The 52078-nt window shown below is 45.4% G+C and overlaps 4 long non-coding RNA genes across 4 annotated transcripts; all 4 read left to right on the top strand.

Annotated features, from left to right (window-relative positions):
- Nucleotides 1-5607: 5607 nt before the first annotated feature.
- LOC310833489 lies at nucleotides 5608-8515 on the top strand. Its single transcript, XR_014558703.1, has 2 exons — nucleotides 5608-5757; nucleotides 8051-8515. It is a non-coding gene; the product is annotated as an uncharacterized lncRNA (long non-coding RNA).
- Nucleotides 8516-17468: 8953 nt separating this feature from the next.
- Nucleotides 17469-20080, top strand: LOC310833496. Its single transcript, XR_014558710.1, has 3 exons — nucleotides 17469-17573; nucleotides 19456-19635; nucleotides 19747-20080. It is a non-coding gene; the product is annotated as an uncharacterized lncRNA (long non-coding RNA).
- A 1772-nt stretch (nucleotides 20081-21852) lies between these two features.
- LOC310833514 lies at nucleotides 21853-23557 on the top strand. The gene is made up of 2 exons (XR_014558735.1): nucleotides 21853-22485; nucleotides 23020-23557. It is a non-coding gene; the product is annotated as an uncharacterized lncRNA (long non-coding RNA).
- A 14084-nt stretch (nucleotides 23558-37641) lies between these two features.
- Nucleotides 37642-38974, top strand: LOC310833486. Its single transcript, XR_014558700.1, has 2 exons — nucleotides 37642-38134; nucleotides 38501-38974. It is a non-coding gene; the product is annotated as an uncharacterized lncRNA (long non-coding RNA).
- Nucleotides 38975-52078: the final 13104 nt, after the last annotated feature.

The raw sequence follows: 52078 nt of genomic DNA, 5'->3' as shown, positions 1-52078 counted from the left end.
GGTCTGATCCAGAAGGATCCCTCTGATAGGTTTTACATTCAGATCCCTGATACTGCCTATGCTCTCCAAAGCCTCCATCATAAAGAAGTTTCTTTATTTTCCCCAGATTGCTCTCTGGTGCAATCTGAACTACCTTGCCCTGGAGGCTCCTTCACCAGCCCAGCCCAGAATCCAGGCAGAAACATATAGGGTTCATTGGCAAACTAGCATTGTTAATTTGATGACTGTACAGTAGTGGGTGGAAAAACTCATGATATGCCAAATAAATCTACATGTGCAGGAAAGGGGACAGGTAGACCACAGTGGTGGGGGAGCTCTTACCCAGCTGCATTCAGACTTTGGGTGCAGTGCCAGCAACTCCCAGCTGGTTGCCCAGGAACATACAAAGACAAGGGAATGTTTCTTGCCATCCTATTTTTATTCAATATTTACAGAGGCTATAGAACCCAGCCTCTTGGATAATGGAGGGAATCTCCATCCCTCATCTCTCTCACTTCCTCAGTCATCACTTCTACAGGTCCTGCTACGTGTCCTCTGTCTTTAAGCTCTTTGCTCTCCTACTTTCGAGACACACCAGGTTCTGGGAGAGGGGGGTCTGGAATGCTTTATAAAGACACTGTGTCCACCAGTCGTTGCCCTCCTGGTGGTTCCTGTTCCTCCTCCTCCTCTCCCAGTACTTCCCAACTCTTTTCCTCATCTGCCTATGAGCTGTGACCTCTGTCAAAACCCTGTTGTAAATCTAAATTGTCTTCCTCTTCTCTGGAAGGGTCAGGCTGGGGAGGCGGTCTCCTCGAGAGGCAGTCTTCGCCATTCCTCCTCTACCCAGTCCCTGACATGCAGTTAGGCAATCTTTAACTCTGGACCTAATGGTTGTATTGGGTACTCCTCTCTTTAACATGTAATGTGTGGCAGGGACTGACAAGGAATGAGATCTTGGGGTCTCCTAGGAAGAAAAGTTGCAGCGTTTGAGACTTCTTTGTTTAAAGAAAAGAAATAATAGAATTTTTTTTAAAAAAAATGCACGGCATAAAGAAAGTGGATAGAGAAAAGCTCTTCTCCCTCTCTCAAAACACTAGAACTCACAGACATCCAACGAAGCTGAACGCTGGAAAATTCAGGACAAATTAAAGAAAATTTGTAGAGATAAACTCATTCCCAAAGCTAGCAGTGTTGAACACCGCCTTGGATGGTTTAGAAAGAGGTTTGGATAAATTCATGGAGGATTAGACTATCCATGGTTATTAGCTCTGCCTCGGATGTAAAGTTTCTGAATACCAGTTGCTGAAAACTACAGGTGGAGAGACTTGCTGTTTTGCTTGAATCCCGCTTACATCTTGATGACTCCTATAGATGGTCTGCTTGAAGCATAGCTAAAGATGTCCCCTTCCTCCACCATGGGCACTTCACCATTCATACCCCAATTCCTGCCTTTTGACCCTTCCCTTTTCCCCTTTCATGGGGTGTAGAAACTAGGACTGTTCCCACAGAATTCCATCGAACTCATGGCACCAATCTAGGGGCCCCCAGTCAGCTTGCCTTGCCATGAGGAAATTCAGGAATCGCCCCACACCACCTGGATTTGTTCGGTAGTGAGGCTAATGTTTATCTTATTTGTATTAAACATTGGTTTGATTTAATTAAACATAGGTCCAGGAGGGGGCCAGAGGAAGAAACAGTGCATCTCCTCCCCACTGCTCTACATAAACCCCAAAATGTATTTTTCATCGCTTGACATTTTCCATAATCAGGCTGAGATAGAATTTGACATTATTTTGCTTCATCCTTAGATCTCCTGCCTGTCCCAATCACCAAACATGTGAATATGTTTCTCTCTTTCTCTCTTCCAGACAAAACACTATCTTTAAATGCTCTAATTTAAGCCCAATATGCGTGGCGCTGTGGGTTAAACCACAGAGCCTAGGACTTGCTGATCAGAAGGTTGGCGGTTCGAGTCCCCGCGACAGGGTGAGCTCCCATTGCTCAGTCCCTGCTCCTGCCAACCTAGCAGTTCAAAAGCACGTTAAAGTGCAAGTAGATAAATAGGTACCGCTCTGGCGGGAAGGTAAACAGCATTTCTGTGCACTGCTCTGGTTCACCAGAAGCGGCTTAGTCCTGCTGGCCACATGACCCGGAAGCTGTATGCTGGCTCCCTCAGCCAATAAAGCGAGATGAGCACTGCAACCCCAGAGTCGTTCACGACTAGACCTAATGGTCATGGGTCCCTTTACCTTTACCTTTTATGCCTCAGCCCTAAGCACAAGAGTTACCTAAGCGCTTCAAGAGAGCTCCCCTGTTCTTACCTACCAATATCAGGTTCTACCTTCTTGTTCCGTTCACCTCTGACCTTTAAAACATATGTTAATTGCCCAAAATATACATTTTCATGGAACTAGGAGGCCAAACAAATGGATTCCAATTGGCACTTCTTTTGGGAAGGGTAACAACAGAAGTCCCCCCAAAACAAAATAATTTATTATTTATGCCACAATTGCAGCTAGAGTCTTATTGGCACAAAGGTGGAGAACAAGAATGGTACCCACCAAGGAACAGTAGCCGTTTAAAATGCTTAATATGCTGAATTGGCAGGTATAACGGAGAGGATAAGAGAAAAGGCTGATAAAGAATATAAGGAGGATTGGAAAATGTTTATTGAAATTTTTAAGATAAGAACCAGTATAAACAAGTAAATAACCTAGCAGGTCTTCAGTAAATCCAGCAGAATAGATATTAACAGAATTTAACAGAGGAAGAAATTTGAAGATTAAAAATTTGGAATATGTGATATAAAAGAAAAAGAAAAAAAACAAGAAAAGGGTGGAAGGGAAGTATAGTTGTATGTTGAGATTCATATGAAAGTTGTGCAACTGGGGGGTGGAGGGAAGGGGATGTGGGGTGTGTGTTTTTCTTTTCTGTCTCTGTCTCAAAAATGCAATTTAAAAAAATGGATTCCAATTGCCATATCCCCAGTTGCCACACTAGACTCACCTCCCCACACCTCCATGTCAGGTGTGGGGCAGGTGGAGACTGGCTTTGGGGCTTGCTGCAAGTGCAAGTATTGCATTGAAGTCAGAGAAGGAAAAGATCTTCTAAAGACCTGGCTCAAGTTGCTCCCACGAAGGATTTCGGTTTGCTTTCTTTTGGGTCACCTGGTTTCACTGTGACATCGATTGATTGGCATGTGGGAGATGTATAAAGCCCTATACAGTTCCCGTAAGGAAGCCCCTTTTCTTCTCAATAGATGTGAAGAACATGATTGCATAAGAAGAGGCTGCTGGATCCAGGGGCGTAGCAAGGGGGTGCGGTAGGTGCAGCTGCCCCGGGTGTCCCCACTGAGAGGGTTGACAAAATGGCGGGCAGCACTCACCACGGGGCCTGCAGCGCACTTGAGCCACACGTCTACGGCGCCTACAGACTCCATGCTGTCCACCCACTGCCTTCCCCCCCAGCTGTAGGGAGGCTGAGGCCCCGCAGCGTACCCCTTCCTTATGGGTGCCACACTTCCTGTCCCTATGGGCGGTTCTCCCAGCCCCTATGGGCAATTCGCCCCAGGTGCCTGAGAGGCTTCCTCCACCGCTGGCTGGATCAGGCCAATGGCTCATGTAGTCCAGAATCCTTTTTTCCACAGTGGCCACCTAGATGCCTCACCTAGATGTTATGGGAGGCCCATAACAGGATCTGAGCAGAAGCTCACTCTCCACTCCTGTGGTTTCCAGGAACTGGTAGTTAGAAGCATTGCCATAGCCATCATGGATAATAATAATAATAATAATTAATAATAATAATAATAATAATAATCATAATAATTTATTATTTATACCCCACCCATCTGGCAGGGTTGCCCCAGTCACTCTAGGGGGCTTCCGACACACATAAAAATCAAACATCAAACATTAATAGTAACAATCTGATCCAATATAAAAAATCACAATAACTTTTAAATAAACAATTTATATGAAATAAAGCAATATTCAAAAGTCCATTAGAATCCAGTGGTAAACAGTGAAATTAAATATTAGCAAATCATAATTCAACTTATCAATTACAATAAATAATTACTAATCTATAATCAATAAAAACAACAGCAAATCACAATGCATAAAAACATACAAAGCCATGTGCAGTAGCTATTGATAGCCCTCTCCTCCATGAATTAGTCTAATCCTTTTTGGGCAAGTTGGTTGGCCATCACTGCCTCCTGTGGGAGGGAGTTCCATAGTTTAACTGCATGAAGCACTTCCTTTAATCTGTCCTGGCTCTTCTAACATTCAGTTTCATTGTATGTCCATGAAATCTAGCATCATGAGAGAAGAAGAAACACTTTTCCCTATACACTCTCTCCATGCTGTGTATAATTTTATAAAATTCTATCATATTCCCTCTTACTCACCTGTTCTCTAAACTAAAAAGTCCCAGACATCACAAGCTTTCTTCATAGCAGAAACAACAACAACAAGCTACCAGCTAAGGTGGCTATGCTCTGCCTCCACTGTTGAAAGCAGTACAGTGGTACCTTGGTTTTGGAACGTAATCCCTTCTGGAAGACCAATCGGCTTCCAAAATGTTCAAAAACTGAAGCATTTACTTTCCGGAAGCATTTACTTACAGAAAACTCAACACAGAAGCCGCATGGTACGTTTGACTTCTGAAAAGCTTTCGAAAACCGAAGCAGTTACTTCTGGGTTTTTGGCATTCAAAAACTGAAACGTTTGGCTTCTGAGATGTTCAAAAACTGAGGTACCACTGTAATGCTTTTGGATTCCAGTTGCTGGAAAGCACAGGAGAGGAAACTGCACTTGTGTTCAAGTCCTGCTTGCAGTTTTCCCACTGTGGCACCTGGGAGACCACTGTAAGAACAAGAATTGGGCTAGGTGGGCCTTTGACTTGAGCCAGCAGTCTCCTTATGTTCTTATTGGAATTCTGTTTCCAAGCTCTGTCCTAGGTCCCTGAAGATATATCCTTCCCAAAGCTCAAATATATTTTCCCCTTACTACATTGCAAGGGTAGGGGACACGGGTGGCGCTGTGGGTAAAACCTCAGCGCCTAGGACTTGCCGATCGCATGGTCGGCGGTTCGAATCCCCGTGGCGGGGTGCACTCTCGTCATTCGGTCCCAGCGCTTGCCAACCTAGCAGTTCGAAAGCACCCCCGGGTGCAAGTAGATAAATAGGGACCGCTTACCAGCGGGAAGGTAAACGGCGTTCCGTGTGCTGTGCTGACTCGCCAGATGCAGCTTGTCACGCTGGCCACGTGACCCGGAAGTGTCTGCGGACAGCGCTGGCTCCCGGCCTATAGAGTGAGATGAGCGCACAACCCTAGAGTCTGCCAAGACTGGCCCATACGGGCAGGGGCACCTTTACCTTTACTTACATTGCAAGGGTAATTTGTCATCCCATCCCAAAGTGCTGGAATTTATGATTTCAGAGGAACAGATGTGAAAGGCTTCAGGACATATGCAAGCTGTGCATTAAGCTGTCAATTACATCGTTATAGAGTGGCGTGAAGAATTCACCAAGAGAAACCCACACGTTATTCAGTAACTGGAGATAACCATCTCTCGTCAGTCAGCACAATTAATGTAAATGGTTGTGTCATTAAGGCCAGGCATTGGATGCCGCGAGAGCCAATGGGCCTTCTCAGAACTCATCACCATTTCTGAAAGAGGGCATTGGGAGATGCTATAAAAGGTCCTTTATCTCAAGCTCTTCTCATTCGCTCAACGACACCTGACTTGACCAACGCTTGACTCGGTGATCGATAGGTGAGTAGGAGGACCTCCTAGCTATTAATGGGTCTATCAGATGCAGGGAGAAGCGTTCTTAGAAGTTCAAAACCCTGGAGATGCTGTGGATTTTTCAGTGGCTAAAGGAAGTCCTTCTTCACACAGTGCATAGTTAAACTATGGAATTAGATATTATTTTTTATTATTATTAGGGACGCGGGTGGCGCTGTAGGTTAAACCACAGAGCCTAGGACTTGCCAATCAGAAGGTCGGCAGTTTGAATGCCCGAGAGGCTCCCGTTGCTCGGTCCCTGCTCCTGCCAGCCTAGCAGTTCAAAAGCACGTCAAAGTGCAAGTAGATAAATAGGTACCGCTCTGGCAGGAAGGTAAACAGCTTTTCCATGTGCTGCTCTGGTTTGCCAGAAGTGGCTTAGTCATGCTGGCCACATGACCCGGAAGCTGTACGCCGGCTCCCTCGGCCAATAAAGTGAGATGAGCGCTGCAACCCCAGAGTCGGTCACGACTGGACCTAACGGTCAGGGGTCCCATTACCTTTACCTTATTATTATTATTATTATTATTATTATTATTATTAATATACTGCCTTTCATCCAAAGATCTCACAACATAAAAATACAGGATAAAAGCACAAGAAGTCGTAGTGGTCACCAACTTGGATGACTTTAAAAGGGGATTAGATAAACTCATGGAGGAAAAAGCTATCAGTGCCTACTAGCCACAATAATGATGTTCTCCTTCCACTCTCTGAGGCAGTATACTTCTGAATATCACTTGCTGCAAATCACAGGTGGGGAGAGCACTCTTGTACTCAACATTTGACAGCAAGCCTCCAATGTGCATCAGGATGGCCACTATGTGAATAGTAGGACTTTTCTTATGTTCAAATCAGTGAGAGTGAGTGTTTAACTCCATGCCCTGCCTGTGGTCTTCCTGCTTGAATCTGATTGGCCACCATGGGAACAGGATGCTGGACCAGATGGGTCCTTGGCCTGATCCAACAGGTCTCCACTGCATGCGGTGCATTTGTTCCATCATGGAACAATTTTTCTAGCAGCCCAGGTAGCTATAACTGATCAGACCATTGGTCCATCTTGCCTACTAGGAGCGGCTCTCCAAGGTGCCAGGCAATGGTCTATCCCATGTTTCCACAAACCGGTGGGCTACTGATGTTTTGAACTACAACACCCACCATTCCTGATCATTGGCCAGGCTGACTAATGGGACTGAAGGGAGCTGTAGTCCAAACTTTTTCCCCAAGCTGGGGGAAAGACTGGTCTGTCCTTTCAATTGGAGACTTCAAATGTGAAACCTTCTACTTGCAAAGCATGTGAGGTCCTGCCAACAGATAGTTCTTCATAAAGGACATAGAGCTATTCAGTGCTTTGATCAGATTATATATTTGCATAGATATACAGTCATACCTCGAGTTGTGTTTGCTTCACGTTGTATTTTTTCAAGTTACGAATGTGGCAAACCCAGAAGTGTTTGCTTCCGAGTTTGCCACTTTGCGCATGCGCAATCTGTGTGCTTCGTGCATGCGCAGGAGCGCTCTATCACGTCACACACACAGACAGAAGCAGCGCTCCACTTACGGACTTTTCAGGGTGCGAACGGCACCCCGGAACGGATTGCATCTGTAAGTAGAGGTACCACTGTATATGGAGGAACCTTTGTGTAATTTATTTGAATTTTTAGGATAATAGAATTGTAGAGTTAGAAGGTACACCAAGAGTCATCTTGTCCAATCTCCTCCAATGCAGGAATAAAAACATAGAAACATCAGAACATAAGAAGCCAGGAATACAAGATGCTTCCTTCCATGGAATCAGACCATTGGACAATATAGCTCAGTATTGCCTACACTGATTGATAGTAGCTCTCCAGGGTTTTGTGCAAGCATCTCTCACTGTTCTACCAGGAGATGCCAGAGATTGAAATGGGGACCTTTGGCATGTCAAGCAGATGCGCTGAGCTACAGCTCAGGTCCTGATATCTCTTAGTATATGTATTGATATAGGTTTCTCTGGGAGGTTTAGGTTGGTAGTGGCAGAGAATACCTATAAATGTTGTGTTGCTTGTAGGAAATTCCATAGCATAACATAAATTTGAATTCCCCGCAGACCTTTTTCCTCCAGTTATACCTGGAATTCAGTTCCCATCAGCCCAAGTGACCCCGGCAAATGGTCAGAGAGCATGTTTAATTATAATCCAGCAACTTCTGGAGGGCCACCAAATCCCTTCGACTTCAAAGGTTCTGCTGTCTTTGAGCCCCCAAATGATGTCAATCTCTATCACTTTCTCTCTTCCCCAAGGGTTATCCAATCCACAGAAAAGATGAGCCAACAACAACAAAGAGGAAGCTGCTGCTGTTGCGGTGGTAGAGGCTGTGGGTGCTGCGGTGGCAGCCGCAGTGGCGGGGGATGTTGTGGTGGCAGCCGCAGTGTGGTTTCCTCTCAGCAGAGTCAGAGCAGCGGTGGATGTTGTGGCGGCAGTAGCGGTGGCGGATGTTGCGGCGGCAGCAGAGGTGGTGGGTGCTGTGGTGGCAGCAGTGGCGGCGGATGCTGTGGTGGACAACAAAGTCAACAGAAAGTCTTCCCCCAGAAGCTGAAGTAGATGCCTTCAAGGATAGTTGAAATACTCCATTATTATCATCACTTCTTGCATATTCCCTTTTCTTCTTGCAAACCATAATTGGCTGAAATTCCCCAATGTGAATAATGTAAATGTTCAGACTTCTTTATTGAAAACTCATTAAAAGTTACTTGCAAACCAAGAAATCTGTGTGGTTGAGTTTTTCTGCTCTTCTATCTATATGTTTATGCCCAAGATGTACTCATGGTACATTGATTCCTACCCTTTAACCATGGGCTTCATTGACAGTAGGAAGCAGTATTTTTTAAAAAAATACCAGTTGCATGGAGCCACAGGTCCTGCTTCCAGGGTTGCCATAGGTATCTAGTTAGGTACTGTAAGATCAGAATATTGGTCTACATGGGACAGCAGGCTCTTCTCATGTTCTTATGACACTCTACCCTGGGTAACAACAGTTAAAGTGTTTATTCCAGAGATGAGTAGATTAATGGAATTTGTCGTGATCCCAGAATCCTTCAGTGACCAGACCACCAAGCTAAAGGATATAACTCTCTAACCTTAGCTCTGTCTAAGGAACTGAACTGAGTTTCTGACTCTGAGATGGATCAGGGTCCCAATAAACCTGAGATTGGCAGGTGGGAGCCCACCAAGTAGATCCTACAGCACCAGGACTAATACCAGGGGTCACCAATGTGGTGGCCTCCATATGCCTTGGGCTACATTTCTCATCGTTCCTAACTATTGGCCATGCCAGTTGGCACTGTTGCGGGTTGTGGTCCTCAACACCTGAAGAGCACTGTATTGGTTATCCTTGGCCTAAAGGGAACCCATAGTGACAAAAACAAACCTCTATATAACCTGCTCAAATACAATCGCAACACATGGCTAATGAATATAGTAAATGTATTATTACTAGTAGTAGAATGTCATCCAAAATTTACAATTCATCAACTTCAAAATACAGTGGTATCTTGGGTTACATACGCTTCAGGTTACAGACTCCACTAACCCAGAAATATTACCTCGGGTTAAGAACTTTGCTTCAGAATGAGAACAGAAATTGCACCCCAGCGGCGCAGCAGTAGCAGGAGGCCCCATTAGCTAAAGTGGTGCTTCAGGTTAAGAACAGTTTCAGGTTAAGGACAGACCTCCAGAACAAATTAAGTTCTTAACCTGAGGTACCACTGTAAGATCTATATCAGTCCATAACCAAGAAGCAGTCAATGAAATGAATTGCTGGCAGGGAACACCACAACGCCTTTCAATGGATGATGTCCAAGACAGTATATCCAGATTGAATCAACTGTTTCGAAGATGATTCTTTGTCAGCAAATAGTTTTAGATAGAATATCCATACAGGTAAATGTAATACTTGTGGATCAGAGCTCACTAACCCATTCATGCCAAAGTCTTATCTCTATAACACTCTTGTTCTCCAACTGTGGGAGACGTTTAGGTGAAGTGAACTGGAAGGAAGAGGCTACAAAGGCCCTTGGTTCAAATCCAATTATGCTTGGAGTCTGTTGCTCACTAAAGGAAAAAAAACTTGCTTTGCCCCCTGAACTCCTCCATAAGTCCAGGGGGGGAAAGAATTAGAGCCCCCGCCCTCCTCTAAGCCCAGTGGAAGCTGCTGCATTAGGTCAACAACCTCAGTTTGTCCTCATCCAGCCTCCATCTGCCTATTGTCCTACTTACAACAAGTCCAGGGGGCATTCACACACCCTGTGAGCATCCTCAGTCTCAGTGTTGTCCTTGCACAACTCAGACAAGAAGACGATGACGAGAAAACTAGGATGAGTTGGCCATGGTTCTCGTTGACTCTTGCCACACCTTCGCAAATAAAATAACGTTTTTTGTCTTAAATACACTTCATTAAATTGCAGTTATATTTTTAAGCTAATCGGACTGCAAAATCAGTTGATGCAGCAGTCTAGGCTGAGAGGCAGTGGCTTGCTCAATATCACCCAATGAAATTCATGGTTGAGTGAGGATTTGAACCCTGTTCTCTCATGTTCTGGTCCAGCACTCTAACCACCAAACATATGAAGCAAGCAAACAGCACCCTCACCCACCATCCTTTGTTACATACACACTTGAACTGTTGATCAGAACAAAGTACATTTGTCAATTATCCAGAAATCTTATTGACTTCTGTAACTATAATAATAATAATAATAATAATAATAATAATAATAATAATAATAATAATTTTATTTATACCCCGCCCTCCCCAGCCAAGGCCAGGCTCAGAGAGGCTTACAAGCAATAATAAAAGCAAGTTGAATGATTACAACTTAAAAACAAACTTAAAATACAACATTAAAATATTAAAATGTAGCCTCATCGCAGGAGGAGAAGGAAAAGAAAAAAGAAAGAGAGGGAGGGAATCAAATTGGCTCCAAGCCAAAGGCCAGGCGGAACAACTCTGTCTTACAGGCCCTGCGGAAAGAAATCAGATCCTGCAGGGCCCTGGTCTCATGAGGCAGAGCTTTCCACCAGGCCGGAGCCAGTGTTGAAAAGGCCCTGCCTCTGGTAGAAGCCAATCTAACTTCCTTAGGGCCTGGGACCAGTAGGGTGTTGCTATTTATAGACCATGAGGCTCTCCATGGGGCATACCGGGAGAGGCGGTCCCATAGGTATGAGGGTCCTAGGTCATGAAGGGCATTAAAGGTCAAAAGCAGCACCTTAAATCTGACCCTGTACTCCACTGGGAGCCAGTGCAGCTTGAAAAGCACTGGGTGAATATGCTCATTAGTCTCATTATTGTCTGTCCTGAATCCTCCAACATTCTGCTCCTTGGTGTGCCCAAATGTTCTAGAAAATTATGTCTAGACTCATTTTTCAGACCGTGCTGAATGTTATACATCTCTGTCATGACACACAAGAGTAGTGGTTCCCAACCTTTTTCTGGCTTTGCCCTACCTAAGCATCTCTAAAATCCTGATGCCCACCCCCCATATAATTTTTATTATTCAAAAAGAGAACTATTCATGTGGAGGAAGCCTAAAAGGCCGTTAACTGTGAATAACTCATTCTCGAATTGCCCCGCTATAAAATCAATTTGCCCCCTGTGGGGCGTGAACCCCATGTTTGTGACCACAGCACTAGAGTGTGTCATTTTAATGGGTGAAACATAATTTTTGCAAATTTCTTCAGTGAGCTTCCTTAAGATATATTTACAAATAATCTCCTATTATTTTCATGATTAGACAACCTTAAGCTTCATAAATCTACATTCGACTAAAAAGCACATATACACTGCTTTTGGAAAACCCAATCATTTTAATTTTACCTTTTGAAAATGTCAGGCAATGCAATAAAAAATTAGTTTCTCTGCATAAAACGTATCCTACTAAGCATACAACATTACATTATAATCATAAAACATTAGAAAGTAATGACATCAGTTAATAAGAAGTTTAAACAAGAAAATTAATCAAGCCTTGCTTTGCTTCATTCTTGTACGTTGGCGTGATGTAGTCCTCATGTTTCTCATGTGTGTTCACCCTGCTTGCTGCTTCTGTGACTTGTTTCACAAACCTCTCTGTAGACTAAGCATGACAGAGCCATTGTGGAACTTGCATGGGGTTGTCAGTAAACTGCTGTATTTCTGCTGTAGTAAGTTTGCATGTTAAAGGAGGTCCATATACTCTTTCAGACCGATCTATCTACTGCACCAGGAACGAAGCACTGAGGTTGATGAGAAGTCTCTTCCTCAGACATACAGAAAGATCTCCCAGAATGTCATCATCTCTGTCCCTTAAGTCAACGATCTTTCAGACATCAGCTCTCCTTTCCTCACTGTCATCTGAGCGACAAGAGTGTCTGGATTAGAATTTCACTGAATGCACAGAATTCCAGACCCTCCTAGTGTCCCTATTTTCCAGTAACAGTCCTGGAAAAGCTGTCCAAGAAGTTTTCTTGTCTGTATGGTCTTTGTGATCCAATACCTGTATGCTTGATCAATAGACTCATCCTTTATAACATTGTCACTAAGGAAAGAAAGATGCTCTCTAACTGATAGTTGGGTAATGAAGGATCAGTTTTAAGTTCTGCAGTGGTGTCTAGCATCTTGTCAATGTGACCTGACCACTTGCTGTTGGCAAAGTCTTCCCGTCAACTGATTTGATCAAGTGTCACAGGAATAATGTGCTCGTCTGGAGGACTGACAACCAGATTCTCTACCATCACGTTATATCCTCCAATATATCTATGAGGTTTACATGAAATTTAGGTGAAAGGTGGACTTGGCAATAGTGGATGAATCCACTGGATCAAAACACCTCCCACAAGCAAAGAAGCTGAGTCTTGTGGCAGCTTCAAGACAAAACTACCTACTGCTTCCTCCTCTTGTTCCAACCCATCCTGAACTCCACCCTCCAGCTCTGAAGCTCCCCCTGCCTCTGACTCTGGCCTCCTGACCAGCACAGTTCCCCACAAAACACAGCACTCCTCTCCTGGGTCAGATTCCATCTCCGCTTCCATGGTGCACACTTCTCAGAGTCCTGCCAGTCCCTGACACTATGTCAAAGCCTTGGTCCATCAGCCTCAGTTTTGTCTATACTGTGGCAGTGGATCTCCAGTGGTTCAGAGAGCATCTCCCTGATAATAATAATAATAATAATAATAATAATAATAATAATAATAATAATAATTTATTATTTATACCCCGCCCATCTGGCTGGGCTTACTCAGTCACTCTGGGCGGCTTCCAAAAAAATATTAAAATACTGTAATACATCAAACATTAAAAGCTTCCCTAAGCAGGGCTGCCTTCAGATGTCTCTAAAAATCTGGTAGTTGTTGTTCTCTTTGACATCTGGTGGGAGAGTGTTCCACAGGGAGGGCGCCACTACCGAGAAGGCCCTCTGCCTGGTTCCCTGTAATTACTCGCAGTGAGGGAACTGCCAGAAGGCCCTTGGTGCTGGACCTCAGTGTCCGGGTAGAACGAGGGGGGTGGAGACGCTCCTTCAGATATACTGGACCGAGGCCGTTGAGGGCTTTAAATGTCAGCACCAACAATTTGAATTGTGCTCAGAAACGTACTGGGAGCCAATGTAGCTCTTTCAAGACTGGTGTTATATGGTCTCGGTGGCTGCTCCCAGTCACCAGTCTAGCAGCCGCATTCTGGATTAGTTGTAGTTTCCAGGTCACCTTCAAAGGTAGACCCACGTAGAGCGCATTGCAGTAGTCCAAGCAGAAGATAACTAGAGCATGCAACACTCTGGTGAGACAGTCCGCAGGCAGATAGGGTCTCAGCCTACGTACCAGATGGAGCTGGTAAACAGCTGCCCTGGACACAGGTTTGACCTGTGCCTCCAAGGACAGTTGTGAGTCCAAAATGACATCCAAAATGATCTACTTGGAGGTGCCAGAAGGTGCCAGGGAGTGAACCAACGAGCTTCATAATGTAATGCAGGTGCTCTAGCACTGAACTACATTCCTTCTCCTTGGTTGACATTCAACAGGCTTGTCGCCATATCATGTTCTTGTGACTACTGGATGTGTCTTATGGCTGGAAGCCTCACCTGAAGCTTACATTGCATAACCAAAGGTCGCTCAAGTTGGGTGCCTCACCAAGGGTTCTGCTGATGAATTGACACCTAAACCATCAGGACTTTTCTAAGCAATGTTTGAAGTTGGCATCCTGCAGAGGAGTGTGTGGGCATGATAATTGCTTAGGATGTGACTACTCTTCTCGTAATCGGCAGGAGGTGGTGGATTTGAGATAGGAAAATAATCTGGGTGGAATATACAGGTCAACCATGGGATAACTTCATTCATACACTGCATTCTGTAGGTCTTCCTCCGTTCCTTAGTGAATCAAACCCATCCAGTGCTTTGATTTGTTTCCGCTCATTTTCCACGGTAATCTACAGGAAAGTGGTGGAAATCATCTAGGAAGCTGGGCTAGGAGAAATCACTGCATTCCCCTAACCAATTCTCAAATTCCCCATTTTATGGAATCAGAACAATCGAAGAGTCGAGCTGGATCAGACCAGTGCCCTGCCTAGTCCAGTATCACATTCTGGCCCCCCTCTGCAAAGGAGAGATGATTCCCCCTTTTCAGAATTCCCTCAAGGAAGGCCACCTTCCTTGAGTTAAGCAGCTAAATCACTTCTATTTCAGTCTTGCTGGTATAATTTTGTCTAACCCATCCTGTTTTGTGCAGAATGTTATGGTGGGCCTCCAGAGGTTCTTCAACCAGCTTTACCATCAGCCCCCACCCATTATGGGAAACAGTCAGAAATGATGGGATTTGTAGTCCATCAATATTTTGAAGGTTCCCAGTTTTCTGCCTGTGTCCTAGAAACATGTCGCAACAATTGGGGATCACATATTAAATGAACACAGATGGGTGTGAAGGAATTGGGAGCCCATGGCCACCCAGATGTTGCTAAACTCCAACTGCAATGAGTCCCAGCACAGATGCTCAATGGTCAAGTATGATGGGTACTGTAGTCCAGTGACATCTGATTAATACATCTGATTAAAATGTGCATGTATTGGCTGTGACCTGGTGTTTTTGCCTACCTCACAGCAATAATCACAACTGGTTGGATATTGGGGCAATCTTCTGTTTTGTTCTGGTCCTGCAACTGATATCCTTCACTGATTTTACTCTGTTATAACTCTGTTATTATGGCCATCGCATAAGCTGCCCCAAGGCGGGGGGTGAAATATATCATTCAAAGGGTGAGTCATCTGCCTGCTACAACAAGTGCATATTTTCAGGAAAAATTAAACTGCTGATGACTTTGCATTAGGATTGAAAATAAATAAATCACAAACTGATGTAGAAGCTTAATGTCGGAAATATATGAAAGGAAGAGAAATTGAAACAGAGATTTGCCCAGCCCTAGTGAGCACAGATTTAAACCCTGGCATCTCCCCCCCCCCAAAAAAAAAAAAAAAGAATCCTGAGAACCATTTGTTCAGGGGGCTGGGAGTTGAAATTCTGTGAAGGGGAAGGTAGACGTCCAATGATTATTTGGCGGAAGCCTTGTATTTTAAATGTGCTTTAAATGTACGGTGTGTAGTCAGAAACTTTGGCCAACCAGTTGCCTATGGGGAAATCACAAGCAGGACACGGAATCATAGAACTGTAGAGCTGGAAGGAATATGAAGGGTCATCTTGTTCAACCCCTTGCAATGCTGGACATTTATTAAATGAGATAAAATTGTGCTTCATTTGAATTTGCAAAATTGAACAGCAATTGAAATTGACCAATTTGAACGCCGCCATCGATAACACATGGAACTCAGCTATTATCTGACATGTATTTTTGTGTGTGTAAAGAAATGAGAAATTTAACTATGCCATTTATCAGAATGCACCCAGCTGTTGAATGCAACATGATGAGATAGAGAGGATTTGAAGTTGAGGAAGATTCAACATGCTTGAATGGCTTGGTCCCATTCTGTTTTCACTATGCCTCATGGTAATGATGGACCAGGCTTGGCTTGCTACTTCACTTTGGACCAAGCACAGCTCTTATCCCAGTGCTGTTCCTCTGGTGGTGGGTTGTAATCATGAAACTCAAACTATTTTTATAGTTTTATAGGATATGCAGTGAAACTCCCACTAGGGATAGTCTGGGCTAAATTCGCAGCCATGTGGAACCAGATTTTTAAAACGATCTCTTCCACTATTTTAAATTTAGTCTACATGCCTCTTTCTTTCTTTAAAGTATGTTTGTCTCATTCACTGAAAGACTTTAAAAAGGGCCCCAACTAGACTCGAGCTGTGCATTTTAAAAATAGGCCAGATGGTCCATTTTCTGGATTGATTGATTTATCTTTAAGGCCACCCAATCAGTCCTCCCGGGGTATTAATGACAATCGTTAAGGACATTTGCATGTCCCCCCCCCCTTTTGTTGGGATCCATCTGTCCTGAGAGACAATTTAGTGCACCTCTGAGGGTGAAGTCGAACCACGGGGAAATTGCAGCACCTGTTGTGGCTGCAGAGACCACTGATTCACAACTGCTGCCTCCCATGTGGTTTTTGCTGCTGTGGCAGCACCAAAGAGTGATCTCTGGGGCTCAAGCCTGGGCCATATGCATAGAGCTCCTGGACTGCCCAGATGATAAGAACCCCCTTTCTGACTTGCTGATGTGATCCAAATGGGAAAAAGAGCATTTCATGTGGCCCCTGTTTGGTTTAGGAGTTGCTGGAAGGAGGCGAGGAAGACACTAGTATCTAACCTTCTTAAGGACTCCACTCCGTATTTGTGTAGGTTTTCTTCTCCTGATGATAACCCGCAAGGCAGCAGGAATGGCTTTGTCCTCGGGGTTTACTCCCAAAGCCTTTCTCACGAATGACTATAACCACAAGGCAGGAGAGATTTGGATCAGTTTTCCTTCTCCTAGATGAACTACCTTCTGAATATGATGAGCCCCATCTGCCCCCATGCCACTGTATTAGACATTAATATAAAAATATCTGAGCAACTGACAGTAAATGATTACAAACAACCAACAGCCCCAAAGACTCAATGCCCATTCAGTACGTTGAACACTGAGATAGATGTACCATGGTCTGACTCTGTAGCAAACATCCTCCTGTGCAAGCCAGCTTTTTATTCAAGAACACCAGGACTGAAATATCAGTTGATTTTTAGGCTAAGGACCATAGCACTGTGGCAGAGCAGTAATATAAAGGTGGCTCAGTGGCAGAGTGTCTACTCAGCATGCACAAGGCTCCAGGTAAAATCTGCAGCCTCTTTAACTAGAGCTTAAAATGACTCCCTGTCTTCAACACTGCAGACTCACTTGATGTAAGACCATTCCTTATGTTCTATATTGGGACCAAGGCCCAGCGGCAGAGCATCTTGGTTCCTGCAGAAGGTCCTAGGTTCAAACAATGCTTCCAGGTAATTCTAGGAGAGACTCACTGCCAGAGACCCTCAAGAGCAGCTGCCAGTCCATGTGAATGGGGCTAGATGGTGAAGTCAGGTGTCGCATCCTGACAGATGGAACCCACAGACACAGGTGCATAACATACTCAACTGTAACGGAAGATAGCAATCTCATGTAGGCATGAGTCAAAACTCATAGATGCAAGATGGTGGGGAGTTAAGGAAATCTGAGGTCAAGGGTGCGTCAAAAGCTCTATCAGAATGCCAGTGGTTTCTGAGATGGAATGCCTGGAGATGGTATAAAAGGCTCTTTTGTTCCAAGGGTTCCTCATTCGCTCGACAACACTTGACCTGACAACAACGTCTTCTCAGTGATCGACAGAGTAAGTATTTTCTCTGGACTGTCAATGGATCTGTCATTCTTCAAATCTAATTGAGTAGGACCAATAGTATTCCAGATTTGCAACCGGAGAGGTTAATGGCTGCTGGTAACAATGACTATGACTACTTCCACTGGCGAAGGCTGTAGGCCTCCTTTGGCATGATGCAGTAGGGCTATCCTGACATTCTTAGAGGATCAGGCAAATTCACTGACAGTGAGCTTATCAATGGCTATGATGGCTATGTCTGGAGCATTGCACCTCTGAGCATCAGTTACTGGAAATCACAAGTGCACAGACTGCTGCTGAACTCAGAACTGGTTTATTGAGGCATCTGGTTGGCCAGTATGAGAACAGGAAGTTGGCCTTGTTGGGTCTTTGTCAGGATCCAGTAGGTTCTTTATTTGTTCTCATGATGATATTTTACTGAACCAAATTCACGATGCTTGTGATAACGCAGAAACTCATTAACAACTTTAGATACTTGGGTTCCCAACTTTCATCATCCAAAGCCAGCCTGACCAAAGGTAAAGGGTAATGGGATTTCTATTCCATCCTGATGGAATGGCTGCTGTAAACGATAGTGGTGGGATGAGCCTGATGAAACTCGTCCTTTAGCAAGGAAGGGGAAGAGACCCTGCAGACCCATCTCTCCCTCCGCTACAGCCTGATGGAATTACTAGTGATGTGCTGAAACTTTGAATGGCCTTTATCTTGATTAGATTGTTGGGTTCATATAGCTCAGTGCTGCCTGTTCCAACTTGCAACAGTTCTCCAGGGTTTCAGACTGGATATTCTCCCAGCCCTTCCTGGAGAATCCAGGGATTGAACCTGGGACATTCTGTATGCAAAGCCAATGCTCTACTTCTGAGCCACAGACCTCCTCCATAGAAAGGAACATATAAAGTTGCTTTGTATTGAGTCAGACCATTGGCTAGCAACTCAATGTTGTCTATCTTAACTGGTACAGGCTCTGCAGACCCAGCCCTGTCTAATTGAACCTGTGGCCTTCTTCTGCATGCAAAGCAATTGTGCTACTCACAGAGCTATGGGGCCATTTCCCCTCTTAGTCAAACTGTTGGTCTATATCACCTAGCTTTCCTCCTTTGTCAGCTGTGGTTGTCCATGAGTCTTAGGCAGTGGCAAATCTATGATGGAGATGCTAATTTTTTGAACTGAGCAGGGCTTTGATGTAGAAAGCATGTGTTTTACTGCTGTATTGGGATTTCTCAATTGATATAGCATTTTGTGAGAGCTTGACTACTGCCTATAAATGGCTGTAAAATCGGGATTTAGCTGAAAATTTAGAGGGGTTTTTATGGCATTTCTTTAAACTGTGTGTTAGATTGGCTGGACTGGAGCAGGGACAAAGAACCTTAAGCCCTCTATAAATTGTTGGACTCCAACTCCCACCAACCACAGTCAGTATGGCCGGTGGTCAGGGATGATGGGAGTTGTAGTTCAGCCATTTTCTTGGACTCCAGCTCCTATCGGTCTCTGCTAGAATTACCAAAAGTCATGTGTGGTGATAGTAGGAATCTGGAAGTTCATAGGTTCCTCAACCCTCATGGAATTTTTAAAGGGGTGTGTGTCATTCTACAAGAAACAGAACAGTACAAGAGGTGGGTTGCACAAAATTTTTCCAGGCTTAAATCAGACTAAATTGTTTCCACATACTGAGAGTAATCACACAATAGGGGGCTTAATCCTAGACAGGAAGGAGTTGTCCTCTTTCAGGGATACAGAATGGGGATCCTGGGATAGTCTTGTTGCACTGCAGAACAAGATCTGGAGGATGTTTTACAAAATACCCCAAAAGCTGCTCCCTTGGAGAAACAGGATCAAAAAATGACGTTGGTCTTTCTCTCTCTTTCTCTCCCTCCAGAAGTTTTCAAAGCCATAGCAAAGATGAGCCAACAGCAACAACTACAACTGGGAGGAGGTGGCTGCTGTGGTGGTGGTGGCCGTGGAGGCAGTTGCTGTTGTGGTGGCAGAGGTGGAGGAGGACGAGGTGGCTGCTGTTGTGGTGGCCGCGGAGGCGGATGCTGTTGTGGTGGCAGAGGTGGTGGAGGACGAGGTGGCTGCTGTGGTGGTGGCCGCGGAGGCGGTTGCTCTTGCGGAGGCAGAGGCGGAGGTGGACGAGGTGGCTGCTGCTGTGGTGGCCGTGGAGGTGGAGGCAGTGGCTGTTGCTGTGGCAGCAGAAGTGTTGGTGGATTATCTCAACAAAGCCAGATGAGTGGTGGTGGAGGTGGATCTTCTCAAGGCGGAAGCAGCAGTGGAAGCAGCGGCGGGTGTTGCGGTAGATGAAGTTGATGCCCCCAGAAAGAGCTGAAATACCACACCACAATGACCACCACCTCTTGAAGATATCTTCTTGCAAAACAAACAGTTGCTGTCTTCTCCAAATGATGAGCCAGACCTTCCTCTGGCATGGAGAACATAAGTCTTTCATTTTCCTGCTATGGCTACCTCTTTAAAGGCATTAAAATCTTTCCTGCAAGCCTTTCAGTGTCATGGTGTTCTTTTCTTATCTTCACTTCTCCATACACACATAACATTCCTACTCTTTACCCACATATTCCATTCTGATTAGAAGCAGCTCCCAAGCTCTGCAGGTAGTCCTTACGTAGAACTTCTTGGAGATGCTGGGGATTGAACCTGAGGGATTGAACCTTCATGAAGAAGGTTCCCTACCACTGATTTAAGAGTCCTCCAAAAATAGGAAGCTGCCTAGATAATCTTGCCCAGTATAGCCTACTGTGACTGGCTGCATCTCTCCAGGGCCTCAAAATGAGGAAAATATTTCCCATCCTTTTCAATTAGAGATGTTGTGGGCTGAACTTGGGACCCTTCTTCCATTATTGAGCTAGAATGATGGACCTACGGTCTCAGTATAAAGGAGCTTCCTATATTCTTCTTCCACGGTGGAATATGCATGTGGCTTTTAAGAAAACTTGATCTCTTCAGTGAACAGCTCACTGCGTACCTATTATTTTACATCCATTCTTATTTCAGACGAAGATAGAGGTGTTATTTCGAATCTCCTCCCAGCTCCCACCTTTTCCAAAAACACCCAAATGTGTCATATTGTCTAATTCCTTGCCAAATAAACATAACCTGCTCTACACGATTATCACCTGACAAGAGAAGTCTGATTAGGAAAATATATAGATGAATGTCTAATGCTCTCCTTAGGGTTGTATATCATAGGAGCAGATTCCTAGGGGTCATAGTGGCTTCTCCCTCCAATAAAATGTTTGAGGGAACTGGGGGCCCTCAAAAGTATATGGGCATTGTGCACCGTGTGTCATGTGATTGATTATGTGGGTTGTGGCTTAACTGGGCACCCACAATACTTAATTCAAATTGGCACCCCTGCTGCAGATGATTGATCTATCAGCTCAAGGTCATTTACACTGATTGGCACCAGCAGCTTTCTAGCAATTGGACCTGGCCCCTCCTTCATGCAAAACAGCAGTTTTACCAGTGAGTTACAGTTCTTCCTTTGGGTTGGATCTGCGTTATCCCTGTGGACTCAACTGGTTGTCATCAGATGGGCTTTGGGTGACATTGTATAAGAGTAAGGTATTTTACATGTTTGTGAGTGTTTGTTCATTGAATGTATTTATAAGCGAGCTTTGGGGATAAGTCCTTCCAAGCAGGCTTCCAGCAAAAACAAACAAACCAATGTCCCAGGTTCGATACCTGGCATTCCCAAAAACAAAAGAAGAATCATGATAGATCAGGCCAATGATGTACAGTTCTGGATTTACAGAAGCTGTCCCAGTTTTTTATTTGATCCCAGAATGTCTGGCTTTACCTTAGGACATCCCTCTTCTCATTGGAGAAATGTTTGAAGGTCTGGAATTATCCAACCCCTGAGCCAAAGAGATAAGTACCTTTATAAGACATCTGAAGGCAACCAGGCCTTCTCGGCAGTGGAAAGTCCTCCCATCAGATGTCAAGGAGATAAACAACTACCTGACTTTTAGAAGACATCTGAAGGCAGCCCTGTTTAGGAAAGCTTTTAATGTTTGATATTTTATCACTTTTTTATTCTGTTGGGAGCAGCCCAGATTGGCTGGGGTAACCCAGCCAGATGGGTGGGATATAGATATATTATTATTATTATTATTATTATTATTATTATTATTATTATTATTATCACCACTGATAGTCCACTCCACATGAGTTTGTCTAATCCCCTTTTCAAGTCATCCAAATGTGCGGCCATCACTGAAGAGATGAGAGCTGCCACTACCAGAAATCATGCAGACTGCAGTCCGCCCAGGATGCAATGGAAATGTGTGCATGGACTACAGGATAGCTCAGTCGGCAGAGCATAAGACTCTTAATCTCATGGTCATGGGTTCAACCCCCATGTTGGGCAAACAATTCCTGTATTACAGGGGAATGGATTAGATGACCCTCCTAGTGCCTTCCAGTCCTATTATTCTATGAAAGTGGTGAGTAATCAAATCCACATCTTATGGTTCATTTTAGCCATAACTGAAATTCCAAGGAATATGGATGAGCTCTGCACACACCAAGTGATCTCATAAGAGAGAGAAACACCCTTGGTTTCCCCACCTTGGGACTCATATGGGGTGTGTCCAGCAATCATTGCCCAGGTGACACAAGGACAACAAGACCAAGACCCAAATGGATGGAGACATCATCCCTTGCTTGGAAATTCTGTGTGCAATGCCATGAGTCAAAGCCAAGGTTGCACAGCTCCAACTAATTAAGAAAGAGATTGGTACAAAATTCAAAGGAAATGAAAACAAATAGGCATGGCTGGGCCATGGCTCAATCGACAGGAAGGGTTGGCTAAGGAATAGTATAAAAAGGTGTCCTGGATGGGAGACTGACATTCACAACAGCTGCACTTCCAGAGATCTCTTTGGTGAACCAGGTAAGTCTCTCTCCCCCCCCCTCCCTCATCCTCCTTTCAGGCAGTGGTGACTGGTGCCCGTTGGGACTGGCATGGTGTAAGGCCTTAGAAGCAATCTGGTTCCCTCCAATGCTGCTCGACTCCAGCTCTCATCATTCTCCTAACAACTCTCAGCACTCTTAACAAACTGCAGCTCCGATAATTATTTGGGGCAAGCCAGGACTGTTTAAAGTTGTTACTTGGGGCCTTAAATGTATGGTCTGAATGTGACCTTGGGAGCAATCTGTTGCTTGCCAATGTCACCATCAGCCCCAAGTATGGCCAGTGTTCAGGGCTGCTGGGTGTTGCCATCCAACAACATCTAGAAGACACCACATTGGCTGCTAGTGGCAAGGAGCCCAACATCAGGGTTGTTGTGAGAGTGAAATAAAGCAGGGGAGAATCATTTACAAATGACTTCTGGGGATCCTGGGAGGAAAGGTAGGATGCAAATGTAGTCAGAAATTAACCAAAATATACAAGAGTAAGCCCTGATCTGCCTTCTGTTTCCTACAGGTTCGCTTTGACAGCCAAGAAAGATGTGTTCCCGTCAGGACAAAGACCAATGCTACAAGCAGGAGAAAGAGGAGGGGTCCTGCTGTGGTGGCCGGAGGTCTTTCACCAGTGAGGACCGAGGTTCCTGCTGTCTGGGACGGAGAAACAGCGGAGGGTGTCATGGCAATCGTGGTTCATCTGGCTGTCATGGGAAGCAACAAGAGCAGCAACAGCAACAGCAGCAAGTCTTCCAAGTGCCATCCCAGAAGCTGAAGTAACACCAAGGAGAATTCCTAGAAGGGCCTAATTCTGCAGGAATTAGGTGGAGTCATTTCAACTACAGTTCCTGAGCATTTGAGGCACTTTCATCTTTATCTCTGTGCCAAATTCGACCACCCCAATAATCCAAATTCTCAGCTACCTCTTCTCCTCTTCTAAGGGGGTCATCTCATGTGATATTTGGAGCATGAGAAGAGCAAAGAGAGTCATCCAGCTATTTCTATTTGCTGCTCATTTGCACACATGAGAGAATAAATAATAAACATTCATTAATAATGAACTCTTTATTTGTTCATTTTTATTTTTTATTCTAAGCATCTCTGCAGTTCATCCAAATAAGCTTCCATTTCTATCTGGTAAATGACCAGCGTCAACGTCACTTTGATGTAGGTTCATAGGGAATTGCATTCTACTGAAACAGAGCCTTGGTCATCTAGCTCAGTATTGAGTACTCTGATTATTGCGTACATTATTGTGTACAGTGGCTCTCCAGGGTTTCAGGTAAGGGAGACAGTGATGCTTCTGAATGGCAGTTGCTGGGAATCCCAGGAAGGAAGAGTGCTCTGCTGGTTTTGAACACTGTGAAAATAGGATACCTAATGAGATGGATCAATGGCCGAAGAACATTCTTGTGTTCTTCTGGAGGTGCCAGAGATTGAACATGGAAGCTTTGTTGGAAGCCCGTTTGGGAGAACTTACCCTAAAAGCTCACTTGTAAATGCATTTAATGAACACACACATACACGTCAAATACCTTACTCTTATACAATGTCACCAGATGCCCATCTGATGACCTGGGACCCGCTGAGTCTGCCCAGATAATATTGCTCCAACCCAAAGGAAGGTCTGTAGCTCCATGGTAGATCTGCTGTCTTGCACATGGAAAGGGCTAGGTCCAAACTCTGGAGAGCTGCTGCCAATCAGTGTAGCCAATCTTAAGTTGGATGGACCAATCATCTGACATTGTGTAAGGAAGTTTCTACAACCCTAAGGAGAGCATTAGTCATTCATCTATATATTTTCCTAATTAGCCTTCCTGACTAATTTCTCTTCCCAGGTGGTAATCAGGTTGTGTCTGTTTGGCAAGGAATTAGACAAGATGACTCATTTGGGTGTTTTTGGAAAAGTGGGAGCTGGGTGGAGAATGGAAAGAACGCCTCTATCTTTTCCTGAAATAAGAGCAGGTGTCAAATAATAGGCACACTCAAGAGACCAAGTTTAGATCAAGCTTTCTTAAAAGCCACCTGCATACAGTGGTACCTCGGGTTACAGACGCTTCAGGTTACAGACACTTCAGGTTACAGACTCTGCTAACCCAGAAATAGTACCTCCGGGTTAAGAACTTTGCTTCAGGATGAGAACAGAAATTGTGTGGCGGCAGCATGACAGCAGCAGGAGGGCCCCATTAGCTAACGTGGTACCTCAAGTTAAGAACAGTTTCAGGTTAAGAACGGACCTCCAGAACAAATTAAGTTCTTAACCCGAGGTACCACTGTATTCCACCACAGAAGAAGGATATAGGAAACTCCTTCGTACTGAGACTGTAGGTCTATCATTCTAGCTCAATGTTGTAAGAATGATGGGCATTCTGTGGCACTCTGGGGATTTGAGACAGGAGACTTTCCCTGCCCAACCTGGAGTGACAGATCTTGAACCTGGACCTGGGACCCTCTACATACATAGCACGTGCTCTGCCACTCAGCGGTTGTTGTTGTTGTTGTTGTTGTTGTTGTTGTTGTTGTTCTAACCCACCATTTTCCCTGATGGGACTCAAGGCGGATTACAGATAAAAACAAGATTTGCTTTTTTAAAAAAGGAAAAACAATAATTAAAAAGCAATTGAACACCAATAGAACTATCTACATATCTAAAATCTGTTTAAAACATGCAAATAACTACACTAAAAAAATCACAGCATCAGTCCTTTCATTAAAGCAGTCAACTTCCCAAAACCTGTAGGAGAAAGAAGGTCTTCAACTGCCAGCAGAAGGACATGAAGGACAAAGACAGTCTAGCTCCTCCAGGGAAGGAATTCCAGAGTCTGGGAGCAGCCACCAAGAAGGCCTTTTTCTGCATCTATCAGAATATTGGCCCCTCTAGCACAGGTCTGTTGGCACTGAAGGACAGTATCTCTCTAGAGTAAGGCAGGGATCTCTCTCCATCCAATCTGGAGAGGCCAATGGTTAGACCTGGGAACTGAACCTGGGAAAATTCCTAGAATTCCCTGTGAAGAGGAATTGTTAAATCACCCTGAAAAATATACCTCTGTGAGGGAAAGGGGGGGGGTCTCCTAACAACCATTCATACCCTTAACAAACTACAGTGCCTGAATTTTTTGGGGGGGGGGCATGAGTGTTCAAAGTGGTATCAGAGCACTTTAAATGTGTGCTATAGATGCGGCCTCAGGGGGACTCTGATGCTCTCCAACCTTACTGGACTCCATCTCCTATCAGCCCCAAGCATGGCCAGCGGTCAGGGATGCTGAGAGTTGTAGTTCAGCAACATATGGAAGGCATCATATTCACTACTCCTGGAAAAGTGTGTGTGGATGTGTGTGTGAACTGCAGTGGTGCATAGTTTCAATTGAGATTGGTGGGGAAGAAGCTATGGAGCTCAGCAGCCCACGGCAGGCAAAGCCAGCTAATTCTAATTTCATCCCCATTTAGTTCCACGTTGTCTACACTGATGTTGTCTCCAGATCTGATTGGATATGCTGAGAATTGTAGTTGGGACCTTCAGCATGCAAAGTAGTTGCTCTACTGCAGAGCTTGCCTTCTCGCAAGTCAGAGCTTGGTCCATTGAGCTGAGCACTGAAGATTAATAGGTCAGAAGGCAAGGAGGACAACAGTAGGCAGAGAGGGAGACAAGGGCTGATGGGACCAACTAATTCTGATTTTCTCCCCATCCTCCTCCTCCTCCTCCCTACAATGGGCAGCACTGAAACTAAGTTGACAGCCAGGGCCACCCTCCTGATGGGCTGTAGGTAGGAAGGCAGGCAGGTTCATGTTGGCTGATGTTGGTGGTGCAATGCCTATTCACTTTAATGGACAAGCTTCCAGTGGATGTGTGTGGATTTGGCCAAGCATTTTATTTTGCATGCCATGGATCCAAAGTTCAGCCCTCAGCATCTCTAACTGAAAAGAGATCAAGTGGGAAAGGGTGGGAAATATCTTTCTCTTTTTGAAGCCCTGGAGAGATGCAACCAGTCAGAGTAAACCATACCAGGCAAGATTCTCTTTTTTGAGGACCAGTGGCAGAAAGCATTATTGTTTATTTTAATGTAGAAGATCTCAGGGTCAATCCCCATTATCTCCAAGAAGCACTGCATAAGGACTGTCTGCCTATTCGACAGCTGCTTCCCATCATCCCATCAGAGTGGACAATATTGGGATAAGTGGGGAAAGAGTAGGACATTACGAAGCAGGTTCTGAAGTGTGCAGGAAGTGAAGATGGGGGAGAAAACACCATGACACTGAAAGGCTTGCAGGAAAGAATTTTTTTAATGCCTCCACAGAGGTAGTCATAGCAGGAAAATGAAATACTATGCTTCCCCCTCTGGAGGAAGGTTTGGTTCATCATTGGGAGGAGACAATAACCAGGAGATCTTCAAGAGGATGGTGGTCATTGTGGAGTGGGATTTCAGCACTTCTTGGAGGCATCTACTTCATCTTCATCTGCTGAGAACTTCCACCACCACTACATCCGCCACTGCTTCCACCACTGCTTCCACCACCGCAACATCCGCCGCTGCTTCCACTGCTACTTTGACCGCTGCTTCTTCCACCGCAACATCCACCGCTGCTTTGGCTTTGTTGAGAAGATCCACCTCCACGGCCACCACAGCATCCTCCTCCACCTCCTCCACCACCACCACCACCACCACGGCAACATCCTCCACTCCTCTGGCTTTGTTGAGATGATCCACCACCACCACCACCGCCGCAACAGCCACCACCTCCATGGCCACCACCACCACCACAACAGCCTCCTTGTTGTTGTCGTTGTTGACTCATCTTTGCTATGGCTTTGAGAACTTCTGGAGAGAGAGAGAGAAAGACCAATGTTATTTTTTGATCCAGTTTCTCCAAGGGAGCAGCATTTGGGGTGTTCTGTAAGGCAGGTATGTGATCCTCTAGATGTTGTTGGTCTAGAACTCTCATTTTCCTTCTTCCATTGGCCATGCTAGCTAGAGATGTGAGAGGTAAGAGTCCAACAACATCTGGAGGTCCAGAGGCTCCCCATCTCTGATATGAATATTTGTCTAGACCAGTAGGGTTGCCAAGTCAGGAACTCAAGTTTTCAATTGTGTTTTCAAAAATCAAGATTGGGCCCCCTCTTAACCACAGTGCAACAAATCTTCCCCAGGATAGCCATTCAGTATACTTGAAAGAGGACAATTCCTTCCTGTCTAAGAAGAAACACTCTTTCGTGAGATTACTTTCAGTATGTGGACACATTTAGTCTGAGGAATTTAACTCAAAAGTGGTCTGTAAGACAACCTGAATTAGCTTGGAGATACAAACCTGGGTATTTTTTTATGCAACTCCCCCCCTCCACCCTTGTACAAATTCCTTTCCTTATACAATAACAGCCCCTCCCTTAAGCACACCACAAAAACACTTAGACCAGGGCTCAGGAACCTCTGATCTTCTCTGATGGTTGGTCATGGCTGAACCACAACTCCAATTACTCACAACCATTGACCATCCTGACTGGGGCTGCTGGGAGTTGGAGTCCAAAAATATTGTTGAAGTACAACTCCCATCACCCTGACCATTGGTCATGCTGGCCAGCGGTTGAGGGGAGTTGGAGTCCAACAAGTTCTGGAGGGCCACGGGTTCCTTGTCCAGCCAGTATAACCATGCACACACATTAAGAAATGCTATAAAACCCTACAGTAAATCCTGATTTTACAGCCATGTAAAGACAGCAATCAAGCGCCCACAAAAATGCTAACTCTATGGGGAAATTGCAATACTCAGTAGTAAAGCCCCACTCAGTTGAGTAATTAGCATCTCCAGCATAGATTTGCCTCAGCCAGAGACTCCTAGACAGCCACAACTGGTCAAAGGAGGAAAAGCTAGGTGAGGTTGACCAACAGTTTGACTAAGAGGGGCAAGGGCCCCATAGTGCAGTGGGGGAGAGATGGGTCTGCAGGGCCTCTTTTCCTTCTTTGCTAAAGGACCGGTTCCATCAGGCTCATCCCACCACTATTATGTACAGCAGCCATTCCATCAGGATGGCATTCCCATCACCTTTTACCTTTGGTCAGGCTGGCTTTGGATGATTAAAGTTGGGAGCCCAAGTATCTAAGCCCCTAGTTCTGAATGAGTTTATAACTTATCACAAGCATCTTGAATTTGGTTCAGTTAAATATCACCATGGGAAAAAATAAAGAGCCTGCTGGATTCTGACGAAAACCCATCTAGGCCAACATCCTGTTCTCACAATGGCCAGCTGCTTCTTGGTGAGCCTATAAGCAGCTCCTCAGTGTAGCGACAGTCTGTCCACTTGTGATTTCCAGTAACTCATGTTCAGAGGCATACCACTTCAGACAGTAGCGGTAGAGCATAGGCATCAGGGTTTCAAGGAGCCATTGACACCCTCATTCTCCATAAATTTGCCTGATCCTATAAAAATGTCAGGAGAGCCCTGCTGCATCATGCCAAAGGTGGCCCATCTTGTCTAACATCCTGTTCTCTTAGTGGCCAACCAGATGTCTCAATGGGAAGGCTGCAAGCAGGGCCCGGGTGCAACGGCACCTCTCCCCACTTGCACTTCCCAGTAACTGGTATTCAGGGGCATACAGCCCTCACCAGTGGTGGTAGAACATAGCCATCATGACTAGCAGCCCTTGACCCAGGCTTCCTCAACCTCAGCCCTCCGGATATTTTTGGCCTACAACTCCCATGATCCCTAACTAGCAGGACCAGTGGTCAGGGATGGTGGGAATTGTAGTCTCAAAACATCTGGAGGGCCGAGGTTGAGCAAGCCTGCCTTGACCTCTCTGGTCACAAATCTGGAAAGCTATTGTTCCTACTCAATGAGATTTGGCAAAAGGCTCCCTTGAAGAATGACAGATCCATTGACAGTTCAGAGAACAGTGAGGTCCTCATACTTACCCTGTTGGTAGAAGACGTGGTTGTCAAGTCAAGTGTTGTTGAGCGAATGAGGAACCGTTGGGATGAAGGAGCTTTATATACCCTACCCAGACATTCCATTTCAGGCATCAGACACACTCTGGTAGAATTTTCGACCCACCCATGGCCTCACCTTTCCTTAACTTCACACCATCTTGCATTTATGTGACTCATTCCTGCATGAGATTCCTATCTTCCGTTACATTCGAGTATGCCACCCACCTGCGTCTGTGGGTGCCTTCTGTCACCCCAGAGTTATGCGACACCTGACTTCACCTTCTGGGTGAAGGTTCTTTCCCAATATATCCGCCATCTGCTTTGGGTGTTTTGTTGAATCTTATGTTCCTATGAAACTCAAGATCTTTGAGACAACATAGAACTTAGGGAGCCATCTATCATTGGCTCAGACAGTTGTCCCTTCTAACCCAGTCTACACTGACTGGCAGCTGTTTTGTTAGCCCCAAAATGGAAAGCGAGCGAAGTCCCAATCAAAGAAGATTGGCAACTTAAGTTGACAGAATATGTGCAGCTTGCAGACTCAACATATAGAATAAGGGAACAAGAAGAACATCCATTTAGAGAAGGTTGGAAAACGTTTATTGAATATGTGGGAAATGACTCTGTACAGCTCAAAACGGTGACAGCGTTGAGAAAAATTCAGCAGTGTAAGCAACTTTTGATGGATGCAATAATGGAATACTGAATCATAGAATCATAGAATCATAGAGTTGGAAGAGACCACAAGGGGCATCGAGTCCAACCCCCTGCCAAGCAGGAAACACCATCAGAGCACTCCTGACATATGGTTGTCAAGGCCCTGCTTAAAGACCTCCAAAGAAGGAGACTCCACCACACTCCTTGGCAGCAAATTCCACTGTCGAACAGCTCTTACTGTCAGGAAGTTCTTCTACTGAAGTTCTTCTACTGTCAGGAAGTTCTTCTACTAAGTGCCATAGTTTTTTGTAAAATGTACAGGGATTTATGTTACGTAAAATGAACCATGGAAAGAGAAGAAAGGAAGTCACTGCTTTCTTAAGGATTGTAAAAATGAGTAAATTGTAAAACAGAAATATATATATATATATATATATATATATATATATATATATATATATATGCCACTGAGCTACTGCTCTGCCACAGTCCCATGGTCCTTTGCTTAAAAACTGAGTGAGATTTCAGTCCTCATGGTCTTGAATAAAAAGCTGGCTTTAATAGCAAACTGCCTTCTACAGAGTCAGGCCATGGGTTTTTAAAACATTTAAAAAAAAACAGAACTTTTTTTATATGTGTGTAGATTCCACCTGTGTTTGAGATTCACAATTTTCAATTCAATGGGAAAAATTCGGAGAAGATGCTTCCATTTTCTCTAGGACTCTTTTTTACAAGCACCCTCTCACTATTTTCTAATTCCTTTTTCAGCTCTCTGTAATAATAATAATTTAATAAATAATAATAAATAATAATAAAGTAGGTAAAGGTACCTACAGAGTCCGAGCTCACTAGTGTTGGCTAAATCTCTCAATTTCAATTTCTCTTACTTTCACATTTTTCTGTTCTTAAGTTCCCTTCTCCAGATTTCCATATCAGTTTGTGTGTTTTTTAAAAAAAAAAATCCCAATGCAAAATCATCAGCATTTCAATTTTTCCATAAAATGTGCACTTCATTTGCAACTCTGCCTAATAATGTGTGTGTTTATTGCCATTTTCTCTGACAGAATGCGTTTTTATATGCCATTTTCAATCGTATATGGGCTGATGAGGAATCTAAAAGCTCCATCCATGGAGACTGGGTACCTGTTGTAGCCTGTAGAGGACTCACCCTTTGAATGACATTTACTTATTCACTGTTGACTTGTTTGTGTTTATATTTCACCACCCGTCCTGAGGCAGCTTACACAGCAGCCGTAATAACAGTCAAGTAAAATCGGTGAAAGAAATCAGTTGTGACACAACCCACCAAAAAACAATAACACAGCTGTACACTCAAGAGAGGAATTTCACCCAATTCAGTGCAGAGAGTTTGCCTCGCCCGATCTGAGAACCTATCAGAATAACATCCATTTATTTTATTTTATTTTTAAGTAATCTTTTTGGTCAGTAAAGAGGGAACCAGACTGGTGATTGGACTGGAGATGGAGGAGGAATTGGTTTGGTGTGCTTTTCGCAGAGGACTGATCCAATCCGTTGTACCCAGACTTGCTTGAAGAGTTGGTTCACAGCAACTAGATACCCCAATGCCTTTCTGGTGTGCAAAGAAAAAGATGTGTAGAAAAATACTTATATCACACAAAAGGTGCAAACAAAAGGTGCATTTTTGTGGAGTACTGCTTTTGAAAACACAGGAAAGCATTTTACATTTAAAAGTGGATATTTCATATAAAACTGTACAACGTATGCACATTTTAAACAGGTGTTGGGAGACCATATCTCTGCCTAATCGTCTTCTCAATCCAGCCCACGGATGGTCCGAGAATCAGCATGTTTTTACATGAGCAAAATGTGTCCTTTTATTTAAAATGCATCTCTGGGTTATTTGCAGGGCCTGCCTGGTGTTTTTACATGAGCAGAATGTGTGCTTTTATTTAAAATGCATCTCTGGGTTATTTGTGGGGCATAGGAATTTGTTCATTTTTTTCCCTCAAAATATAATCCAGCCCCCCACAAGGTCTAAGGGACAGTGGACCGGCCCCCTGCTGAAAAAGTTTGCTGACCTCTGGTGTAGACAATCCTGAGATAGATGGACCTATGGTTTGACTGTGTAAGGTAACTTCCTATCTTCCTATGTTCATCACCAGCTCCTACAGATGAAACATCAGCAGATCATCCTAGCTTTAAAGTGAGAGCTATCTGGCTAGCCAAATGAATCAGCAACCACAGCAATGTTTCTATAATTGTTTTTCCATCAGCTCTCCAATTTTTTTAAAAAACAACAACAACAACAACACCCTGTCTTCCTGGTGAGTAGGTTTGTCCTCATTATTCACGTCCTTTTTAACTTTTCTCTAATGGAGGCTGTTTACAGTGATTGATTGATTGATTGATTTTGCAGCAGAAATCAATTGGTTGCCCCACAGAAAAGAACAGGGCTTCAATAAATAATAATAATATTTCTATTATTTATATGCCACCCATCCAGCTGGAAGATGAGCAACTTTTGCCTTTTCTTCTTCTTCTTTATTCAATACAAGCCGTTTTTTCCCCTCGTGACTTGACATAACTATTTGGTTTTTGTGGGACCAGTTGGCCCAAAAACTATTACACGCCCTTGTTCTCTTTCTCCTCCAATTTTGGCCGTAACCATCAAATTTGATGTTGGAAGGCAGACAAAAAGGAGTTCTTCTCCACACAATGCATATTTCAGCTATAAAACTCACTCCTATAAGAGACTGTGGTGGTCACCAAATTGCCTGAGGATTAGGCAAATTAATAGATGGCTCCGACCTGGTGGAATGCTCTGTCCCACAAAACTAGGGCCCTTCTGGATTTAAGCTCCTTCCGTCAGGCCTGTAAGACAGAGCTATTCCACCTGGCCTTTAATTTGAATACAGCCTGATCTTCTATTTCCCTTCTCTTCCCTCCCCCTCTCCTTTTATGAAGATTGCCCGCTCTGAGACCCCACAGCTAATTCTCCCCTGGCCTCCTCGCTGGCCCAAGTAGGACCAATTCAGCCAGCTAGCCCTGGGGATTATCTAATGCTTATTTCCCCTAAATTGATTTTTGAATTTTATTATTATTATTATTATTATTATTATTATTATTATTATTATTACTACTACTACTACTATCAAGGAGGCGAGGCTATCAATGGCTGCTATGGTCAACTTCCATTGTTTGAGGTGGTATGTGAATATCTATTGCTCTGAATCCCAAGTAAGGAGAAATCTCTTTGCCACTGTGAGAACAGAGTACTAGACTCAAAAGGCCCATTGGCTTGTACCAGCAGGGCCCTTGCCTGTGTGTCCTGCCTATGGCTTCCTGGGGGGCTTTTGACTGGCCACTGCGATAGCAGGATGCTGGACTAGACAGAGCACTGGCCTAATCCAAGTGGACTCTTCTAATATTCTTCTAAGAGAGTTTGCTATAGCTGCCAGTCTGTACTTGTAGAAACGGAACAGCTTCTTTTTAATATGTGTCAAGCATGGAAGGCCTCTCCTTCCCCGGTAATTTCATAGGCAAGAACCACAAGCATTTTGTATTTTTAAAGTCCTTTTTATTCAGTCATCTGGTTGCAAAGCAAGAATCCATATCTCTCCACAGAGACAGGTGTTGGCTACTCTGAGCCCTTCCTCTTCTGTCCCCAGCAACATCCTTGGCGCCAACAAGAAGTTCCACCCCTCTGCGTTCGCTGTTCTGTAATACTGCTGGACCTGTGAGCCCAAGGCGAGGAGGGCTCTAGGGAGGTCTCTGCTGGCTGTTCCCTCCCTTCTTCCACCATCCTGTAGCTAGGTAACTCCTGTGGAGGCTGTGTAGCATTCTCTTTTCTCTCTCCTACTGAAACTGCTGGGAAGAAGGGGGCTGAATCGTTTCCTTCCTCCTCCTCCTCCTCTTCATAGAGAAGCTGATCTGGCTGGGGATCCACAATCCTCCTGTTCAGACCATGACAATACGTGCCATCTATCTAGCTAATGTTTCATTTCCGTATTTGGCATGTGGTAGTGTTAGACGTCCACTGCTGATCACCCACTGTGTTTGCTAGTTGGCTACAATAATCATAGGCTCTCTTGGGCAGTATTTGACAGCCTGCAATGAACAAGACATGGATGGCGCTGTGGTCTAAATGACAGAGCCTAGGGCTTGCTGATCAGAAGGTCAGTGGTTTGAATCCCTGCGACGGGGTGAGCTCTTGTTGCTCGGTCCCAGCTCCTGCCAACCTAGCAGTTCGAAAGCACGTCAAAGTGCAAGTAGATAAATAGGTACTGCTCTGGTGGGAAAGTAAACAGCATTTCCATGTGCTGCTCTGGTTCACCAGAAGCGGCTCAGTCATGCTGGCCACATGACTGTACACCGGCTCCCTCAGCCAGTAAAGCGAGATGATCACGCAGCCCCAGAGTCGTCCGTGACTGGACCTAATGGTCAGGGCTACCTTTACCTTTACCTTTAATGAACAAAAACATGCTACTGGATGAAGCGTTGGTCTGATCTAGCTGAGCTCTTTGATAGTTCTTATCCCATTTCTAGTTATATGATGGGGAATATGAGACTTGGTTAGGAGAATGCAGGGACTTCACCAAGCCCAGCTTCCTAGATGACTTCCACAGTTTGCCTCCAGGTTAACTATGGAAATTGAGCTGAAACAAATGAAAGCACTGTGTGGGTTTGATTCCCTAAAGAAGGGAAGAAGACCTCCAGAATGCAGTGTATGGAGCTACTGGTTGGATGACCTATATATCTCCACCCAGGTTCTGATTCTATCTGACATCCTCCACCACCTTTCCAATTTGCACACAGAGAAGTCACATCCTATGCAATTATCTTGCCCACACATTCCTCTGCAGGATGTTATGAATATCAAGCCTTGCTTGGAAGAATCCTGATGGTTTAGGTGTCCATCTGTCAACAGAAACCTTGGTGAGGCATCTAGCTTGAACAGCCATTGGTTGTGCAATGTAAGATTGGGGTGAGGCTTCCAGCCATGAGACACATCCAGTAGAGTCACAAGAACATGATATGGTGGCAAGCATGTTGGACGCAAACTGAGGAGAAGGAATGCAGCGCCTGTTTTACATGCAGAAGGTCAATCCCTGGCACCTCTGGGTAGATCAGGAAGAGACCCTCTGAAACAATGGAGACCCACTGCCTGTCAGTATAGACAATACCAAGGTTGATGGACCAAGGGTTTGACTAAATGTAATGTCAGGGACTGGTGTGCACCATGGAAGGATAGCTGGAATCTGACCCAGTCTTGTGTTTTCTGGGGAACTGAACTGGCCAGGAGACAAGAGTGAGAGGCAGGGGGAGCTTCAGAGCTGGAGGGTGGAGTTCAGGATGGGTTGGAACAAGAGAAGGAAGCGGTAGGTGGTTTTGTCTTGACTCAAGACTCAGCTTCTTTGTCCTAACTTTTGGAAGGTGTTTTGAGCCAATGGATCCATTCGCTAACTGAAGATGCTGGACTAGGTGGGCCACTGGCCTGATCCATCATAGCTCTTCTTATGTTCCTATAGGTGAAGGTGAGAACTCTTTCCTTCATGCCCTGCCCATGGGCTCCTGGAGGAATCTGATTGGCCACAGTGAGAGCAAGATGAGAGGCAGTGATTGACCTTTGGTCTCATCTTCAGATAGCTTCCTCTGATATTTTTGACATTCAGATCCCTGATACATCTGAGTCTTTTACTGCCTATGCCTGGGGTCAGCAAAAATTGTTAGCAGCGGGCCGGTCCACTGTCCCTCAGACCTTGTGGTGGGTTGGAGAAACAGCACCGGGGGGGCTGGAAGAAGAGGCGAGGGGGGCAAGTAGTCCTCCTCCCCCAGCCCCCAGCCCCAGCCGCTGCACTTACCTTCCCAGGGGCTGCTCCCACCACCACCACCGCTGCTGCTGCTTCTCATAGGTAGGCAGAGCGAGCTTTTCTACTCTCTGGCCCACAGGAGCACCAGGGCAGCGGCAGCGGTGGTGGAAGGAAGAGGCCAAGCAGCAGCGGCTCTGCCAATCAAACGCCGCACCTGGCTAACTTCAGCGTGACATGGGGACGTCTTCCAATCAAATGCCGCTGAGTGGCAGAGCTGCCACCACTCGGCCTCTTACTCCCGTTGCAATCGCCAGGAGTCTCGGCTTCACGGCGGCTTGCAGCTTCGCAGCATGGGCCGGATCAAAGACCCAGATGGGCCTGATCCAGCCCAGGGGCCATAGTTTTTCAACCCCTGGCCTATGCTCTACACCAGAAAGTTTTCTCTTTCTTTCCTGAAAGCTCTCTGGTGCTTAGAACACCTGAGCTACCTTGCCCTGGAGGTTCTGTCACCAGACCAGACCAGAATACAGGCAGAAACATCTAGGGTACATTGGCAAACTACCATTGTTGATCTGATGACTGTACAGTAAAAAGGTAAAGGTATCCCTGAACGTTAGGTCCAGTCGCGGATGACTCTGGTGTTGCTCGTTCATCTCACTCTATAGGCTGAGGGAGCTGGCGTTTGTCCACAGCCAGCTTCCGGGTCATGTGGCCAGCATGACTAAGCCGCTTCTGATGAACCAGAGCAGCACACGGAAACGCCGTTTAACTGCCTGCTGGAGCAGAACCTATTTATCTACTTGCACTTTGACATGCTTTCAAACTGCTAGGTGGGCAGGAGCTGGGACTGAATAATGGGAGCTCACCCCATCATGGATTTGAACCGCCAACCTTCCAGTCGGCGAGTCCTAGGCTCAGTGGTTTAGACCACAGCGCCACCTGCATCCCAACTGTACAGTAATGAGAGGGAAAACTCGTGATATGCCTAATAAGTCTACACATGTGCAGGAAAAGAGACAGCTAGACCACCGGATGGGGGAGCTCTTCCTAGCTGGATTCATAAAAGTGAGCCTGAGAGGGCTTGGCAATGGGCTTTGTGGGATGGCCAGGGATGGTGGTGGCACTATGAAGCTGAATGTTGGAAGATTTGGGACAGATGAAAGAAAGTACTTCTTAATATAGCTCATAATTAAACTATGGAACTCACTCCCACATGAGACAGTGATGGCCACCAACTTGAATGGCTTTAAAAGAGGATTTAACACATTTAAGAAGGACAAGGCTATCAGTAGCTACTAGCTAAGATGGCTATGCTCTGCCTCCATTGTTGAAATGCTTCTGGATACTAGTTCATCTTGGGCTTCCTGATCGGAAGGTTGGCGGTTCAAATCCCTGCAATGGGTGAGCTCCCGTTGCTCTGTCCCCGCTCCTGCCAACCTAGCATTTCGAAAGCACACCAGTGCGAGTAGATAAATAGGTACCGCTCCAGCTCCTGACACAGTGTTTTGTTGCACCAGAAGCGGTTTAGTCCTGCTGGCCACATGATCCAGAAAACTGTCTGTGGACAAACGCCAGCTCCCTTGGCCTGAAAGCAAGATAAGCGCCGCAACCCCATAGTCACCTTCGACTGGACTTAACCATCCAGGGGTCCTGGAAAGCTCAGGAGGGGAAGCTGCTCTTATGTTCAGGTCCTGCTTGCAGTTTTCTCATTGAGGCACCTGGGAGGCCACTGTAAGAACAAGTTTTGAGTTAGATGGGTCATTGGCCTGATCCAGCAGTCTCCGCTTACGTTCTTATTTGACTCCTGCTCCCAACATCTGGCCTAGGTCCCCGGAGATATTTCTTCCCCAGCGCTCAAATGCTCCTTTCCCTGAGCAAATTGCAAGGGAAATGGGGTCTCTCCACTCTATCCCAAAGTGCTGGGTTCTATGAATTCAGAGGAGAGATGAGAAAGTCTTTAGGACATGTGCAAGGCTCACACTAAGCTAGCAATTACCTTGTGCTGGAGTGACATGAAAAATCCACCAAGAGAAACATGCGCGTTATTCAGTGTAGCTGGAGATAAGTATCTCGTGAATGGCCGAGTCAGCCTAATTAACACCAAACATTGAGTCAGTGTGAACAATGCAGGCATTGTATGCCTTCTCAGAACCTGCCACCATTTCTGAAACAGGCCATTGGGAGATGGTATAAAAGGTCCCTTTGTCTCAAGCAACTCTCATTCACTCGACAAACCTTGACTTGACCAACGCTTGACTCAGTGAACCATAGGTGAGTATGAGGACATCACAGTGATTCATGGGTCTATCAGATATAGGTCGAAGCATCCCGTGAACTTCAAGAAAAGGCGTAGCTTAAATTGCATCTTCTAGGACAGCCTTTCTCAACCTGTGGGTCCACAGATGTTGGTGAACTACAACTCCCACCACCCCTAGCTAGCAAGGCCAGAGCTGAGGGATGATGGGAGTTGTAGTTCAACAATATCTGGGGACCCACAGGTTGAGAAAGGCTGTCCTAGAAGATGCAATTTAAGCTACGTCTTCCCTTGACGTTCACGGGAAGCTATTGTTCTAGGAGCTATTCCCTCGGAGACTTCAGCCCTCAAAATGATGCCAATCTCTTTCTCTCTTCCCCAAGGGTTATCCAATCCACAGAAAAGATGAGCCAACAACAACAAAGAGGAAGCTGCTGCTGTTGTGGTGGTAGAGGCTGTGGGTGCTGCGGTGGCAGCCGCAGTGGTGGGGGGTGTTGTGGTGGCAGCCGCAGTGTGGTTTCCTCTCAGCAGAGTCAGAGCCGTGGTGGATGTTGTGGCGGCAGTAGCGGCAGTAGCGGTGGCGGATGCTGCGGCGGCAGCAGAGGTGGTGGGTGCTGTGGTGGTAGCAGCAGCGGCGGATGTTGTGGTGGACAACAAAGTCAACAGAAAGTCTTCCCCCAGAAGCTGAAGTAGATGCCTTCAAGGATAGTTGAAATACTCCATTATCATCATCACTTCTTGCATATTCCCTTTTCTTCTTGCAAACCATAATTGGCTAAAATTCCCCAATGTGAATGATGTAAATATGCAGACTTTCTTCTTGAAAACTCATTAAAAGTTTCTTGCAAACCAAGAAATCTGTGTGGTTGTGTTTTTCTATTATATCTATACGTTTATGGCCAAAATGTACTAACTAGAACAAGTTGGCACCTCCTCATATTCATCAATGAAACCATGTTTTTGTTTCAGATAAACTTTACTAAATTGCATTTACAGTGGTGCCTCGCAAGACAAAAATAATCCATTCCACGAGTCTCTTCGTCTAGCGGTTTTTTCGTCTTGCGAAGCAACCCTATTAGTGGCTTAGCGGATTAGTGCTATTAGCGGTTTAGCGGCTTAGCGGCTATTAAAGGCTTAGCGGCTTAGTGGCTAAAAGGCTATTAGCGGCTTAGCGGCTTAGAAAAAGGGGGGGAAGCGAAAAAATCGCAAGACGCGCAAGACGTTTTTGTCTTGCAAAGCAAGCCCATAGGGAAATTCATCTTGCGAAGCGCATCGAAAAACGGAAAACCCTTTCGTCTAGCGGGTTTTTCGTCTTGCGAGGCATTCGTCTTGCGGGGCACCACTGTATATTGTTGTGGAAATCAGACCATGAGGTAATTGTCTGAAACATATGTCAGTGGTTTCTTTTATTTCTGACATGCATGGCAGGAGAGACACCCTGCTCAACTGTGTCATGGGTGCACTAGACTTAGTATAAAGTGTAAAATATTTATACAACAGTCAGCACACAATGTGTGCATAAGTCCCTTGCTAAAATGTACTAGAAAATTATAAGAGTTGCAAGAAACTTTCAACAGGTTAAGAAAACAGGTTTGCCCTTTTAAAATCAGCTCATGTAGCAGTTTTCTTGGCCTTACATGGCAGTTTGCAGTTACACGTCTTAGACAGGGATGCAGGTGGCACTGTGGTCTAAACCACTGAGCCTCTTGGGCTTGCTGATCAGAAGGTCGGTGGTTCGAATCCCCACAATGGGATGAGCTCCTGTTGCTCTGTCCCAGCTCCTGCCAACCTAGCAGTTCAAAAGGTGAGCTCCCGTTGCTCTGTCCTAGCTCCTGCCAACCTAGCAGTTCAAAAGTACGCCGGTGCAAGTAGATAAATAGATACCACTCCGGCAGGAAGGTAAACAGCGTTTCCATGCGCTCTGGTTTCCGTCAAGGTGTTCCGTTGCGCCAGAAGTGGTTTAGTCATGCTGGTCACATGACACAGAAAGTTGTCTGCGGACAAACGCAGGCTCCCTCGGCCTGAAAGCAAGATAAACACAACAACCCCATAGTCGCCTTTGACTGGACTTAACCGTTCAGGGGTCCCTTACCTTTTACCTTTTTTTACACAGGTTAGAACACCTGCACAGTTCTGTTATTTTGTTTGTTTCTTTGTTTTGTTGCATTTATATGTGCATGCTTCCCCTCATCTTCATTTAATCCCCACAACAACTCTGGGGTAACCCAGTGAACTTCATGGCTGAATTGGGACATGAATCCTGTTCTCCCATTCACTAGCACTCTAACCACCAAACCGCACTAGCAAAATATGAAGCAAGCAAACACCACCCACATCCGCCACCTTGAACTGTAGACCAGGACAAAGTTCCTTTGTCAGTTATCGAGAAGTCTAGACCTTCTTGATTTTCCCAACAATATGTATAAACATAGTAATTCCATAAACCTTTCTAAAGCTGCACCGATTTTCACCACGGATTTCAAAACTGCACTGATTTGGGACTTCCTTCAAATTAAAAAGCAATGTGGGGGACAAGCCACAGCCGCATGACCTACCAAGCCTAACACATCCAGAACACAAGAAGTCTGATGCTCATTGTGACATGTTTCCTTTCCTTTCTATCTGGAGCATGCAATTAGTCATATTAGGTGGGTCTCCCAAGTTCAGCCAAACCTTCTGGGTGTGATGAGCAGGGTAAGAAATCACAAAGATCTGGAATTGGGTTCCAGGAGTCTCCTTCTGCCTTTAATAACTGCTTTACTGTGTTGCATAAGGATTCCCCTGACCGAGATGCCATCATAATAATAGATCTCTGGACCACAACCTAGTTCCCATTCACCTCTTGAAATTCCACACACTTTCACAACAAGCGCAGCGGTGTTTAATTACAGCTTTTACAAATACCCAACTTGCTTGTGTGCTGCTCCACTTCTTTCATGACACGTTTTTTAAAAGAATTACTGGGTTGCAGGCTTATCCCCATTCTAAGAACATCTGATTTGTTGTTGTTTAGTCGTTTAGTCATGTCCGACTCTTCGTAACCCCATGGACCAGAGCATGCCAGGCCCTCCTGTCTTCCACTGCCTCCCGCAGTTTGGTCAAACTCATGCTGGTAGCTTCGAGAATTCTGTCCAACCATCTCGTCCTCTGTCATCCCCTTCTCCTTGTGCCCTCCATCTTTCCCAACATCAGGGTCTTTTCCAGGGAGTCTTCTCTTCTCATGAGGTGGCCAAAGCCTTGGAGCCTCAGCTTCAGGATCTGTCCTTCCAGTGAGCACTCAGGGTTGATTTCCTTCAGAATGGAGAGGTTTGATCTTCTTGCAGTCCATGGGACTCTCAAGAGTTTCCTCCAGCACCATAATTCAAAAGCATCAATTCTTCGGCGATCAGCCTTCTTTATGGTCCAGCTCTCACTTCTCTCACCAGAACATCTGATAGTGACTTGCTTTCCCCCCCTTTTGTGTCTAAGATACCCTCTGACAGTGTGTCTGGGCTGAGGGCCTTACAGCTCATATGGCTGTCTGATAGCAACTTGCTTGCATGCTTCTTTCATGTCTAAGGTCTGAGAACGAATCTGAGTTGAGCCCCTTAGGACACCTCCTACAAATGTCTAATAGCAACTTTGGATTCTTCATTTCTCCTATTTCTAAGTGGAAAACCCACTGAGAATGAATTTGAGTCAAAGGCCTTACACCTAATGTTAATGTCTGATAGCAACCTGCTTGTATCATTTTTCCTTCCATTTCTAAGACAGATAAATGAATCGGGGTGCTTAATGCTCTAATACAGGCTTTGTCAACCTCAGCCTTCCAGATGTTTTGAGTCTACATTTCCCATCATTCCTGACCACTGGTCCTGCTAGCTAGGGATCATGGGAGTTGTAGGCCAAAAAACATCTGGAGGGCCGAGGTTGAGGAAGCCTGCTCTAATAGGAATGTCTTTGAAGCATGAACCTTAATCGGGAGTCTCAGACAGAGGTTCCCTCAGTCTCATCCAGCAATCAAGAGTCCCTCTTGTACTATTGAATCAGTCTCTACTCCAGGCGCAGGCAAACTGCTGTACAGACTACAACTCCCATCTTCCCTAGCTAACAGGACCAGTGTTCAGGGATGATGGGAGTTGTAGTCCCAAAACATCTGGAGGGCCGAGTTTGCTTATGCCTTGCTCTACTCTCTTCTGAGCAGCCTTCAGCTGATCCATGGCCCAATCCAGCTCCACTCCACAGGGGATTACAGTTCAAGACTGAAGGGAGCAGGTTAGCCAAACAGGAGAAACCTGCTCTTCCACATCCACCTCCATGCCAAGGTGAGGTTTGCCAGAGGCTCAAAACCAATCCCTTTTCTTCCACCAGACACTCCACAGGGCAGAACGCCAGCAAGGAAAACCCAACCTAGAACTGGGAGGATATTAAACACAGTTATTAAGAAGAGGACTCCCTCTCAGGTGTTTGCTAGATGGTACCTGGCAGATTGAGATGTCCGTAAGGTCGCATTTGGCCTGCAGGCCACTGCTACAGATTGGTCTGGCTCAGAATAGGAGAACTTTCTATATTGAAGCCCCATGTGCACCAGACATGGTACCATTTTTGACCATGATGCATTCCCCCAAAGATCCTGGGAGCTGTAATTTGTTTACGCTGCTGAGAGTTTTCAGTAGACCACTCTTAACTTAACAGAACTGCAACTGCCAGAATTCCCCATGAAGAGGGATTGAGAATTGTAGCAGTTTGAGGGGACAGGGGTTTCTATTTATATATATATATATATATATATATATATATATATATATATATATATATTTCTTGCTACTGTTCTTTCATTGGGATTTCCTCATTCTTCCATCCTTGTGCTAACAAGATTCTTGCCGCTGTTGTAACATACATAAATAAGTTATTTATTTTTCTTGGCAGGTCTTGTCCTATAATCCCTAACAAAAATGTAAACATTTTTTAAATTCATTATATATCATTTCCTAAAAATGTTTAACTTTTCTACATCCCCACCACATATGGCAAAAAGGTACTGCTCCAGCGGGAAGGTAAACAATATTTCTGTGCACTCTGGTTTCCGTCACGGTGTTCCGTTGCGCCAGAAGCGGTTTAGTCACGCTGGCCACATGACCCGGAAAGCTGTCTGTGGACAAACGCCGGCTCCCTCAGCCTGAAACTGAGATGAGCGCCGCAACCCCATAGTCACCTTTGACTGGACTTAACCGTCCAGGGGTCCTTTACCCTTTACCATTGTGACTGGCAAAGCAGAAGACGGGGAACCCTCATAGCAGGTAGAGCCAGAGTCATCAGCCTCCCTGCTGAGTTCTACTGGGGCATAGCTGTCAACCGTCCCTTATTTGGCAGGAAACTCCCTTATCCCAGTGCTGTGTCCCGCTGCTGTCCCTTATTGATGATGTCCCTTAAATTTTCCAGGTTACATGCTTGCCCGGCTCGGGAGGGAAGCAGCAGCTCGGGGTCCTCTGCCACGAAAGAGAGAGCGCGCATGAGCTGCCACGTTTCTGTCTCTCTCTTTTCCCCCTCATTTTTTTAAAAAATATTTATTAAGTTTTCAAAGTTAATACATAATAACAGAAAAAGAAGAAAAAGAAGAAATACAAAAATACAAAAAAATAAAAACAATTTAAAAACAAGAAAAAACAAAAAGACAAAAAGAACATGTATAAATTTCATTTACATATTTTCTTTTACCTTACTTTCTAGACCTCCTCGTACCACCCTTTCTTATATTCCAGTTCAAAATTATTTATTCAGCAAGTCCTCACCATTAGATCTTTTGCTTATTTCAAATCCTTATTTTCTATCTCTTAAGCATTACAGCTGAAAACCACTTAGCTACCATCCAACATCCCTCTAACATTCCTTAATTTTGCAGTGTTTCTGTAAATAGACTTTAAACTTCTTCCAGTCTTCTTCCACCGACTCTTTTCCCTGGTCTCAGATTCTGTGTCTCTCTCTTTTCCCCTTCAGGGGCGCGTCGTGAGGAGATGGGTGGCAGTGGGTGGGCAGGCAGCCCCTCTCTTCCAAGACTTCTGAGGGGGGGGAGGCGGCAGCGGCAGCGGTGGCTGAGGAGGGGGCCTGAGGAAGGAGGAAGAGGAGGGAATGGGGAGGGATGCAGAAGGGCGGCGCTTCAGCAGCTGCCGCCGCGCCTCATACCGGGCTTGTGGGCAGCGTGGGTGAGAGTCTCTCTCCCTCCCCCTCAGGTGGGGAAGGGCTGATGGAACTCCCCGCGCCAGGATGACGGCAGCCCCGTCGTGCTGCTTAGCATACCCTCCAACCAGTGCACCATCTTAATTTAGTGATTTCCCCCTCTGCATCCCTTTCATAACTCTATTTTTATAAATCATTTCTCCATCCATAGTTCAAATTTTTACTACAAATTTTCTGTCACTCCTACCAATGTATGTAACTCTTTACAATAGCTTTTCAACTAAATTATAAACTTTCCCCATTCTTTATTAAAGAGGTCCTCTTCCTGGTTTCTAATTCCGCCTGTAAGCTTTGCCATCTCTGCATCGTTCATCAGTTTTGTCTGCCACTCTTCTTTGGTGGGAGTTGTAGACCCTTAGTATCATCTAGTCCAACCCCTTGCAAAACACAGTCAGTCGCAGCAAAAGTAGCATGGCTCCATCAGTGCCGGATTTCTGTATAAGCTAAGCCAAAATCCCTTATTTGGGCTGTTGATCCCTTATTTTCGAGGCTGCTGGTCCCTTATTTTCAAATCTGTAAGCTGACAGCTATGACCAGGGGTAATATTGAAACTCAGGTGAATGAAGCTGCAGACAGTGTCACACAGCTGTGCTTGCAAGCAGACACATGGGAGCTGGCCGAGTGCAGACTAAGAGTGAGGTGGGCAGTGCCAGCGTCTCTTTCCAGCAGTTCAGCCAGATGCCTCCATGAAGCTAGCAAGCCAAACTCAATAATAACAACCCTCTCTCATGCGTGTTTTGTGTACAAGAAGTACCTACATGTTCTAAACGCCAGAAATTCCTTACCTGTGACCCAACCTTTTTATCCCGGTGTCAAGCTCACCAGCACCATCTGGTGAATAGGTACAGACATCGCAAGGCGGCTCCATCAAATCCATCGTCTTTTCTATAGCAGCCAACCAGATGCTTGAAGGAGAAATCTATAAGCAAAGCCTGAAGGGCCGGGCTTGGAGATAAATCGTCTGCCTGGCATGCAAAAGGTCGCGGGTTAAATCCCCAGCATCCCCAGGTATGATTGGGAAAGACTCCTGTCTGAAACCCCTAGAGAACAGCTGCCAGTCAGTGTGGGTATACTGAGCCAGATGGACAAATTGGCTGACTCTCTATAAGATACTTTCCTCCATAAGCCACCCTCCCTGTCATTGCCTTCCTTTAAGAGTTTGGGTGTAATCCTTGATGCCTCCCTTTCTATGGAGGCGCAAGTTACAGCAACAGCCAAGGAGACATTTTTCCACCTTCGCCGCAACAAGCAGTTGGTCCCTTACTTTTCCCACCCCGACCTGGCCACAGTGATCCATGCAACGGTCACCTCCAGGCTTGACTACTGTAATTCGCTCTATGCGGGGCTGCCCTTGAAGCTGTCCCAGAAACTCCAGCGGGTGCAGAATGCTGCAGCGAGGCTCCTCACGGGGTCTCTGCCATGGGAGCATATTCACCCAGTGCTTTTCCAGCTGCACTGGCTCCCGGTGGAGTACAGGGTCAGATTTAAGGTGCTGGTTTTGACCTTTAAAGCCCTTCATGGCCTAGGACCCTCGTACCTACGAGGGACCACCTCTCCTGGTATGCTCCATGGAGGACCTTAAGGTCCATAAATAGCAACACCCTAGAGTCCCGGACCCTAAGGAAGTTTGATTAGCTTCAACCAGAGCCAGGGCCTTTTCAGCACTGGCTCCGGCCTGGTGGAATGCTCTGTCTTATGAGACCAGGGCCCTGCGGGATCTGAATTCCTTCCGCAGGGCCTGTAAGACAGAGTTGTTCTGCCTAGCCTTTGGCTTGGAATCAATTCGATTCCCCCTCCTTTCTTTTTTCCTTTCTCCTCCTGTGATATTTTATGCTTTAATGTTTCAATGTTATATTTTAATCTTGTTTTTTAAGTTGTATTTCAATCAACTTGTTTTTATAATTGGTTGTTAGCCGCCCTGAGCCTGGTCTTGGCTGGGGAGGGCGGGGTAGAAATAAAATGTTTGTTGTTGTTGTTGTTGTTGTTGTTTGCCTCTGGCCTGTGGTGTTCAGAGGTAGACTGCCACAGTCTGTGGAAGTCTGCATTCCAGGGGGTTGGGCTAGATGAGCCTTGGGTGTCCCTTTCAGCTGTACAATTCTCTGATTCTAAGTGCAGCTAAGGGGATGTATTAATGCCACAGACCATATTTTTTCGTGTATAACACACCCCTGTGTATAAGACCTCCCCCCCTATTTGGGGAACTCAAAATTAAGAAAATGGGGGAGATTACCCGGAGTTGTTGAACTTTGGGGGGGGGAGGGATGCCTAAAAATGCTCACCCAGTCACACGTGATGCAGAAGCCTCCAATCGTATTTCTGCTTGCTGCCAGCAGCCACCAAACACCCGCCCAATTGCCGCAGCAACCGCCGAGAGACAGCAGCCGTTGGCACTGCCAACAATCACCCGCACTAACGCCAGTGACAATCTGCTGCTCGCGGCAGGAAACCATCCACCGTCCTCCCTCTGCGCTACCCGTCTATAAGAAGACCCCAATTTTTTACTGTTAATTTAACATAATAAATCATCGTCTTATACACGGAAAAGTACGGTACTAATCTCCTATTCCTCCTGGCAAATAGAAGGAGAAGAAATGGAGGCAGTGAGAGATTTTACTTTCTTGGGCTCCATGATCACTGCAGATGGTGACAGCAGCCACGAAATTAAAAGACGCCTGCTTCTTGGGAGAAAAGCAATAGCAAACCTAGAAAGCATCTTAAAAAGCAGAGACATCACCTTGCCAACAAAGGTCCGTACAGTTAAAGCTATGGGTTTCCCAGTAGTGATGTATGGAAGTCACAGCTGGACCATCAAGAAGGCTGATTGCCGAAGAATGGATGCTTTTGAATTCTGGTGCTGGAGGAGACTCTTGAGAGTCCCATGGACTGCGAGAAGATCAAACCTATCCATTCTGGGTTTTTTTTTTATAAGAATTTTTATTAAAGTTTCAACAGATTTTTATCATAACAAAACAAAACAACACAATAACAAACAAAACACAATTCTAAAACATAAAAAACAAAAAGAAAAAATTAAGTTCATATTTTAGTTTCTTATAGCTTACTTTTCCCGACTTCCTCACACCTCCCCTTTCTGTATTCCAATTTCTAATTTATTTTCAGCAAATCCTTCCTCTATTCTGACTAGTTTTAATATTGCTTATTTTCTTTTAAATTAACCATTACTGCTATTAACCACTTATCTTCTAATCTCCCATCATTTTAACATTGATTAATTTTGTTATATTTCTTTACTTATTGCTCATAAAACATCTTTACATATTCCTTTCAGCTATGTCACTAATACCGCAATATCTTTATATCCTGCACCACTTTAACATTCATATAATTTGCAGTGTTTTTGCAGATAGTCTTTAAATTTCTTCCAATCCTCTTCCGTTTGTTCTTCTCCCGTGTCTCGGATTCTGCCAGTCATTTCTGCCAATTCCATGTAGTCTATCAATAGCATCTGCCATTCTTCCCAGGTGGGTAGATCTTGTGTCTTCCAGTACTTTGCAATAAGTATTCTTGCTGCTGTTGTTGCATACATAAAGAAAGTTCTATCCTTCTTTGACACCAACTGGCCAACAATGCCCAAGGGAAAGGCCTCTGGTTTCTTGAGGAAGGTATACTTAAATACCTTTTTCAGTTCATTATAGATCATTTCCCAGAAAGCCTTAACCTTTGGGCACGTCCACCAGAGGTGAAAGAATGTTCCCTCAGTTTCCTTACATTTCCAACATTTATTGTCAGGCAAATGATATACTTTTGCAAGCTTGCTTCTTGGGAGAAAAGCAATGACAAACCTAGACAGCATCTTAAAAAGCAGAGACCTTGTCAACAAAGGTCTGTATAGTTAAAGCTATGGTTTTCCCAGTAGTGATGTATGGAAGTGAGAGCTGGACCATAAAGAAGGCTGATCGCCGAAGAACTGATGCTTTTGAAATCTGGTGCTGGAGGAGACTCTGGAGAGTCCCATGGACTGCAAGAAGATCAAACCTATCCATTCTGAAGGAAATCAGCCCTGAGTGCTCACTGGAAGGACAGATCCTGAAGCTGAGGCTCCGATACTTTGGCCACCTCATGAGAAGAGAAGATTCCCTGGAAAAGACCCTGATGTTGGGAAAGATGGAGGGCGCAAGGAGAAGGGGGTGACAGAGGACGAGATAGTTGGACAGTGTTTGCGAAGGTACCAGCATGAGTTTGACCAAACTGCGGGAGGCAGTAGAAGACAGGAGTGCCTGGCGTGCTGTGGTCCATGGGGTCACGAAGAGTCGGACACAACTAAAGGACTAAACAACAACAAAATATCCTATTCCAAGAGCAGCAGCTCCCCCTGCTGGCCACTTGGGGTTGCTATTCTGACTCAGCTTTATTATTCTGAGTTCCTTCTACAAATGTGCCGCAGGGCGTCGTTGCAGGTGGTTCTTTCAGACATCTGTCAGGGGGTGGAAAATGAGTAATTACTTCACTTATTTTTAAAAAGGAAACATTGGCAGTGCTTTCCCACATGCTTTAAAATTAAATGAGCTACATCTTTCAACCTGCCTGGAATCAGCAATTGAGGATTAGCCTGTCACTTCATTCTGCGAGAACAGAGGGTGAAACTACAGAATGTGTGACTTTGTAATGAAACCGAGTTTCCTAAGGATGGAATGATGGGTAAACATCCTAAGGGGCTGCACCTCTGCTCACTAAACTTGCTCTCCTGCTATCCATTAAGGCACAGTTAGGCATGAAACCATGAAATGGGATGCGGGTGGTGCTGTGGTCTAAACCACAGAGCCTAGGGCTTGCCGATCAGAAGGTTTGCAGTTCAAATCCCCGTGACGGGGTGAGCTCCCGTTGCTCGGTCTCTGCTCCTGCCAACCTAGCAGTTCGAAAGCACGTCCAAGTGCAAGTAGATAAATAGGTACCACTCCTGCGGGAAGGTAAACGGCGTTTCCGTGCGCTGCTCTGGTTTGCCAGAAGCGGCTTAGTCATGCTGGCCACATGACCCGGAAGCTGTACGCCGGCTCCCTTGGCCAGTAAAGCGAGATGAGTGCCGCAACCCCAGAGTCGTTCACGACTGGACCTAATGGTCAGGGGTCCCTTTACCTTTAGGCATGAAACCACCATTCACTAGAATCTCCAAAAAAGGACTATTGCAATGCTCTCTACGTGGGGCTACCTTTGAAGGTGACCCAGAAACTACAACTAATCCAGAATGCGGCAGCTAGACTGGGGACTGGGAGTGGCCACCGGGATCACATAAACAACTGTAAAGAGGCACGTGTTGATGACGGAGGATTATTTAATTTCTATACCGTTTAATATATTAAAAACATGTGGTGTACAGAAAACTGAAACAACAGACAACCTGGGATACAGCTTTGTTGTTGTTTAGTCATTAGTCGTGTCCGATTTTTCGTGACCCCATGGACCAGAGCACACCAGGCACTCCTGTCTTCCACTGCCTCCCGCAGTTTGGTCAAACTCATGCTGGTAGCTTCAAGAACACTGTCCAACCATCTCGTCCTCTGTTGTCCCCTTCTCCTTGTGCCCTCCATCTTCCCCAACATCAGGGTCTTTTCCAGGGAGTCTTCTCTTCTCATGAGGTGGCCAAAGTCTTGGAGCCTCAGCTTCAGATGATCACCAGGGCTAGCTGGCTAAATTAGTCCCACTTGGGCCAGTGAGGAGACCAGGGGAGAACCAGCTGTGGGATCCCAGAACAGGCAATCTTCACAAAAAGGGGAGGGAAGGAAGGGGAACAAAAGATCAGGTCAGGTTCAAATTGAAAGCCAGGCGGAATAGTTCTGTCTTACAGGCCCTGTGGAAGGAAGTTAAATCCTACAGGGCCCTGGTCTCATGGGACAGAGCATTCCACCAGGTCGGAGCCACCACTGATAAATAGGTACCGCAGCAGCGGGAAGGTAAACAGTGTTTCTGTGCGCTGCTCTGGTTTCTCCAGAAGCGGCTTAGTCATGCTGGACACATGACCTGGAAAAACTGTCTGCGGACAGACGCTGGCTCCCTCGGCCTATAGAGCAAGATGAGCATGCAACCCCAAAGTCGTCTGCAACTGGACCTAATGGTCAGGAGTCCCTTTACCTTTAGGGTCATTGTGGATGGATTAACGGAGACACTAACCCGTTGAAAAAGGCAAATCCCTTGCTAAGGATCACTAGGAAAGGGTACTGAAAATGAAACTGCCAATATCACAATGTTGCTATACAAGTCTATGGTGCAGCCACATTTGAAATACTGTGTAGTGTTCTGGGCTGGATCTACAATGGCCTTGTAAACATTATTAGAACAATATTAACTGTATCATTCTAAAACATCACTGCCAAAAAAACCCCACCTGTTCATTACCGTATTTTTCGCTCTATAACACGCACCTGACCATAACACGCACATCGTTTTTAGAGGAGGAAAACAAGGGAAAAAACATTCTGAATGAAACAGTGGATGTATCATTTTTGTGCTTCATGCTGTGGCCACAGACATGTGATCTGATGGTGAATTTGGGCTGACCCAATGCAAAAATCCTGAGAATTCCTGTGCATCCATGGTTTGTAACCACGTTTTTGCACCATTGCAGCCCCAGGCAACAGTGGGTGCGTGATTTTTGGGGGGCAGGCTGTAGCCATGGACATGCTATGTGCTCTGATGGTGAATTTGGGCTGACCCAATGCAAAGATCCTGAGGATCCATGTGGATCCATGGTTTTTAACCACATTTTTGCACCATTGCAGCCCCAGGCAACAGCGGGTGCGTGATTTTTGGGGGGCAGGCTGTAGCCATGGACATGCTATGTGATCTGATGGTGAATTTGGGGTGACCCAATGCCAAAATCCTGAGAATTCCTGTGGATCCATGCTTTTTAACCACATTTTTGCACCATTGCAGCCCCAGGCAACAGTGGGTGCGTGATTTTTTTGGTGCAGGCTGTAGCCATGGACATGCTATGTGATCTGATGGTGAATTTGGGGTGACCCAATGCAAAGATCCTGAGGATCCATGCTTTGTAACCACATTTTAAGTGGGGAGCGAAGGAAAAACAAAGAAGGGACATTAGAGGGGTGTGCAGAGAAGCAGCTGGCTAAGAATGCAGGAGAGGGATTTAACGGGAGGGAGGAAAGAAAGGCAAAAGTTTCCCCCCACCCAAGCCAGCCATCTCTCTCTCTCTCTCTCTCTCTCTCTCTCTCTCTCCCTCCCTCCCTCTCTCTCCCTCCCCTCTCTCTCTCTCTCTCCCTCCCTCCCTCTCTCTCCCTCCCTCCCTCCCTCCCCCCCTCTCTCTCCCTCCCTCCCCCCTCTCCCTCCACCTCCCCCCTCTCCCTCCCCTTCCCCCCTCTCTCTCCCTTCCCCCCTCTCTCTCCCTCTCCCCCAGCAGCACTGGAGCTTGCCTGGAGGGGAGGGGCTTTCCCTGCTCTTTGTTCCGTTTCAGCAAACACAGCAACGAAACAGAGGAGGCTGGGCAGTAAGACCCTGAGGCAGAATGCAGGAAAGCAGCCGCTTCCTCTTTTCAGGTTTCGCTTCTCCGTGCAGCGTGCAGCGCCGCGATTTGATTTTTGCATGATTTTTCGGCTCCAGGGACCACACATTCGCTCTATAACACGCACAGACATTTCCCCTTCCTTTTTAGAAGAAAAAATCTGCGTGTTATAGAAGGAAAAATACGGTACCTCTCTAACAGCAGTTTCCCTTGTTGTTGGTTCCTGGTTGCTCTGCAGCGCCCTCTGGTGCCGCATTTTAATAACGCATTA

This window comes from Podarcis gaigeae (assembly GCF_964106915.1).
Source record: "Podarcis gaigeae genome assembly, chromosome: 16".
NCBI classification, from domain to species: Eukaryota; Metazoa; Chordata; class Lepidosauria; order Squamata; family Lacertidae; genus Podarcis; species Podarcis gaigeae.
This window is presented reverse-complemented; position numbering and strand designations above follow the sequence as displayed.